Below are 72089 nucleotides of genomic sequence, written 5' to 3'. Positions count from 1 at the left end.
TTGAAAGCAGTCCAGTAGCAAAGGGAGAAAAAATCCGGAATTCTAGAGAAGGAAAAAGCAAAGTCCAGCTCTCAGTCTCTCTCTGGAGAACCAGAAACTGAAAACCACTGGCCAAAAGCTGACTGGAACACAGCAAGCCGGGTGCTTCCTCACTCCCCTGCCGCGGCTGGAAAAAAAAACCCCTTTCTTTCTGTGACCTTGAACAAGCTGCAAACTGCTTTGAGAAAGTTTTGCTCAGTTTTTTCTTCTCCCTCTCAGGCTCAGTTTAGAGGCATAGAAAGGCACAAAAATTAATTTCTGGGCATAGGCAGCAATATGGGATACACATCATAACGTCACCCCAAGACACCCACCTTGTTAAGTCCTAGAAAAACTTTAGACTGGAAAATACCTCTAATTTCATCAAGTCCGACTATTAACCCAGCACTCCCAGGTCTCTAAATGATGTCTCTAAGCACCATATCGACATATTTTTTCAGCTCTTCCAGGGGCAGTAACTCTTAATTTCTTCAGAGTTTTATTTATTTAGTGAATCCTTTGTCTTTACAGAAAATGTGTTCTGTTTTTCAAAAGAGGCTAAACTTTGCTGGGGATCCAGTATTGAAATGCTCACATTTGCCATTTCTACACGTTCCTTGAAACACATTGCATGTGGTACTCTGTCAGAGAAGTTTTCTAACCAATGCAAACACTCCTTATACATGTTGATGACTTCATTACAGAGGGATGATATAAAGAATGCTGGAATAATAAAGATATTTTGGCTACAAAACATTTACTTTTCTACACTGGTCACCAATGAGAAGGCATCATTCTGGAAGCAATAATGACAACATACTACAAAGCAGGTAAAATTATAACACAGGATGTAATGTAAGAAGGTTGTAAGAACCAGAGACAGCTTCTGCTTGCTGAAACATGACAGGTGGATTTTTGCTGAATGACTCCTTTAAATCCAGGAGAAATGGCTGTCAGCTACCAGGACATATTCTCAGCAGGAACATAATTTCATATTATAAGGTTGTAGTATCTGCTTCTTTTGGAGCCTAACATGATCAGCAAAACGCAGCCTGTGGCTTATCACACAGCCTGACAGGTACTTGAACTATTGCTATCCTTGCCTTTTCAGAAGGTAGAATGGTCTCCTGGAGGCTTTTCTACATAAATAGAAACAGCCTTTTCTTAGGAGACATAGAAATAATTCTGAAGCATCCATAAAAGTAATTGTGGCCAATTTTCTGAAATAACTTGTGACCTTTCAAGTTCTATTTGTACTCATGAAGGTGAATTTTACCCATCATTACGTAAAAGGTCCCTGAACCAGAACTAAAAGCATAACCAAAAATCTCTTTTAAAAAAAAATATTGAAGCCAGTCTTTCCATTAACTTGGTTTTGGTTTTAGTTTTGTGTTTCTTTTTATGTTTCTTTTTTTTCTTTTTCTTTTTCTTTTTCTTTTTCTTTTTCTTTTTCTTTTTCTTTTTCTTTTTCTTTTTCTTTTTCTTTTTCTTTTTCTTTTTCTTTTTCTTTTTCTTTTTTTCTTTCTCTAAATACTCCTGTGTGAACAGGTGGGAAGAAATTTTTGGTTTAAAAATATTGCAGACTGTACATCCCTTTGGTAGGAGGCTACATCCAGTTGTTTTACCATTCAGACTGAAGTCTAAAGACTAATAGATATATCAAAAGAGATGTCCATGTGAGTAATTATTTTTACACAATTAGCTATTTCGAAAGAAGTTGCCTGTGTGGGACAAATAGAATTCTATTGGCCTGTGAAGGCCCATTTATGAAAGAAGCATCTCGAATGAGATGGAATGTGAAAGGCATTGTATTTGGTATGGACACCAGTTATATTTAAATCATGTTTGGTGAGTACTCCTGAGGTCACTTGTATTTTCACCTTGTTCCCAGAGCTAGCATGAGGCATCCTATGAATCCTTGTGGACAGTTTTTTTTCAGGCTACCTACAAATCTCATTGACTCTACGGTCTTGATGTTGCTTAGGATGCCTAGGATTTCCTAGGACAAATATGCATTCTTAGTTATGATTTATGCCTGAAGTTTTTCCCTAATTTTAGTATGTAATTTGTGGTGATCCAGCTGTTGCTTCATGAATAATGGAGGGAGAAACCTCTGAATGAGGGACAACAGTGTCCAGCTGTGAACAGCAGCTTCTGTAGCCACCCCAGTGCAACCTACAGGAGACAGAGTGGTAAGAGAAACAAGACAAATGGCTATTGTACTTCAAATTCACACCTGACTTGTTTGTTTTGCAATAGCTTTTTCATGCAGATGGTCATGAATGGGACCTTAGCAAATTTTCTTTTGCTGGAAGAAACATTTGCTCCTGGGGATTGAATGGGTCTGCCGACATCAGCAATTAAGAGCACTGCATAAATGTTTCTATGATGTGAATTGCTTTTGCCGGTGAATCTCCTACACTTGATGTTCTTTAAGTTGCATTACTTAAGGCCTTCGGAGGACAGGGACTAGACTTCTTTCTGAAGAAGCTTAGCTGGAAATTACACACTAGGAATTTTTCTAACACACCCTAAAGGTAATGGGAACATGTAATCTTTGGGCTGTTGAGAAGGAATACAGAGGTTGATCCTGTTATTATTTTGAATGGTACTTCAGCATAATTTCCTCTTTTATCCTGAATAAGAGAAATACCAACACAAGGGTGAGCTTTTAAAGCTCTCTATTGCTAAGACTTCTATAGAAGTGCTAGTATTTCCTTTTTGCAATCTGACCTGCTTTGTGAGGTTTTTGAATCTGTGAAGAGAGGGACTTTCCAAAATGCCTGTGTTATTGGTATGGGGTAAGAGACTTCCAAAAGACTTAGCTAATCTTCAGTGAGTCACATTTGTAATGGAATTTTGTTTTAAACCAATTATCTTGTACATTGTCTCCACTCAGGGATATATGCTCAGTGGCTATAATACTTGCTGTTCTGATATATCAAGTTACCAGGTCATCTGTAAATGTTTCTGAGACTCCTCTTCCTGAAGAAGCTTGCACCTAAGTGAAGGTGACAAGCAAATGACTATAGTCTGAAGTCTTCTTTTGCTGCTGGAGATTGCTGAACTCACATGTGCTTGCTGGGTCTTGGAGATGACTGACATAAGCAGCTACCACTTCTGACAGCAGGTGCTTATCAGGTCTAAATTTGAATTTCTTAAACTCAGTGGCAAGATTTGGGTCAATATGCTTATTAAGTGACTTTTGATCATTATTCCTCTGCATATACTCTTTTTACAACAGTTTTACAAACAGTTGGCTCCAGACTAATGTAATCAGTCTTTTTTCAAACACAAAAGTGGTAATGGCCATTAGATCACATGTTAACATCTGGTGTGTAAACATGTAAATCTTGATTGATAAATAGGCAAAATAGCTTCACAGTTTTGTAAGAGGCTGCAATTCTGACTGCAGGAATTGTAGTCAGTGTGTTCAGAGGAAGTATGTTCTCACTTATATCCTTCACTGTTTCTTGCATGGTTTTGTAATTTCAGGTAGGTAGAAGTAAATGTAAATTTATTTATAAACGTACTTGTAGAGTTGAGTCCTTAAATAAGAAGAAATTGCAATCAGAAGAGATTTGTAAACAGAGTAAAACAAACAAAAAAATACCAAACCTGTTTTTCACTCTTACATACAAATTATTGGCATTTTACACTGTTCTTACCATTCCTGTAATTGGGTTTAATGTGGTCATGAGTGCCACAGGAGCAACTTGCCAGTCTCAAAATGGGCATGTTGGCCAATGTGCAAGACTACACCATATTCAGGATCATATGGTGTGGAGAATTCTTGTTGTGTAGGAAGTATGCTATAGTTTTGGTCACACTGAAGGAGGATCCCCCTGTCATGCCACTGTGGGCCCTCCCTGGCTCCTCTTAAGGTGTCACAGCAAACGCAGCTTGCCCAGCTCTGTCTAGCACGGAGCCTACCACCATGGAAAGGAAGCACTGTGCTGTTGATTATTGACAGTTAGGCACCAATGCAAGGAAGCACAAGGCAAAGAGCCAGAAAGTGAAGGTCATGCACAGTCTAGAAAATCTGACAGGTCTGTGAATAAACATATTTACAGCTGTAGCAGGATTATGGCAAACTGCACTCTAGATAACCTACAGCCCTAGAACAAGTGCAACTCCCCGCTTTAGTATTGAGATTATTTCCAAGCCAAAAGGATATCACTGATTGCATCTGGTTCAGACTTTGAAGAATCTCCCAACAAAGAGCAGGACTATATTTAAAATTTTGTATTCTCAAAGAAAATAAGTCGTCGACGCAAATGCATCATCTCACAAGCCCTAGGTAAATTGGCTGTTGAACCTATGCCTCAAGCTAGTGTGGATCAGAATATTACTTTTAAGAAAAGAGATTTCTTTAACAATAATAAGATGGGCATTGGGTCTAGTTCCATCATGTTCTATGACTCAAGAGCATTAAGTAATGTTTTTCTTGTCAAGTCACACGCTTTGTGTAGTCACTTGTTCACAAATTACATGCTAAGAAAAAAAGGACCCTTTGCATTGTATGGGGTGTTAGACGTACTGTCTCAGAGAATCATTTATTTAAGTTCTCAGGTTCCTTGTGCCACCTGGTTTAAATGTGGAGATGAAGCAAAAACTCTTGTTTCAGCCATTTTTGGCACACGGGCACTTGTGCCAGTGCTAAAGTGCCACAGAAATCCTGTAATTCCCAGTACACCCTCCAAAATTAACCAAGGGGCTTAACCTGCACTGCAAGTTTCGGGCCATCCATCTTTAAATAGTTGAGAATGAAGTTGCTGTCTGCCAATTGAGTCTTAAGGTAAAGGAGGGTAATGAAGAACTGAGCCACAAATCAGGTTTTTGGTCTTGATCCTCTATGATTTCTGTCTCCCAATTTGGTATTTTAATTGAAAACTAGTACTTCATTTTTGAAGAGTCATAGTTTGAAATGGTAACTTTAGCCAAGTATTATTTTTAAAAAAAAGTTGCAATATGCCTTGTTCATGATTGAAAGTGATCTAATGAACCACAGAAAAAAAGCAGAAATTAAAAAACTTATATTAAATATCTTTTTAGATTTTACCAGATTGATTTTAAGTTTATAGGCTAAGTGAATGTAATACTTATGAGACTGCAGTTTCACAAAGATTTTTTTGATTTATACTGGTGAAGCTGAATTACAGTACTTGCAGATCTCCTGTAAGTAAAATCTGTAGATTTCTTAACAGTATATGGAAAGTAACCAAATAAATACAGTACTTAGAGAAAACAGAAAACAGAGGAATAGAACATTTTTCTAAAGCTCATAATGTGTTAAAAATAAAAAGAGATACTCTGAGTGGTCCACAATCAGAAAAAAGAATTGCAAACTGATTTCTAATATACTCTAAACATTTGAGAAATAGAAATCAAGAGGAGGAAAGATCACGTGCCAGGAACACTATTAAATCAAATCATCCAGATATGTGTTCAATTAGACAACATAGCAAGGGCAAACAGATCAATGGTTCTATCTTCAAATGAAAACAATATGATTATTTACCAATATTTCCATCTTTAAGATAAACATAAACTCCTTTCATGTCAGTTAAAATTCCAAGTCTTGTTGGGGTTGCCTCTTTTTTCCCTCAAAGCATTACATTTGTATTTGCTTATTTTGCCCTTACCTGACCTTGAGCAGAGACTGGCTGCCAGAAAGGAGGCAACTGCTGATACCATGCAGCTTTCCTTAGAACTTCGGGTAGGAAGTTCACAGAACTCATTCTCCTTCATGCTAAAGTCATAGATTCTGATCTATCCTATTTGGAATTAAAAATAATTAATTTCTTATTAGTGCTTTTCAGTAGCTTCTTATCTGTCAGGGACAGTTTCAAATGGACAAATGCCTGGGTGACAGCTGGGTCACTAATGGCATCTGCAGGCTGTTTCAGGAGTGGTGAAAGGACATACTGTGTTCACTAGGACTAATCCACCACAGTCACAGGAGGTGCTATGATATGTGTGCTCTTCTCAGCATCCATAGGTCATCCTACTTCATGTGCAGCTCTAAGTTTGATGTTCTTAAGACTGAACTGAAGTAGACTTGAAGTAGAGGGTCAAGAAGCATAAGCAAGGGAGGGACTTCTTAGGAAGGACTGTTTCAGAATGGAATAAAAGCACCTCTCTTTTCAAAATATTTTATTCTTTAATATAAAGGAAGAAGTCCTCAGGAAAGAGGAAGGTGCACTGCCACTTCCTGAGCTGTTTCCAGAATGTGGGAAAGAAGGATCCATTTCAGGGTATGAACCTCAAAGCTTCCACCAGCCCTGCATTGAATATTAACAGTCACTTTGGTCCTTCTGTTGGTGAATTCATTAGGGAAACCTTCCAGTCATAAAGCCTGCACAATGCAGAGGTGGCTGTGTTTAGCCTTGAGCTGAGCTGTGCAAAGCAGGGATCAGATGCTCCTGTTCTGCCTGGTGTGCAAGCAGTAACACCCTGTGTACAGTTAAGACTAGAAAACCCAAGTTTGTCATTCTTAAGCTTGAGAAATTTTGGGAATGCTTCTTAAATTATACTTCTTGTGAAACAACTTGTTTGAAAACCACTGACTGATATTATTGGTGTTTATGAAGATACCATCTACATTAAACTCACCTCCCACCACCTCTGTCTCACCCAGAATCTAAGTATTGTGCTGTTCATTTACCCCAGGGAAGAAAATCAGCTGGAGCCACAGCTGCACTGGAGCAGATGTCACAGCCATACTGCTCATTGCTTGTACATATATATGAAAAATACTGTTTACATGGAGAAGCAAGACACTGGTATGGTGGTGTCTGAGCTATGGGGACTAAAAGCCAGCACCCACAGATGAAGGTCTAATGAAATAAAATTAAACTGTGTACGTCTAATGAATGTAATAGCAAGTTTAGCTCATGCACAAGTGCATCAGTTCTTGAAAACACAGGTGGAAATGTAAAACCAAATCTTTACAGCAAGATCTTGTCTTCCTATTGCTCTGGAAGAGTGTGAATGTGAGCAGCTTTCTCTGGGTATACAAGGACTGTGAAAATGCATGGCACTCTCAGTGAAATGTGCCATCAGTGCCTCAGTCATTGTGTGCAATTACAATATATAGTACCTGGACAAAAATTAGTTAATTACAAAATCATACTCAAATCCTGTTTCCTGCTCCCCACAAACAAACGCTGCCTTTGTTCAATCTTTAGGTTTGGCTTTTAAGTTAGAAGTCACAACGAAAGTTGTCAATGTTGCTGGGGAGCTTAGCTGCTAAAGAAGTACAAGAACACGCATCATATTTTTTTTTCTGACTTGAAGTAGGTAGGTGTAGAGGGATCCAAAGGCACTCTGAGTTCTGGGGAGAAAAGTCTTGGGAGAGACTCAGCATGATGCAATTCAGAGCAGCTGTGGGAGATGAGAATGCTGGGATGTTCTCAACCTGCTTTCCCATCACTTGGTTTTTAGCTACTTTGCAAAAGTCTGAGTTTCACTGATTGCTGTCCTCAGCTGTCCTTGGCATTATGTCTTATTGATGAAACTGCTAGGAAGAAGCCAACTTCCCTCTTTCTGTCTGCAGTTACATGGCTCAGGTCAGGGCTCAAAGGCGAATTTGCTCAATGCTGACAGGAGCAGTATGCAAACAGTTCATTACTTGCTGTGAGTCACCCACCCAAGCTGCCAGAGAGAAAAAGATCTTTTGTATTTTCTGCCTGCTCCTGGCTCTTGTTGCTGTTGCTGTTGTGAGTCAGGAAAAACAAAGCATCCTTTGACTCTGTTTTTATTTTTAGATGCATTTTCTCCTCTTGCCATATTCAGTATTTGACATCTATAAAGCACGGGGATACAATTGACTTTCCTACCACTTTCACAGGCAGACCAGATTCCCAGAAGTGTTTGGAAAGAACCTGTGGATGCCATCTACCCTGTCTCCTGCTTGAAGAAGAACTTGTCCTGGAAATAAATCAGGTCAGCCATGGCTTTGTCTAACCAAGTCTGGAAAAAACCCAGGGATGAGCATCCCTTTGCCTTTATCAGCATGTGCAGTATAACATGAGTAGAAACAAGCTGACTGTAGTGCTTCCTTTTTCACAAGTGCTTCCTTTTTGCTGCTTGGTAGGAATGCAATCAGCAGCAGAGAGACTGCCTTACAAATCAGGAAGCTAAATTTGCAGCAGTTAACCTTGTTGATAAAAAGTAAATAATGTTGTAAAGTGTTTTTTTTTTTTAAAATTTCTTGATTTTCATGAAGCATCAACTTTTAGAATCGTATCAACTAAGAATGTCATCTTGCTCTGCTTTATGTGTAAGTTTCTAATGGTATTGATTGCAGAAATACAATATAAAATACAACTTCAGGATACTCCAAATTTAATAGTGTAGTGCCCTTGACAAACAGAAGAAAGCAGTCCATTTGCCACCAAGCAGGAATTTTCCAGCTGTGTGGCACTTTGAGGAAAACCAGAGATGGTTACAAAATGCTTCAGATAGGAGTTATTAATTAAAAGGTGCTGGAGCAAAAGATAATAAAGCAGCAGTTCTTATTTCTACTCTGAGGTATAAAGAATGGCAGGATTGTGGCATTGTGCCTTGAAGGAACACTTAACCTTTCCCTGATAGGACGGGAGCCTCTGGCTCAGGTTTTTTTATGTTCTTCTCTATTTCCTCTCAACCCACAGCAAAGGCTTTCTGAGAAGTAATTATAATAGGATTACTGTGTGGTGGCAGTAAATGTGCTTATTTGCAGTGTGACTAGAGAAGATGGAGTTGGGAGAGTAGGGGAATATTCTGCTTGATTGTCTGAACTCTCAAAATTCTGGGTAAGGGCTGATTGAGTTGGTTATTTTTACTTAAGGCCAGTTCCCTAATCATAAGTTGCAGAAATGCAGAGAAAGTCCTGAGGGTGATGAAGAGCAAATGAGACAGGAGTTCACAATGTGATGAAGTTGCAAAAAAATTAGTATTTTACCAGATATATAAATAGAATATGACTTTTAAGGACAGGAAAATAATTCTGCTTCATGCAACTTTACTCACGCTTGGGAATATTGTGTCCAGGCTTAAAAATATTTTTGAAATTTGATTGAATCCTGGACAGCTAACAGTAATTCTAAGGTTTTGGGGAATCATTCCTATGGAATTAAAAAGGAATTTAAGTCTAAAAAGAAAAAGCTGAGGCTACTCTCTGGTTCCTTATCCTGGGATAACCTATGATATTTCAGTCATGAGAGACAGTTGCTGATGTAAAACAAAGAGAATGCCCTGAAATGAAAATAACTGTCCCACTATTTAATTCTAAATGAGATTTGGTGATTTGGCCTCTTTCAAGAGTGGTTTTATGTACCATTTTAGGCCTGTGAAGTATTTTCTGCATCACAGAAAATTGTCACAGATGCATCAAAACCAGGATGGTAGTAGGCACTAAACTCCCCCATATCAGCTTGTCTGCCAGCATATCTTAAAAATACAAGTTATTCTTTTCCATAATTTTACAACATGTGAGATACTACTTCTGAGCAAACATAAATGAAGAAAGCGTATTTCTTTCAATCTATAGCCATGCATAGAGATAGCAGTATATCAGTCATGAAATGTGCTTTACCTAAAAACACAGGTCTAGAACTGTTAGGAGATGGGTAGAATACTAAAGACCAATATTTTTGCTAGCTTGAAGTATTAGCCGTTTGCTTAGGGTAGTAAGATGTTAACATCTAACATCATGGATTAAAAACAGGCAAACAGCTGATGATGTAATTAGGAGCTGCCAGACTGAATGCATCTACTAACTCCAACCAGCTTCAAAGTTTTCACAGGCTTTCATGAGTTTGCACTGTTTGCAGTGGTTTTAGTATGTAGCACATAAAAATACTGGATCTGTGTATAACATGAGACAAAAAAACACCCCCAGAAACCTAAGCTCTGTATTTCTCCAATGGCTTTAGAAGACCCTTACCTAGTCTGATTTCTATCCTTGGATGCTACGTCTCTAATATATCTTCTGTAGATAAAAACATCATGGATGCCAAATACCAACATGATGCCAGGTACATTTTGATACTGCTTCAGTGTACAAGTAGATGTTATGTGGCTAATGCCAAGAATCATATACAGTCTTTAAATTGCATGCTCTTGTAACCCAGTTTTGCTCCAAACTCCAAAAGGAAGAGCTGAAAAAAAATGGTAACTGGAAATAAAAATCTTTGCTTCTAGGCCTAAGTAGGTAGTCAATAATAATCTCTTATTAAATATAAATGGGAGAATTAAAAACTCTATTTTTGTGAGAAGTCTCTGTGTAAGAGAATAAAAAAGTTGAAAAGCTGAATGAAGTTTCAATTACTAACTTTTCCTTTTAAGAAGGATATTTTTCCTTAGGAAACAAATATTTATGAACATAATCAATCATAAGCTTTCTTTTATCTTATTTATAAAGCGAAGTAACATTTATGTCAGATGCATTCAAGGTCTACTGCCATCCTTTTCCCGGCATTTCCTCTAGTACACACAAGCTACAACAAGGGCGGGGATAATATAATGAAAGATCTGTTTCTGGTGATATGAGTGGGAGCTTGCAGAAAGTAAGAATGTTGTTGCTGTGTGGTATTTTGTGCCCTTGAGGTGCCTGTGCATCCCTGCTGATGGCTGAATCCCAGACAGAGGGGTTGTTCTCCTGACTTCTTCAGTGCTGTCAAAAATATCTCTCATCAAGTACAGAAATTTCCATGAGCATGTGACCTATCTTACCTTCACAGTTTTACTTCTCTCCACTAAATAAACACATTAGGTTCAAGGTCACCTTCCTCTTGTATAAGGCCCTGAAGGACATTTTATGGTATGCATCTGGGTTAAGACAGCAGCTGTCAACTCAGGTACAAAGAATCTGACTATCACAACAGAAAAGTCAGGGGGTGAGGCGGCACTTTCCTGGAGACTGATTCAGGATAATGTCTGATCTCATTACTCTCTGGGCTAGACAGAGGAGGAACTTGAGGCCTGCCTTCATGTATAAAAGCTCATGGACTTCATGATGAATGAACACATATGCAACTTCTATTGTGAAAAATAGGATGGACTCTGTACATGACAGACGCTGTGGTTTGTGGCTCTTTGTTTTTTTTTTTCCTTGCTGTGTTATGATTTGAAAGCATAGCACAAAAAATGACATAGAAATCTGAATGGTGCTGCATAGCCAGGCCTACTGTTAATGCAAATTGTCTTTTTTCAAAGGCCTAGTCCAAGGCAGAAGTAAGGGTTCTATACAGACATAAACATATAAATATCTTCTATGTATGTAGATGCATCTTTCTCCCCCTTCCCTGTACATTTTGATGGGGGCCTTGTGACCTAGGAGGCCATTCAGATGAGGACTGCAAGGTTCTGTTTCTTTGGTTTTATGCCTTTTCATACGGATATTTTTTTCTGAACAATGGCCTCATAGTAATTCCTTGTCCTTTGGCACAAATGGTTTGCCGATATTTGAAGCTCTTCTGGCGTCCTTCAATAATTAGCAGATTTTGATGATCTTTGGTAATTATTTGCAACTCTGTTAGCTTAATTCCCCTAACACAGTATACAAATAGACTTCCACAAGCAACTTTTTAACTTATGGTAGCCAAGTATGACCTTCCAACTGGTTCTCTACAACACTAAGCCCTGCATTTGCTCCCAATGAACACAATTTGTGCTGTCTGCCAGGTGGCTTTTAGTGTTTCAGTTTCCCTCAACCTCTAATAATGCATAGCTAAAAACATCTATGCCTCTACCCATTGCCTGGCAATCAACTGAGAAATCAGAGAAGCCTTTTGAGTAAACTGGCTTAACTGCTTACAATACTGACTTTAACCTTAGGCAGGAGTTTCTGTTTCAGTTGTCATCATACATGGGAATATTTAATTACTCCTTCCTTCATCTGAATGAAAGGTACTTACCAGACTTGTGTGAGTAATGGATATTGTTGTGGGGCAAGCATAAAAATCAGATTTAAAATTGTTTGGATTTACTCCACATTAAATGTATCATTCTGACTGGGAATGAAATTGTAATTTTGGGATGACAATAGTTTTAATAAAAAAACCCCATAAAACTATTCACTTAATTCAAACTAGTTGTAATTCTTTCAAGATTTGCCTTTGCTCTTATAATTTCTAATCTCTAAAACTTCTACCTCTAGTGTTCAGTATATGCATTTACTTTAATGGTACTGGTAAATTAGTGGCAGTCTTTCTTATGAATATTAAAACTAGAATTTTGGGGATCATAGTTTGAAAGCATCTTTTTCCATCTGACATTAGTTTTGAAATCCATTTTTTTTGAGGAGGATTTATTTTCTGATTCCTCCTTTCAATGGTTGCTCTCCCCAAATACAGAAAATGCAGTCAAATGCTCTTTTCCCAGCACTTCAAGTAAATGTGAAGGTCCTCATGTTTTCCTATAATTGAATTTGTCTACTTATATTAATGTCTCATCTTCTCTTACCACATGCTTGGATTTCCCGACTCTTTTTTTGTATCAAATGGCTGTAGTTATTTCTGAATCATTGTTAATTTCTGCCCCAATCCTCAACCTATTACTCTTTCACATATGTACGTGGTAAAGCTCTTCATATCCTTTTACCCATTTGCCCAGCATTACTAACATGGATTCCTTTTTTTTGATGTTCTTGCTCTTTCTGAAGTCCTTGAAATTTGCTTCTTGGAATATAGCCGTTTACATTCTGAAAATGGATCTTTTCATGATATGCCAAGAAAACAGGGATCATTTGGATTATTTCTTCAGAAAGGTGGATTCTTCCTTGCTTGAAATCTTTGATTTTAGAATCACAAAACTGTAGCCTGTGTAAACTTGAATGTTTATGCTAACTTCGACTCATGATCAGAAAAAATATGCAGCTGGAGAATCGCATCTACTGCTAACTTTCACAGATTTCCACAGAAAGATGTGAGGTTTAGATGTTTTAGTAGACTAGACTAGATAGTCACTCATACACTTAAGGCCTATGATGATACAGTTATGTCTGCTGTTTACTGTTCATGGTCTGTCAGTAGGGCCTTGGAGCTTTTCTGATATGCAGGTTAACTCCTTGTGTTTTGCTTTTTGAAGCTTTCAATTGTTTCTATTTTTGTAAATGGTATAGCGATATTCTCTGAAGATGTGATCTGGTACCTTTATTATACACTAAGCAAGACTGGCTTTGTGTGACTTTGCATGCTAAATTCTGTATAATCTTAATGTACTCTATAAACAACTCATAATCTAAAAAGAATTGAGATGTATAACGTTGATGTATAATTCATGCACTCATTTATGGAGGGTGCAATATGCACATGCTAGCAGTTTCCTCTGGGGCCTGCAAACTGACCAGAATATGGTTTTGACTTATGTTCAATGTAGTGTATAGTTTAGTAATTTTCCAAGATAAATCTTAATTGTTGGAGGAAGAGGTGAATTACTATCTAAAGTAGAAAGTAAAACAACAAAATCTATGTTGTGTCAAAGTCATTAGTCCAATCAGCATATGAACAAAGAGGAGGGATGGTGAAAGTGCTAACCTTGTCAATCATAAAGGAGAACAACCTCAAAATTGAGATTAATCACATAGTGATTATTTATATGTTATGAGTGTCTTCTTTTATAAAGTGTTTTCAGCTCGTAAGAGTGGTGTCTGACAAAGTATATAAGGAATTCTAATGGATGATTGGTTGGGAATAAGAGAATAAAATCATTATGTATTGAAATAATATTCATTTAGTCTTCAAATTTGTAAGACTAATTGGAAAAGCAGATACCAGTCCTATTCTAGAACTTATATAGTATTTTTCCTGGGCTTTTTAGCAAGGAGGAGATCTATATTATCCATATTTGATTAACCAGATCTTGTGATTTTAAAAGTACATGTAGTACTTTTAAGTAGGAATGAACACAAAGTGTTAACAGGAAGAACCAAGAGTATTGTGGGAAAACCACTTGCAAATGTTTGGGGAGCTTTTTATTTCTGTTCTTTTTTTTTTTTTTTTTTTTTGTGCTGGTTTGGTTTTTGGTTTGGTTTGGTTTTTCTTTTTTTCTTTTTTTTTTTAATTCTAGTGTGTTGGTTTTCCTCAACATTTTGGGTTTTTTTAAATTGTAATTTTTACCTCTGAAAAGGCTTTCCTATTCTTGGCTTTTTTCCTTTCTTAGTTAAATTTTCATACTTTTTTTTTCCTTGTCCACTTCCTCTCTTTCCCATCCTCTCTAGCTACATTACCTGGAAAAGCCCTTGTCTCTGTAGCATCGTCTCTTTGAGATCAAGCATGACCTTTCTTACCTTTCTTTCTATTGCTCAGTGTTTGTAACAATTTAGAAATGCTTATTTCCACTATGATTCACATCTTATCCATCAATGTTAACGTCAGTTATTAGAGTACAACAAGGGTTTACGCTGTTGCATTGTTCTGTAAGTATTACATCATCCCACTGTGGGCAGATATCTTGCTCTGTAGCTGAGGACTAAGGAACAGGAACTTCATTCCTTCAGTCAGCAGCAGAGTCCGGTTGGAGCTGCTCTCCTTCCCTGAGCTGTTAGTGTTTATTCCTTTGGACTGAGCCATGCACTGGCCAGAACAGATGTTATGCACATTTGCAAGTGGCTCCTGCAGCTTTAGCAGGGAGCATGTGGTGACACTAACAGTCCTGGAAATTTCAAAACTGGTTTCAAGCTGCCTTCAGTAACAGAGGAGTTGTAGCTATAAACTGCCCTTCCAGCCCTGCCTGGATACATGGAAGAAAACTAAAATAAATTTTTCAGAGAACTCTGTCTGTTAAGTACAGAACATTATGGGAAGATCTGTGAACACACCTGAAGTGAATTTTGACATTTCTAGCAACTCCAAAACAGGAGAGTAACTGGACCTAATAGGTCGGCTCTTAAATGAGCACTCTGGCTTGGGAAGGCTTAGGGACACCAGACTCCTCTTGTGTGTGCTTGAGAGAGCTGGTGCTAATGTCAGGCACATCAGCCAGGTTTCCTACACTGCAACAGAATTAAAAGAATATATCTCAGTGCTTTGGAGACATACCTCTGTGGAGGTTTTGTCCCAGTTCTGCTTCTCTTGTCATTATGGGGCATGTGAGTTTAACCACTACAATAAGCAAAGTCATGATGTTTAAGAAATAAAATCCCCTCTGTACATACTTCTACAGGGCTTCTTTTGACCATGGGCTTTCTTCCTCCTGCTCATGACAGCACTGGCAGCGTAAGTCTACTGGTATTAGATAAATATGTTAGTATGGTGCATTAATTTTAATGAGCTGGTCAACTTAGGGCAGCATATGACTGCCATAATTTGGATGAATTCGGAGACCTGAACATCTTTGTTGGAGCCCTGTCTGGGGCAGTTACTGTGCCCATGGTAGACAAGCACATATAGGCTAAAACCAGGGCTGTTCTGGCTCATGTCCAGCTGTGTCAGCTCTTCCAGAGCTGTGTCCTATGTGCTTTGCCACTGGGGTAATCATGAAGGGAGTGAATGCAAATCTCCCTGCCTGTCAAAGCAGGCACGGCCTAAGTGAGTTCTCAGTTGGACTAACTGCCCATTACAACCATATTTTGACACTGGTCCACATGCCCTGTTTTCCTCTGAAGCGCAGCACCTAAACATCTGAGTACATTCCTTTTGCATAAGGAAACAGTGGATGGTAAGAAATAGATATATCATAGCTGTAGATACCTTAAAATGACACGATTCTGTGAACATAAATTCAGCCACTGTCCCATGAAGTAAACAGTTTGTGTGTAAACTAAAGCACAGCACAGGAATAAAGTAAAAAAGGAGCAGAGAGCACAAGCTGTCAGTGAGCATAATGGACAATGGTGTGTAACTGCCAGCCAAACCTGCTGTTCTGTGGACAGTGCTGTGGAAGAGAAGTTTTAGGAGGTTTTAGAAGACTTTGCAGACTTTTATACTGAAGTGCACTTCACTGAGGAGTAAAATGTTCAGCAGATTTTTGAAGACTTGGCAGACTTTTATACTGAAATGCACTTGTACATGTAGGAGGTGTGGGGGGAAAAAAAAAAGCAAGCTATGAAAACCTTAGACATAGCTGCTCAAAAACTGCTTATGAAGTTAAGAAAGGGGGGAAGTAAACCCCAGGCACAGCAGAGAGTAGAAGAGAGTACAGCAGAGAGTTCAAGAGTTTAGCATAAAAAGAATGCTGGAAAGGGGAAGAACCAGTATTTAATCATCACCTGTCATCTGTGGTCGTCACAAGTCCTACAGGTATCCTGAAGACATTTTTGTGCCCTATGGCACAGCGATGGTGGAGTGGGCAAGTGGTGAAGGGCTGCATTTCTCCCCTCTCCCCCTCCTCCTCTGTGCTCTCCATAGCAAGGGCTCTACCACCTCTAGGCTCTGCTCCCGCCCTGACTTTGCTTTTCTCACCCTACAGAGCCAGTATGACGACCCCACCACCTGGGAAGGCTTTGGCAATGTATTTTCCCACTGTCTGCAGCTCCACCTCCAATAGCAGTTGTCAGACACTCTCTTGCCCCTTTTGTGATCCCTCACACACCCCTGCAGAGTGTTATGAAATACTGTCAAGCAGAATAGCACTTTATACCCACTTTACCCAGACTTAGTGACTGTGCAGAAGTCACTAAAGTCCACAGAAGCAGAGAACAAGTACACAGTGTTCTGAAAAGTAATTAGTCACTGTATGTGAAATACCAGTGAAGCCTTAAAGGGAGAAATTGCTAAATGAATCAGTCTTGAAAAAGTACACCCTTTTAATCAAGTGAATTTAAAAATCAATCTGGTTCATGTAGGCTTCTGTCAATCCTTTTAACTCTTGTGTATATCAGTTTTGATTGTGTCAGTAAGTTACTGATGGTGAGCAGATAAAATAAAGGGCTTAATACCCATGAATCAAGTGCTCCAGTGCCTGAATTCTAGTGCTTGGAGTAAATTGCAATCATATATGAAAGCATCCAGGCTCCTCGTACAGGCAATGGGAAGAATTAAGTGCCTGAGATGGGGTTTGAACCAGCCCTTGTGCAACAGGAATCTCCTCTTGAGTTAGTGATGGGGAATGTTGAGTACAAAGTTATGTCTGAACATTTGCTCCTTTTTGGAGTTTTAATGTCTAGCCTCAAAAAAGTGGTTGTGAACCTGTATCAAGAACTCCAACCCATTTTTGGATGTCTGCAAACACACAATTTTAGAAGCCTTGCCTTCTGTCTGGTTGTGCTTCCCACTTTCTGCATAACAGCTGAGCAGATGGAGCAGTTGCCCAGAGAAGGGGAGCAAGCCCAGGCCATCAGCTTTCTTGGCCTGGAAAACTACACTGGTTATTGCCTGATTCACCTCCCACCCCTTGTGCAGCTGTGGGATACTAGGGAGCAAGGAGCACAGTCATCATGTCTTTGTAGAGCGGATAGCTGCAAGTCTAGGGTGGCAACACAGGGGTGGGGAGTTTCCCCAGAACAAGAAAATTCTAGTTCCATAGCAAAGTCACAGGGTTTTAGCTGGTGAATGCAAACCCAACATGCAACACATCGAATTTTCAGGGAACAGGACGGCTGGTTGGAGGCACCTGCCTCTCCAGTGTACTGCATTGATGATTCTGTGCCTTATCCTGGGCTCCCTTTAGAGCCAAGGGACTAAGGATTCATTTTAAAATGGCCACAAGTTTACTTAGACTGAGGTCTGAGGCCTTGCCTATGCAGATGTTTGGAGCTGCCCTTTTTTTACACCTCCTTCATGTTCATGATGTGTTTTCATATGTAAGGTAAAGCCCTGCTTCTTCTTTCAAGTGCAAAGTGCAGAAGAGGAAAGTGCAGGGCAGATTGCTGAAACATGGCTCAGGATTGCTACTACCTGGCAATGTATGGCTTCATGTATGTGTCTGAAGCAGTGTTGTCTGGGGAAGAAACAGGACTGAAGGGAAAAAAGCACAAGGTCAACCTCATATTGCACCTAGCAGATCAGCAGAATTTCTGTGTGAGAATGGATGAGAGATTCAAGTGGCAAGTGGAGAGGTTTATAGAATAAACAACAAGGCATCATTTTGCCTTTGATGGTTATTGAAAGCATATGCTATTTGACCTCAACCAAGCAATCCTAGTGCTGTTTTCATCAAGCTCATGGAGAGTTTTGCTTAGAGACCTCTTGGAGAGTGCTGGGTTAGGCTGATGTCTAATTGAGTTACCTGAGTCTAATTCGGTTGTTGTAATTGCCTGGGGGAAGTAGAAGGGGCTGGTTACCAATTAAGATTTTAATGTTATTAATTTAAGAGGTTTTGAAGGGCATATGCAGTCCAAGGAATCTATTTAATAGATAGAAAAACAAAGTAAATATCCTCCTGCCTCAAATTCTAGCTGTATTCTCTCTCCAGGGAATTCAGTTTTCTATTTTTGCTTCTGAAAGGTCATATCTTTGCAGCCTGCAGGAGGGCTGGCATAGTCATGTCATGAGAAGCTGAAATCCAATCTGCAGCTCTGACTTTCCACAATGAGGGGCTGGGTGATGAATGGGGAGACATCCTCTTCTGCAGAACAGCTGTAATTCATGTAACAGCTTGGTGTAACATCAGTGTTTAGATGTCTCAAAATCTAACTGCTGTCTTCCAGTATAGAGAGTAACAGAAGAAGAAAACCACTTAGCAGAAAGAAACAGTAAGGACTGATAGATTGCCTTCAGCTTCACAGTGCTTTGTTGAGAAGAGATGAACCCTCTTCTAGAAATCATAAGGGAAATGTTATGTAAAATTTTTGCTATATACCCCATCCCGTTCATTTTTGTGAATTTAGGCTCGCAACTGACCTGGGGTACAGAGTACTACATAGTTACAAGGAGAACTACTAAAATGTGGCAACCATCCTTTTGCAGATGAAGATTACTAAGTCTTCATGACTGAATGGCTGCTCCAGATGTTTGTAATAGTGAAAAAGATAACCAATAAAACAACAACACAATTAAATATTAAGAAAATGCCTATTACTTTTTTCCCCATTTTTTTTAAATAAGAGAGAGGATGGAAACTGTTAGTTCTGAAGTTGTATAAACTGCAGCCAAAACATAATCCGGTGATACATTTTGGGTTTGTGTTTGTCAGCCCATAAGCAACTCCTGTATAGGCAGTGCATTTACTGAGCCTAGTAAGTCTTATGCTACTGAAGTGACTTTTGGGATGCTGAGGCTTGTTTTAGTAAGGTAGCAGTGACTTTATAAGGAGCAAAATTGCAATTTATAATAGAAGCTGCAGAGTTCAGTTTCCCAGTCTGACATAGGGCAGGTCTGTCTTTGTGATCCAGAGGGACTCCACTTGTATGACCTGAAGGGCAGACCATTGTCTACTCGTCTTCAAGAACGAAGCACTGCTGTCAAAGCAGAGCTCTGTGCCCTTAATGGGCTCTTTGAAGCCACAGCAGCAGAGAAGGTGAAGTACTGCAGCTCCCTCCCTCCTTCTGAAGAAAAGCCAGCACAGCACGGCTCTCTACAAGTTACATCTATAAAAGTAAAGAAACTAAATATGATTTTGTGGAATACGCTGCTCTTGGAGAGTTCCTGTTTCCATTGAGTTACCTTATTTGTCACTGAAACTTTAACTGTAAAGCCCCGCTCTGCTTTTGATAACACTTCTCTGGTCTGCAACTGGTGAAACTTTGTGTTGCCTTCCTACCACTGCAGTCACTTGTACCAACAGTCACTTGTACAAACCTCCATGATGTTCATGTAAATGAATACACAATGTGAAAAAAAGCAATAAAAAATTAATTTGACTCTACAGTGAATAAAGATTGGCTGATGCTTTAGCTACCCCGTTTGTTAAGAAACTCATGTAGCCTATTTTCATACTGTTTTGGTGGTTTCATTCTGCAGGGATAGCAACTAAGTTAGCTAGTAGGAGTGATTGCCAAAATGGAGAATAACTGAATATTGCAAAATATTGGTGAAACACAGTACTGAATTCCTGTCCTCATAGGGGTAAATTTATTGTCTGATTTACATCAACGTAATCAAGGTTTGAAAAAAAAGCCCAACAAAGCAACATGACTAATCTATTGAAATAGTTCATTTTTAATACAGACTACTGGCAGCAAACTACTTACTAATGAGGTTCAGGATGTCAATTATTGTTGAAATGAATCATTGAATAGTTTTGTATAATGTGTTGAAGAAAATCACAATCTGTTTGCAACATATTTCAAAGCAGAAAGAGATTAAATTAATTTCACATGTTATATTTCTTTCCAAAAAGCCCCTGGCCCTAATAAGCATTTCCTACTGATCTTTTATTTTTTATTCCTGGTAAGGGAAGATGTACCTAAAATAGAAATTAAATAAGCAACTTCAGTGAGTATTCTACTAAGTACTGCAATAATAATATGGCTTCTTTCCCATGAGAAATAGGTACCAAAATGTTAACATTGAGGAATTCTGTTCTTTGGTGTAACTTTACTCTAATGTATATTCAAAGATAAATCAGCCACTGATAATCCTGTTACGAATTATAATTTTCTGTGTCTTTTCAGTTTGATCCTTCCTCACTTATAGCAATTTATTACTTAGCAGTTAAATTATTAGAACTTGTTTTCAGAACTGTGAAGGAAAAAAGACTATTCTGTTTTCTTTCTGATCATGCTTCAGCTTTGCAAGTTCAAAAGAACCCTCTGGGTTATATTTATGCCTGCAGACTTTATGCTGGATGAGAAAACATTTGGTTGTGCTATGGTGGTACAATCTTTATAAAGGTCTGAAGAATAACTCCTGGCTCGACTTGCAACCAAACTTGTGAAGTTATCCTTTCAGTTAATAAAGTGCCTTTGGGAATTCCAGTAACTGCCCACTGAGCACTTAGAGTTTACTTTGAATATTGTGAAATATATATGCCAAAAAATAAATAATATTAATATGCTTTTATAGCTTTGTACGTAGCTGATGAACTGGGATACTGTATTTCAGACTGGAGCTGGCAATGTTAATAGTGATGGAGCAAAGACATACGTTAATGAAACACGTGCTCTGATGGTGGCAGGTAAGACTTGAAATCAGTGTCTTTGTAGAAGTCACCTTCATTTTAGTGTCCCTGTTTCTTGAACACATAGGAGTTGCCTCAGAAAAGATACACAAGAGCCAGAACATACAAGTAGAGACGTGCTTAAATCTCCCAGTTAAAAAAAAAGTTAACAAATTTTTGTGTTAATCTTTGACTTGGGGGAACTCATATCAGTTATTTCTTTTATGGCAAGAGTTCCCGTGTCTCCAAGCTAGGTGGCAGAGGAAAAGGAAGCTTGAGGCATGAGCCTGCCTCCATCACGACTTTGAACTATTGTTTTCGTTTGCCCTTGCTCCAGCTGTGGGTGCCACCTGTGCCGCCTGACGGGGCCGTGCCGGGGCAGGGGCTGCAGCACGGCCGCTGCTCCCCCGGCAGCCCGGGAGCGGCCGCTTCCTCCCTCCGGCGGCCCGCGGCGATGCCCGGCGGGGAGCGGAGGTGACTGGGCTCCCACGGGACTCCCAGGGCTGCAGGAGCAGCCCCTGTGCAAACATTCCCTGCTGGAAGGCTCCAGTATGGCCACTGTCAGAGAGAAGTGAAAGGAGATGGCCAGAGCTAAGGATTAAGAGAAGATGAGGAAAACCAACGTCCTCAACTCCGGAGTGGGGTTAGCACATGGGGAGGCATGGCCAGACATGTGTGCACCTATTTGGTCAGGAGGGCTGCTGGCATAAACTTTGTAGGATCTGTTGGCTGATGTCTTGGGTTTGGGTCATTTCATGCATTTTGATTTGCCCTAGCTTTCCTCTATTTAATGAAAACCAGCTGGTTTAATACAGAAACCTATTTAAATTGCTAATATATTTTCTATCCTTCACTATTGGAGACTGAATGTGAAGTTACCCCACTCTAATTATTTGGTAATGTTTTGTTTGTTTTCTTTCAGCACTCCAGTTGTGCACTGAAAGCAAAACCTACATGTAGTTTTCTCTAGCTTTTTTGTCATTTGCTCTTGCAGATTATTCAGTAAAGTCAAATTGCTTTTTGTTTTAATTGGGTCTTATCTGCATTCTGCCCCAGCCAATTTTCAGCCTATCACCTAAATTGCTTTGTGCCCTAATAAGAATGACTGGTTGATAAGGGTAGTAAAACATTTATTTTACACCTCAGATTCCCCTCAGCTTGTGTAGAAAGTTAATTCTAGAATTAACATATTTTACATCTGATTCTAGCAGACACCAGTTTGCCAGAATGTCTGGCTAGCTAAAAGTAACTGGGAGAAGACTGTTCAGTCAGACTCTCCATTCAAACATTTAATTTTTTTTTGCCATCACCCATCTAACAGTAAAATTTTCTGAAATCAGTTTTTGGAACTTTGATACTTTTCTCAAGATTTAACTAAACTTTCCTGGTATACACTCTGGGTTGGTTTTGTTGGCATAGAAATCTGAGGTTGCTGGAGTTTAATGGTTCTGTTTTCTCAGTAATTAATAAACAACTGTTGACATACCTCTTCAGCTCAGGCCTCTCCCTCTCGGATCTGTTGTTGATTTTTAATGCACTTAAGTAACTTCATATATTTTATTGAAACTAAACGTTATATCATGGGTAATAGGCACTTTGAATAAATACTCCAATCCAGTCATAATAAATCTGCTGATCCTTATTCTAAAAAGGACATATCCTTGTTTCTAATTTCTCCCAGCTCATAAGAAAAACTACAGTGAAACTCAAAAGGGATACATCAAAGGGATACATTTTGGTATACAAATATAACTAGTTCTATTTAACTTATATAAAAATTATCCAGAGATCATTTGTGTGTGACACATAAGAGAGAAGGTATTAGAACAGTGCAATTATAGTTTATTTGTTTTCAGATAACCATCCCAGAAATCTTGTGAGTTTGGAGTTTGTCAGGTTTTTTTTGCAGATGAAGTAAATCTGTAAGTTTACCTCACAAATGGAAGTTAGAAATTACGTATTTATGGGAACAGAGGGTCTGTGAGGTGAGTTATAACTCGTTGGCTCTGGAGAGGTGGCTTAGCTGTTCTGTTTGGCTACCTCCAATGGTTATCTCCATATACACTCTGTGTGTCAGGGGCCTGGTTTAGGTGGGCATTAGGCTTCAGAGCCGCCTGGTACCAGCCAGCTGAAGCAAGGAGCAGATTAAGCTGTGCTGGTACCTCCCTGGCAAGGAGAAACACCTGCTTCCAGAGCCACTCCTGTTCTTCTGTGTGTGAAGAGTCCCCTGCAGCAGTGTCCTTCTGTCCTCCACAGCCAGCTGAAGCAAGGAGCAGATTAAGCTGTGCTGGTACCTCCCTGGCAAGGAGAAACACCTGCTTCCAGAGCCACTCCTGTTCTTCTGTGTGTGAAGAGTCCCCTGCAGCAGTGTCCTTCTGTCCTCCACATCCAGCTGTGCTGTGTGAAACACCAGCTGGCTCTGCACTCAGTGCACTCAGAATCAGAAAGGGGTTTGGGGGGGCCACACTGAAATTTTCTGCCCTTTCCTGCTTAGCAGCAATCTGCTCTAATGGGGAACGCAGGCAGTGTTGCATGTGGTTTCTTCGTCCTCACAGATCCCATTGGCTGGGACTGAAATGAGCCTTCACTGAGTCTTTCAGTCAACAGAAATCTGCATGTGAAATCTGTCTCTTTTTTGCCAGCCATGATTATATGGTAATCATCAGCTATCTTTCCTTATGTTCTCTTCCCTTGCTTACTTGTAGGTATCATGCTCTCTTTTCTCACTTGTGTTTCAGCTGTTAAATAGTCAAAAAAGGCTAATGGTTTCATAGTGTTGAAGCTGCATTCAGGGTTTTATAGATTTTGTTTTTATTGTGTTTTTTTTTCCTTACCTGTTAAAAATGGTAACTTTTTTTCTATTTCCATGCAGTATAAAAATTAATAGGTGGCAGCATGGCTGCATTCTTCCACAACCTGGTTAGGAAACATGAAAAAAAAAGAAAATTTTCCAGTAGTTGCTTTTTCATGAAAGCTAATTTCTAGTAGAAGAGCAAGAAATATACATATAACTTACTTATCAGTATTATCAGCACTGTATATTCATAACTAAGAATACATACATCTTTAAATTGGTGCATACAATGTATTTAAAAAAAGGTTTTTTTCTGTTTATATATCCCTACAATAACAAAATGAAAAGCAGAAAGTGTCATTATCAGTGACCTGTAAGCAAGTAAAAAGCTTGTGTGGTCCAGAAACAGGATTTAAAAAGAGACCAAATTTTATGGTACTGATACAGAAGAAACATGTATCCATTTTTCTTTGGCAGCACACGATTTCTGTGTAGATTCATTATAAAGTTTTACAAATAACACTGTGTTATCAAACAACCTTAAAACTCAGGATATATAGGGTTTGTTATTATTGCCAACCACTTTAATAGAATATAAATGTCATCACTGTACACAGAGCCAACCATCCTATAAAGCAGTGTAACACATCAGGGTGTTACAGCTGTATATTTTCTAGGAATTTTCATATGCAAGCTTAAATTAAAATAACTTGTCTTTCCATAATTAATATGTCAAAATGGGTGAGAAACTGAAGTGCAACTCTAAGAGTAGAATTTCAAATGTTATTTTAAATTTTTGTCACTTTTCTGAGAAAAAGTACTTCATGTAAGTGTTCCCTTCCAAATTCCCCCCACCTGTACTTCCATATTTCATTTTAGGCTTGCGAGGAAAATCTAATTTTTCATTTATTTTTTGCATTATTGTGGATTTTGTGCAAATATGGGTTCTTTTTCCATAATATAGGAAATTTTCTCTAGTGTAGTATGGAGAAGAATATAAGTTTTTTTCTGCTGATGTTTTCTTCATATTTTGATGCAAGTATGAGGCAGATAGATTATAATTTTAATGCCCTCAACTGGCAGAAGCATTGTTTAGATGATGAGAAACAATAGGCCTTATTTCTCCTCCCAGTTCAAACTAATTATAAAACTTCTTGTTATACCAAACTAAAAATGTGGTACTCCCTTTGAGGGAGGAGAGTTTAGGTGTGGTGTTGCATTGGTTGATAAGTGAACTCGATGTTGCAAGAAATTTTGGGACCCATGGGAAAAAGGTGGTTTTACCCCAGTCTGCATTGGAGCCGTGGAGAGGATTTTTCCTAGCCTGTACTTCTGAATTCTCTCTTCAGACAGTTGTACTAAGGAGATAAAGCTGGTGTCATTATGCAGAACCTTCCTGCTGAGAATAAGGTATACCATGGCAATGCATCAGAAGATGAAGCTATTTGAATAGTTTAGGTTCCAGCTATTTCTCACCATTCAGAGTTTGCAAAGAAGCCAGTTGCTTTGACCAGACCTGTATTTCTGCTCAGCATGTTGGAAAAGTCCTCCCCAGCCTGGGGCTTCTCCTGTTTCTACTTTCCAGGTTTAACTGTTATAACACCTTGTTTCATTCCTCTGACAGGAAACAGGGCACCATGTAACTATCTGGTATTTTAGTCCTGAGTTTAGAGGAGCTGTCCAGATCCAGCAAGTGACTCAAGGCAGGCACCTGGTGTGCTCTGCCCCTGCCATTCCAGCACCGTGCACCAGGCTGCTCCTGGCTTGGGTTTTGAGGACTCCTGTGGGTTTGTAGCTTTTACAGAGTGCATGTGTCTCTTTTGCTACTTTGCTTGTCCTGCTGTTGGCCCTGTGGTCTTTAAGGAAGGCTATTTCTGGACTATTTACTTAACTGTTGATCGTTAATGGTAGAATAATTTTCTTCTAACCAGAGATATAAACTGGTAAGTTTGACTAATTATTATATCTTACTCAACATTCCCTACTTTTCAATTGTGCAGCTAGGAGTTTTGTGTATTGTTCTATTGACAAAATCAGTTGGTTTATTTTTTTTAAAAAAAGCAGAAGTCATTAATGTGAGTAAAGCAACAGCTGTTAGTTGTTTATTGTGGTATTTTTCATTACAAATAAGTAGAACACATTCTTCCCTGCTGCCTTTTAGCAAATTTCAGCTCTGTCACCCATCTTTCTTGAGCATATAATGCTTTCTTTGTACAAAATCGGTGTGGCTTTTAGTATTGAAGCAATGAAAAAAAATCTGCCCTATTTAACAGCTGTCCTGTGGATATTAATTTTTCTGCGCACTGAATGAAAAGGCACTCCCTCAATGCTTTTCACATCATTCTGTTTCTGACTGAATTGCTTCTGTCCACTGAACCTCATAGGGATTGAACAAAATTTAAATATCAATTGCATCTTAAGCGTATATAAAGTATTTGAATAAAAGCAAAAAAAAAATAGTGTATGGAAATAAATACAAGATGCAAGGTTTCTGGAAGGAAATTGTTTGAAGGACCTCTCTTGCTATTGAAGATTACAGTGCAGTTTTAGCTAATTTTACTCAGACATTTTCTATATCCTTTTTGTAGTACAGCAACTCTGGTTGTGTGTAATGCTGTTTGTTCTCCCCTTAGTCCTGTGAATCTCAGGCCTACAGACTTTATGTGACTTTCATCAATTTTTTGGTATTCTGGAACTTCTTGAGTACAAGTTCTTATATGAAAGGTTCTGCTTTGGCCCCTGGGGACTGCAACACAATATTGGATGTGGGGGCAGTGGAGACCTGACATAGCCTATTCTTTGATCTGCTGGAACTTCTATTGACTCCTCCTGCCTGACAAACTACTGGGGATAGAGAGGAATCACTGAAACAGAGATATGAAAGCAGGGATTTGTAGTGCTCCAAACTCAAACATGCAGAAATACAGGGATACACCCTTTATTGAAGGTAGTGATAGTACCAAATTAAAAAACCAAACAAACCCAAACTTTCAGGAAAAGAAAAGGAAAGGCTAAATAATTGATCAAGGAGGAAACCTGTTAAACTGACTTGCTGCAAACAGCAGATATCTTTAAAAACAGCTCCAGGATTGCTTGTTTGTCTTGCTAGAAGCTTTGTGTTCATACACATTGTTGTAGCATGTGAACTCCAATAAAATTGTTGTGTTCAACTGATTTTTTTACACTGTTATATCTTGCTTTGCAAATAAATTTGAAATAGCTAGGATTTTAAGAAGAGCACATATCTCTGCAAGCAACCAGAGCAGAAAATCTTTGTAGTAATTGACCTGCTGAGACTAATTCAAATATTCAGTGGTTCTAATGTCTTCTGCCTTCACCGAAACCTGAACACAACAGTTGTCAAGAGTAACTACAGGAACTACTCATTTTCCCAGGACATTGTTTTTGGGTAAGGGAGGGAGGCAGGGAGGTGAGAGGCAGGAAAGATGCTTGTATGTGAATTGCATGGTCAGGTTTCAGTAGCAGGGGTCTACAGGGATGGTTTCTATGGGAAGCTGCCAGAAGCTTCCCATGTGTGGGATAGAGCCAATGCCAGCTGGCTCCAAGAAAGACTTGTCATTAGCCAAGGCTGGGCCCATTGGCGATGATGGTAGTGCCTCTAGGATAATGTATTTAAGGGGGCAAAAAGCCTGCCTGAACAGCAATTGCACCAGAGCAGTGATTCCCCTGCAGCCCGTGGGGAAGACCCTGGTCAGTCAGGCTGTCCCCTGGCAGTCCATGGAGATTCATGATGATGCAGAGATCCACCTGCAGCCTGTAGAGCACTCCACATTGGAGTAGAGGGATGCCCAAAGGAGGCTGTGAGTCCATGGGAAGCCCATGCTGGCGCATGTTCCTGGCAGGACTTGTGATGCTGTGGGGAACCCACGCTGAAACAGTCTGTTCCTGAAGGACTGCACCCATTGAAAGACCCGTGCTGGAGAAGTTTGTGAGGAACTGCAGCCTGTGGGAAGGACTCACAGTGGAGAAGTACATGGAGAACTGTCTCCCGTGGGAGGGATCCCACCCTGGAGCAGGAGAAGAGTGTGAGGAGTCCTCCCTCTGAGGAGGAAGAAGCAGCAGAGAAAACATGTGATGAACTGACCACAACACCCATGCCCTGTCCCTGTGCTGCTGTGGAGGAGGAGGGAGAAAAAATTGTGAGTGAAATTAAACCCAGGAAGAAAGAAGGGGTGTGGGGGAGGTGTTAAAGATTTGGTTTTATTTCTCATTATCCTACTCTGATTTGATTGTCAATAAATTAAGCTAATTTCCCCGAGTCAAGTGATTTTGCCCATGGCAGTAACGGATGAGTGATCTCTCCTTATCTCAATCCATGAGTCTTTCATACTATTTTCTCTCCCCTGTCCAGCTGAGGGGGAGAGCAATGGAGAGGCTTTGCTGGACATGTGGTGTCCAGCCAGGGTCAACCCACTACCACAGTGCTGTACTTGAGTAGAGTTCCATCTGAAAAACATTTTCAAGTTTGCTTTCTTTATGGAGTTTTGGGGAAATGTTTTGTATTTGAGAGATGTTGGTGCATTTGTTTTATCTTCCTAAGAGGAAAAGCCATTCTGGAGCACTTTAGGCTGGCATGTGTGAGAGACTGAAATGTTATGGCAGCTGCTGTGTATTGCTTACCTACCTGCTTTTATGATTTTTTTCAAACCCTGAAAAAACTGTTTTTGGAAATAATTTCTTTAGGCTTAAACCCAGCTCTATTTTCCTCCATGGCCAACTTTTCTTTCAAAGGAAATTCAACTGAAATATATTCATTGTCATCTTCACTGCCATGGTTGATGGTTAAAATGTCCACTGGGTGTTAATTTCCCAGAACCTGCCACCTCCAAAAAGCACTTGTGAAACACAGGAAAGTGTGCTGCTCTAGCTCTTGTCAGGGGCCTTGCTACCCTGGGTTTGGTGAGCACTGGACCTCTCCCTGGGCACAAACCCCTGTCCTGCAGCTGCTGCTGCTGGCCAAACCAAGGGTAACCCTGAGGTGTGTGGTGGGATTCAGTGTGTCTCACTCAGACCTTCTTGACAAGATCCATGGCTGCAAAGTCCAGGCTCTGGGCACTGGTCTGGAAGGGCCTGCAAGGTAGCACAGCTGCTGCTAGGGTTGCCATATATCAGAGAAAAGGTAAGATTTCCTCTACTACAGGTTTTAATCCTGTGCACTGCACAAAAAACATACGGGACATAGCTTTCCGTGTGCTTTTGCATATAAGGCATCTGGAAAAGGAGTTTCTATACATCTGGAGCTGGGTGGCCCTATGCTGCCCATATGAACATTATTTTTTGTGCCCGTGATTGACCTGTGTGCTGGCAGTAATGGCTCTTCCAACTTTTCATGATAAATCACACAGCAAATAGAGACTTCCCTAGACAGAATATTAATATCAATGTTTCTAGACAGCAACTATTTATTTGCCATAGATTCACTGCTCTGAGAGATTGGAGAAAGGCAGCCGTTGGTTTCCCAGCTTGAAGTCATTCACCAAAAGCTTTTTGTGGTTTTGAGAACCTCAAAACCCAGTTTTTCCAGGGCACGTCTGGATACTTTGGAGGTACCTTGTCTTGAGAAGTCCTGGGTGGGATTTTCCAAATTTGTCTTACTTGATGTCAGACATGACACAAAGTGATATTTTAATCAGATGAAGTGAATGGAAGAAGGGACAGAGGTGATGTGGAAGAGCCAGCAGATTTTGCAGTGACTCAACTGTATTTGTAATTAATTTGTCATTACTATACGTAATTTTACTCTCTTTATTTATTTCTGCATTTTTATTCCAGTTTCATATTTGTGATTACTTCAGCTCCTCACAACCAGCTTTTGACCTGTTCAACCAGCATTGGCCACACCTGGGAATGCAATCAGTTTAGTGATGTTTAAGGAGTTCCTGTAAGGGACCAGCACACAACATGTTTTGCTCACAAAGCCTTCTCCTCCCTGGGATGAGCAGAGTGGCTCTCTTTGGCTCACATGGACATGCAGAAGCAGGAGATCCTCAGTCTGTTGGTACCCATTCCCACTCCCAGCTCCCCACACCTCAGCAAAGTGTGACAAGAGATTTGAGAAGTACCAGAAAGAAGGTAAGGCTAATATAATTCAATTTGGAGACATAAAAAAATATAAAATAATAAATATATATATATCTCAAAGAGAGCCATTAATTCTGGTGCTCATAAATGGTTTCTTTTCATTTTCCCTTATAAAACATAACTTGCTTCATTTTTCATTGTCTTTCCTGGCTCCTTGTGAAATCCACAGGCAGTAATTGTTCCTCATTTCCTTCTGTCAAACAGGTGGCATACTGAACAATTAAGGTTTCTGTTCATAATAAGCTGTAATGTCTAAAAGAAGAGAAAAAGTCTTAATTTTAAAATAATCTGAAAAATTAGAGGACAGTCTGCTGTGTCATAGAAACTGGGCCTTACTTTGTAATAAAGTAGAAGCCTTTTTTAGGACTATGAAATAAATTTTACCACTCACCACTTTTGATTTTCAGCATTTGCAATTGCTGGGGGAGGTAATCTACTTTCTATTGTCCCAACCTGAGATGATCAGTGGTATATCGTTATCTAAGAGGGGTTATTTTTGTTATTAGAAATCCTGTCCTCAAAGAATACAACACTCTCTCAATGAAGCCAGTCTCAGTAGTGCCCCAGTTCAGGCTGCCTGCACTGTGTGCCACTCCAAAACCAATTACAAAGTTGTTATCAGGAGAAAGACAGTGAAAAAAACCCTGCACTGTACTGGTGATTCTGTGCAACTCAGTTCACTTCGTAGGGCTGGCTGCTTCAAAACCAGCCCACACATAAACTGAAAAAACAATTTTAATTATTGTTCACTTACTTGAAGTCTTAAACAGCTGAACACAGCAGTAACAATTTAAATGAAATTATAATGTATGATATATAGGAAATAATATTGCTGATTAGTGAACAGATTAGTCCAAAATGTGTTTTTCAACTCAGTTATGAACATTTGGAGTCATGTTTTTCCTCTCAATTTGAGCATGAAAAGGGGAAAAATTACTAAACTTGAAGTAACCTTGTATGAATGGCAGATGAGATGCAAGTGAAACATGTTGCAATAAATAAATATACAATTTGGGTTCTATAATTTTCCATTGCATTAATTTGTCTGAATATATTTAGAGCACTAATTTAGTCTGGAAATTAAGGCTGTTTATGGCAACTGCTGCATGTTGATGGAAATATTGTTTCATGTGCTATATTTTAAAACCATGTCATTGACTTTTTAAAACTGCTTCAAAGTTAACTGCACAAAATTACTTTAGCAAAATGTTTTGCCATACAATTAAAACATAAAAGATGAGAAGTTAAAGGTCTTGCATATTTTATGCATAAGTTTTAATTTTTCCAAGAGCAATTTAATTGACCTGGAATTACTTTTATAGAAAGACACTGTCAGATGTAGTAAAAAAAAATCTTAGCTAAATCTTGCTTTGTCACTATTTTCAGTTTGAAATTCTGCATTTGCTAATATTTGCTCAAATTTATTTTTGGCATTTTAAATTTTCAAAGCCTAATTAAACCATCCTATGGTTATAGAATAAGAGCAGAGTCTCAAGAAACTCTGTGAGAACTCTGATTTAATGTTTCATTCCTGGGAGAACATACTGAAATAGTGGATTTTCCTTCATAGTGCCCAGGACTGCTTCTGGGAGAGAGAATTCTTTGCCTGTGCACCTATATGTGGGTGGCTTTTGTTCTACCATTTCATTGCCCATTTCATCATGAGTGATCCCAAAACCTTCACAAAATCATTACTTCTTGGAGGGGACAGTGTTAATTTCAGTTTTATCCACATCAAGGATGGATAGCACATAAGTGAGTCAAATTTTGCCAGTGTCCTGGGTGTCCAGAGGAATCAGTGGAAACAAATGATTACTTCCTACCAGGATACCTGCCTCAAGAACAGTTGCTCAGACTCAGGAGAAGACAGACATGTTTTGTCTGCTCCTAGAGATAGGTAGTAGTGAGGAGGCAGAGGGGAGGCAGATAGAAGATACTTGTTCCTGCAGTTCTTGATGGGGGAAACCAATAGACTCCAAACATTACCCATGGTGGCAAGGGGAGGCTGGGATTGTCTTCAAAGAGAAAAGCAAGAGGTTGGGTATTTGAGGTGAGGGAAGGGAACAGCGCAAGCAGTAGGGGAAGAAAGCAAATAATGGTAATAATAAAACCCTCAAAAAGAAATGCCGATACTTGTAAAATTGGATGCTGTTCCTAAAGTAACAAGTAAGGCTTTGCCATGGTTAAAAATTTCATTTTGGTGGGAGAGAAGAGTGGAATGAAAGAATTAAATTTCATTAAATACAGAGAGAGCTTTTATTCTGTATTGTCAATTGTTGACTCTGAAGGGGTGCTCAGAAGAAAATGAAAACCTGAATAAATATATGAAAGGTTCTCGAATATAAAGGTTGTCTTTCTAATTGAAAATCATGCATGGAAAAGCCTCTGGCTGATGGGCAACTTTGGAGAGATAGCCACTGAATCTGAGTGTCTCTGTTCTTGATTGCCTTTTCTGATATGCTCTATAATATGCAATAAATACAAATACGTAACTGGGCAGGGCTGATGACTGGCAATGACTGGCATGCAGATCCACAAGCTGCAATTGCTTGACCATTACACTGTTTGTAAAGACACTTTGAAATTGTTATCCATTGTAATGAGTACTGCAGTACTTAAAAAGAGAGAAATGCAGAGATAGCTGTAAGAAATTACCACAATTAACAAATGTGCCACTATCAATATTCTATCCAATTTAAGTTTAACAGAGACATTATTCTTCACCCTAAATATCTGCTCAGTTTTTTTAGTGGTAAGTTATCTTATATTCCCCCTCTTTTTACATTGAAAGGCATTTAAAATTACTTGAATGTGTTTAAAAAGTGGTTTGATTATAACAAGAAGGACAACTTGGATAAGTGTTTTGAAAATGCTTAGAAATCAATCATCACTTTCAAACAGATTAAACTCTCATATTCTGTCACCTACACTTATTATTACACAAATTAAAAAAATGATACAATTCCTTCCATAACCTGCATTTTAAAAACATTTGGAGCTCTCATAAGCCATGATATTACAGCTGAAAAGTTGTTGCAAAAGTTCAGTTTTGTTTAGATATTCTTTCTAATCCTTCCTTCTAATTTCTAGGATGTAAGTAATTAATACTCACTTGTTTTTGTGTCAGTTTGTTTTGTGAATTGGTGGTTCTGTTCCCTTCCTGCAGTTAATCACTGAGTCACATCCTTTCTAATCCTTTGTTCTAATAACCAAACCAATTTTTTCTGGTATGATAACCTGGGCTTCCCTAGTCATTCAAGCAGTTTCCTCTGCATCTACCTGGCTTAAAAGTGGTGGTGCTGAGGAGCCAGTGCCCACATATTTTTGTTTCCATTTTGGACTTCACTTAGTCTCTTTCTATGAGCTGAATGCCCATTAGCAGTCAGGGCACTTTCAGTGTGCCTCTTGGGTCTATCTTCCAGTCTAGTTTCTCCTCCATGAATCAGGTCCATGTGCTCTTTGACCACTCTGTGGTGTGAACCAAGGTATGGTACGCAATGACCCACTTAGAAAACATCTGCCTTGTCCAGACTGAACTGCTGCTGTAGACAATCCCCAAGAGCTCCACTGGACTTTCTTGAGGAAGTGAGGTTTAGTATTGTGTCCTTTTCCAAAACTCTTCCGTCTGTGTACTGAGCCACAGGTGGTAGTTGTTTGTCGCCCTCCACAGCTATCCATTATAATGAGCAATTGGGTTTTTTAATGGAGAAGAGAATGTAGAGATTGCTGTAGGCAGTTTAAAAATATGCCACTTCTTACCAAATGTCTTGATATTATATATTTTACATAGGATAAATAAATTAATAGAAAAGCCATTTTTAATAGGAAACAATTCTAAAATACAAGTGCTAAAAGGAGTGATCATTTAGACACTTCAAATAAACATACTTCTCAGTTTTTGTTTTAAGAGTTTCTTTGTTGTTTTGTTTTGTTTTGTTTTGTTTGGCTATTCCAAAATGGCATGATTTTACTTGGATCTAAATGTGTTGAAAGGCACATTAACCAAGAGAGGGGGAAAAAAGGAGCTATATATAGTTTTACTGTCCCTTTAGGGAATCATTGCTTGAGCTCATTAATATGCATTTTAGCACAATCTAATTTACTCATATGGCTGGCCCCAGGTGTTTGGAAAGGCAACCAGAGGAAAATCAGATCATACTAAAATTAGAGACAAGAAATATTGAATGCCTTCCCTTTTAGGTCCTTGAAAGGCACATATTAATTATAACTGTATGAATTTATGAAAACTAATACTATGAACAGCACCAATAGTAATTATTTTTGAAAAATTGTCTTTACCAATAAGTGTAATGTGGCCAAAGTGCAGGGAAAATTTTCTATTTAAGAACATATGTATATACTTCCCCCTCCAAACTTTAAATTTTTAGTGCAGTGTCCCTGTGACATCTTTCTGATATATATTTAATCACTGAAAATCACAATGAAAACCCTTATTTCATGTATGCTGTTTTTTGAACGGTTTCAAATGGGGCATTAGAATTTGATGGATTTGTCCATTTTTTCTAAGAATGCATCTCTGCTGGGTTATGAAACACCAAGGCCAGCACACTGGGGAGGGAAAAGTGGTGGGGGAAAAAGGTTAAAAAAATTATCTCTGTGTGGTCTGATTAAAAGCTTCATACTTTCACGATGTCAATAGGGAGCTTTGGCAAGCAAGTGTTCACAGCTGGTCTCTGAGCTGCTAACGGGATGTAGTGGTTCAATAAAGGGGCTTTATATATTAATTTCCTAAGTGTCATCTTGATTTGCAGCAGGAAGTGTAAGCAAAACAATGTCAAACACATCAGCCCTGAAGGTGCCTTTGGAGCAACACTCGTCGGTCTGCCCTTGCCCGGGTGCTCTGAACTCTTCAACTGGGGAGGTGCTTGCCTGGGGAAGAGACTATTTCAGAATCAGTCTTTAGGGGTTGAACAGCCTGAATTACAGTGGTAGCAGGCTACTGAGGGATGCATATGTTATGAAAACACTTACTCATCACTAGTGAGATTGTGATCTGAAATATCTGACCTTCCTATGATTCAAAAATAGTGAGACTCCAGGACAAAGGGCAGTAACCATGTGTAGTAGCACAGGGGCCTGTATGACCTGTGCTTGGAGAAGCAGTGCTGACTAACAGGACTGCTTCCCCCTGCCATTCCCACCCAGAAGAGAGTCTACAAGGCTTCAGAGGAGCTCAGTTCTCTCCAGGCTTCATGTGTCTCGCCACAGGGTGCTCTGAGGAGTTTTAATCCTCTAGACAGGAATTTGGGAAGAGATCCTGTTATTTCAGCTGGGAGACAAATTTGGTTGTTTGGAAAGGAGCATAGTTAGCTCTGTTTCAAGCAGGGTGTGATTTCAGGAGATAGCACATTTCAGTGGGGTCACATGCACATCGTCGGATGTTTGTCAGGCACACTGCTCATTACAGCCCAGTGGAGCACTATGGACACACGTTACTTTGATGTGATGAGCAGGGTGACACTAACGGTGAATACTAGAGCGCACTATTAAGAAGGAGCTTAAAATGTACTTACGGAAAGGAATAGAGTCTTCACAGAGGGTGTCATTTAAGAATAGTCCATCTAAAGAACATTCCCCTAAAGCAAAACATCAAAGAGAGGATAGGAAATATGTTTTAGGCTGCAATTCTGGAAAGAAATCAAAGTCATATGAATTTCATTAAATCACCAAGGACGTTAAGAAGTAGATTCAAAATGTACATGAAAAATATTGCAGTAAGTGAAAAATAAAGTATCCAGTGACTGGAAAAAATAGAGAAAAGAAGATGATGAAAAAATGATTATTCAGAAGTAACTTAGGGAAAGATGGGAAAACATATCTGTGGGAAGCAGTTTTTGCTCCTATCTATCTGACCACAAACCAAAACAAAATCTATTCCCAGAACCAACCTATATATAAAGGTGATCCTTCAACCTTGGCACATGAGTAGGACCTTATTAAAAAAAAAATATATTGTTGAACCCTTTTGCTGTCTATATGCATTGTTTCTTCTAGACTAAGCCAATGAGCTCATTTACAGGCATGAGAACATTGCCTTTAATAGTTCAACTACCTGTTAGCAAAAGTACATGCTTTTGCAGTATGTCAATGAACCACCCTTCTCCAAGTGTCTCAGTAACATTGTTGCGTTAGTAGGAATGACCACAAATCTTAATGAGATGGAGATTTTTTCTGCCCTGGCACTCCAGCATCCATCCACATGCAGCTGTGACCCATGGCCACGTGTGCAGGACTAGCTGTGACTTGTGGAGTTAAAAACCCAGCAGTGAAAAGGACACACAGAGGGAAACTCAGCATCCTGGTGCCAGAATGTGCCATGGTCAGAGACCAGGCTCTTGGCAAAAGGAACTGCATGAAGCCAGAGCCTTGCTAAGTACCCTTGAACAATGCCAGCAAACCTACAGGGAAGCCCTTCCCCTTGGCCAGCTGCTGTCCCATCTCTGTGGCTGGGCTGCAACTTGTGGCTGGGAAAAAAGCAAGGCTGGGGAAAGAGAAGGAATGTGGGGGTAAGGAGAGACAGGATTGGGGCTAGAAGTAGTGGCTGGGGTGTAATGTGACAATTAGTGCTTTAATCCCTGGAAGAAATAAAATACTTGAGCAATGCTAATTATATCTATTCCACAAGACTTTTTGATGAATAAAGTCACAGAAGAACAAGGGTATCATTCAAATGGTATTCTGTGTGTCTTCATTATGTATGGTGCCACTGATATATGTATTTTTGCACAAAAAATTACATCCACTAATAAGATCCACTTTTTCCCAAGAATGTGTAGACAGGTAATGGCTTAGGGAGTTACATAGAAAAAAACTTGGATGTATGGGACCATGAATCTTTACTGACACTATTCTTTGATGACTGGTTAAGTCTATGTAATCCCAAACACTGTAGTTTTACCTAAGGATGCACCATCAATGTATGTACTTGAAAACAGGGATATTCAAGGAGATCCTGATATGAACAGTAGGCAATTATGGTTTCTGTTCATTCAGACAGCTGAACTCATGAAGAATCTAAAAGAGGAGCCGCCTCTGCAGCACTCAGGGTAAATGCTGGACTGGTTAATGATGAAGCAGAGCAGGAAGAAAAAGTGGAACTGTGGATATGTAGTCTTACTTAGGTATGGAAAGGAGTTTGTGCCTGAATTATACCATATTTAAACCTGAGTTGTACGCATTTACTGCTTAGGTAGGAAATTATCCATCTAGAACTAACTGTACGATTTTGTATATATAATTGCATGATTTTGTTGCAGACTTGGGAAAAGAAAATTTTCTGTGTTCTTTGCTTTACTGGCCCTGAGGAACCCACACAAATTTACATCCATAAGTAAACTATGCAATTGTTATTATTAGCTAGTCGTGCTTCACTGACGTCTAAAATTCTCTGCTTGTCACATGCCAATACACTGTGAATGGATATTACTGTGCTCAGCTGTAAATATTGTGTCCAAAACATCTTTGCAGAGAACATCTTTGCCCTTGCCTTATCCTGGAGATGTTGTCAAGGTTACTCTGAAGGCTCCTCAGGCACCTAAATACAAGCATCTACTTCACTTGGACATGTGCAAAACATATTCCCTGAAGAACATCTATTGCAATCCAGAGTTCAGGTGAATTTTCACCTCAGTTCACCCCTCATATGTGCTCTGAAAATCCTAACACCTAGAAAAATAACATTAGAAGTGGAAGCTGGAGGTCGTCAAATCCTCTGCTAGTCCCAGGCTGGATGAGTTTGTATCCATCCTGTAGCTCAAGTATTTTGATGATGGAGAATCTACTGTTTCCCCTGGTGAGCTGTTCTAGTGCATAATTACCTTGCTGCAAGAAATTGTGCCTTTTTATCTAGCCTAACTATCTGTTCTTTGATTAAAGGCTACTGTTCCTGTCTTATTGCCACAGACATGGATAACAGATCCTACCCACTTAGCAGCAGTCAGTCTTTGAGATACCCAAATTTCTGATCATGACCTCCACCAACAACCCCAACTCTCCCATAACTTTCCTTCTAAATTCTGGATTTTAGCCATTGCCTCATTCTCATTGTTACTGTGTTTTCTCTGTTCGGTTAATGTCATTCACAGCCTGTGGTGCCAACAACTCCACACTGAACAGATCAGTTCAGTTTCAGGCTCCCCAGCGCTGAATGCTTGAGACAAAATCCAGAGACTTTGCAGACAATATTGCTGTTTAATTCATTATCAACATCGTCATACTTATAGCTGACATTTGGAACCACTTACCCAGGAACGGGAAATTCTGATTTCTACCCATTCCTGAGTTTGTAGGTGTTTGGATCCACACTGTCCCTGTACCAGGAGAGTGCTCTTTTTTTCAGCTGGTTTAGCTAGCTCTGCCTTCAGCTGTAGAATTGAAACTCTGTAGCTAGAAAAAGAAGATCCACTTGGACAGAGAAAAAAGTCTCAGGATGGAAAAATGCAACCAAATGGTTATGGCATTGGTATGGTACTGGGCTCTGGGAATAGTCTCTGGTGCTGATCTTTATTTTTGTAGTTGGCAGTCCTCAATTTACTCTAAGAACTTCTAATACAGGACAAACCTAAGAGGACAAAATGTTTTGCAAGGGTTTACTCCATTTTGTCAGACAGGGACAGGACTGATGTGTTCAGGTTCATTTGCACCATTATTTTGATTTCACATTGCTGGGGCAGGCATGCCTCTGCTTCACGGGAGCTGCAATAGGTATGATTCATCTAGAAAAATAAAATTCAAGCATAAAAACCCCATGCATAGATACTCACAGGATAAAGACCAGAGTCTTAGTCATAGTGAATTCACTAAGATCACATAACAGGAACTACCTTTCTTCAGAAGAACAACAGCCTTGGAATAAGAAATCACTGAATAAAAATTTCCATTTTAGGCAATGGAAAACTATGTCACATATATTGTGTATGTATATATCATCAGGGACACATGTGTGTCTGAAAGAGAGACCTGAATTATAACCCGAATTAAAATGTTAAAAATAGTAGGAAGCTGTTTAGCAGAGGTGACATAAAGAGACCTCCTTAGTCTCCCAGTAATGCACACTATGGTTTAATGGCAGACTGCTCTGTTTTGATCACCAGTACCTCACCATCCTGCTTTACAGTGCTCCATAGCTCATTCTCCCCTCATTTCTCAGACATACCACTTACCATCCTGCCTTTTGGGCCAGTAATGCTGCTTTTGTAATCATCCTTATGCACTCAGCTAAGATGATTTGTTCATGATGAGAGGAGGAATTACATGTTTGGTGTGGGTATGGAATGTGACTTACCAACACAGTGCCCTTGCAAAAACCCTGGTTACTGATCTTTGTAATGTAACCAATAAACACGTTTAATTTGACAGCAGGGTAAACAGAAGTATTTTCATCTTCTTTTCAGCTGTGAGTTTGAGGATGATCACTTTTTCTTTAAAATCTGTCATTTCTCTTAATATTTTAGCCATTGTTTTTGCTTGATGAGGTCAGATGGGGACAAGAAAGAACAAATCACAAGTGAAAAATTTGCAATTCAGTGTTAATGAATTACTTTAGCCATCATTAAAGTGACTTAATTTGGTACCAAATCAGTTTGGATGGCCAGCCAGGCTATGGTGGATCTTCTGTCACCAAATTCCTACCATGTTTCTAGGATTTCTTGCCCACACAGACTGCCAGGATCCACTGCCACGTGCCTATGCAGCAGGTAGGGGAGGATGGTCTGCAAGGGCTGCAGCAGGTGGGCAGTGCTGTCTCCAGTGGTGGGAAAAGAAAAACCTTTAAAATGGAAGTGAGTTAATAGGCATTAGGGTTCTTTTATATAATTGAGTGCTGTGAATTTCCCCACTGAAGAAGAAAACCCAGGTTTAGTTCTCCTAGCATGACCCTAACTGGGAACTACAAGTCCCTTTGCATTTGTGATGAGGCTCTTGGCCTCAGCAGCCTGGCCTGAGAGAAACCAGGACCATTTCCGAGGTGTATATATAGTGGTGGGCTACGTGAAAGGGAATTGTGTAAAGCAGAAATATTAATTTTTTTACAAATTATTTATTCAAATTAGCATTTTTATACAGTCTTTTCAATATTATGCATATTTAATAGTTGTTTCTTTATTAAGTTGAACAGGTAGCTCTTACTGAAATTAAGAAAAAAAGATAATTCCTACTCAAACTCAAACAAAAAACTTTAATGGGACTTCCACTGCCGGAATGAGCTGCTGATGAGCAGCTGATGAGAATCCACCAGCATGCCTCTTAATCCATCTGAAACATGAGAGAAAACCAAAGGAAGATGCTGTCCTGCAGCTTGAATGAGAGGTTTGCCACCAGAGGGAGTCGTGGGAACACAGTAAGAGGGGTTGCTTTGGCACAGGAGAGGTCAGTAGACATTTCAGCCATAAGGCTAAATGATGAAAATTTTCGCTTTGGCCACAGCAAATTTTTTACGAATTCATCATGCAATGAAAATCAGCTTAAAAATTTGGCTTTTGGCTAAACATGCAAAATTTCCTTACTAAAAATATAATTTTTAGCTATCTTCATGTTTCATATTCTACCTTCATAATTTGTGCAAAGTATGCACTTGCTCAATTAAAAAAAAATTGCTAACTAAGCCACACAAATTTTGTGCTTGAAAATACAACTGCAGAACAGAAAATCAAGACATGCTTTAAATACCATGTGCAATTTTACTGAGTTAGTATAAAAACTGTGGTAATCTGAAATTTTTCTGGCAACATCTTTGCTGGTGATAAAGCAGATTACATCTGATTGCTGTAATGGTTCTACATTGCTGATAGCAGACTGAGCTACAGAGCATCATGAACAAATAGTCTGGCTCTGGAGATGAGCAGAGGGTGGAAGAAATGCAGCACTGTTATTGTAGAATTATTCTTTTGACTAGACCAAAGTTTAAAGAGGTACGGAATCTATTCAAAATAATACTGGAGTGCTTTATGCTGCCAATATGGTTTGAAAGTGTTTACAACAGGCAACAAGAGAAGCTGATATGGTCTGCTGCTTAAAGAAAAAGAAGTCTAGAGACATCTATCCATTTAGTTCCTTCTTTGGTCTTATGTGCTACGCTTCAACTCCTGGTGTTTCTGATATGTGCTTTAATGTGGAAATGTATGTACACCCCTCCCTGAAGTGACAAACCTAATAAAATTTTAGGACCCATTTGTCACTCATTCAAACTCAGGTTCCCATTGCTGCACAGGGTTAAGTGCTGTGTATCAGAAATTGAAGAAACAGCAGACTGGAAAAGAACTCAAATGAAAGAGAAATGGCAGTTTCAAGCCCTGAGGGTGCCCACAGATCCCCCACAGTGCTTTGTGGCAGGTACTGGGTGGAATTAGGTTATCTTAGATATATGTAATAAATATAATATGTATAAATGCCTCTGCTTTTCCCTGCTTGCTGCCTATTCCCCCTTCTACTAACCCACTCACTGCTGCTCCTCTAGCAATTACACAATTTTTCTGCAGCTCTGCCAACCCAAAGTTCATTTTAAGGCTAGAGCACATCACAGAAGAGGTGCTGATGAGTCTTTTAAGTATTCATCTCTTTCACTGTGGGTGAATTCTTTATAAGCTTAAGATTTCTTGTCTTTTGGGAATTGTGACATTTTCATTCAGACAGACCAAACATCCTTATGATCTTTGCAATTTCCATCATCCTTTCCCCTTAAACTTACAAGAAATTCGATGTCTAGAACTTGTAAAGACTGAAATAAACCACAGAGGTCTTGCTTTCTATCTTGCTTTTCATACCTATCTGAATGGAGCTGTTCTGGTAGGAACCAAGTAACTCTTGAAATTATGGCACATGTAGAATATCACCTGTTCATAAACACAAATATAACAATTAAGGAAAAATATTTGTAAAATTTTTATTATTATAACCTCCATACTTGCAAGAAAACTAACAAATACTTAAAGATATATTAGTTAAAATAATTAAAATATTAAAATGGAATTTATAATTTGTCTCAACTGTGGTGTTGTTAATATTTAAGACTATTGATACAATCCTCACTCATTTTCCTGGGGAGGGAACATGGAACTTTTTGTTAGTATCCATGAAGGGAATTTCATCACAATTTGCAGGAGTAGTAGTGAATCTGTTTGCTGTTTATTTTATAGCTCAAGCAAACTTTGTAGGTGTTGCTTTTCCTGCATTTAGTACTGGAGAATAGCAGAATCTGCAAAGATTCATGATCCTCCTGTACATTCTTCTCTATCCTGTTTTTTGTGCTTCGCTCCAACAAACTATCATGGGATGTATCTCTACATCACAGCTCCTGTGCTTGGTGTTTTTGAGGGCTTTTGTAGCACATATGTAATGCAGCTGGAGTGTTGTGCCTTCCAGAGCTCTAGAAGACAGATATACTTGTGGAGGGAAGGAAAATAACTCGACTTTTTGAAAAAAAATCAGTTAAGATTAGTTCAACACACTCAGCAGTGCTTATGTGGCTCCATAAGCAATGTTAAATACAGTTATTGTCCTTTCCTGCACCTTTGGAAATGAAGAGGTATGTTCGTACCATTTTAAATTGTACACATGCAAAACTGCCGTATTGCAGTTTTACAGGTTCAAAATATATGTAAAAACTTGCACCTGTGCAGGTATTTCTAGGATTATTTTACTTTAAAATTGATCATAATATTTTTCAGTAAAACATCTTCTGACAATAGTTATATTAATTTTTAAGTGTTAGTAAAACATGTTTCACCATCTTAAACAGACCATTAATATAAATGTATTAAATTTAGTTAAGTATGAGTGAAGAAAATGGCTCATATTTATGGGACAAAATGCTCAGTTCAACTATCATTTTGAATCACTGTAGATTTGAATGCTAAAATGTCCATTATAATGTGATATTTTTAACATCAGTATATTCTAATGTTCTTATATAAAACAGTAAGTGTTCCAATATTAAGAAATCACGCTACTTCTGCATAAATACAATTCTGATTTTAAATTTTTATCCCTGTTTGGAGTAAAACACTGTGAAATATTGTATTTTCCACTGAACTACACATTCTATTTTCTTACAGGTTCTATTTTGTTGTTTGAAAAATGCCACTAAAACCAGTTCAAACCTGATAGTGTTCCATATCATGAGCAAGAAGTTCATAATGACATGCCTGGTGCCTTCTAAGCTTGAACATAGTGAGTCAGATTTTGTAAAATGCTCAGGTTTGTAAGTACTTTTAAAAACGTGACTAGGCCAAATCCTTTATCTTTAGTAATATTTTAGCCAACAGAAGAATCTCAACAATTAAAATGTTGCTCCCAAAGCTTATCATTTTTCCAAATGAAGAATATACAGATTAGGGGGATTTTTGTGTGTTTCCTTCTAATTTGGTAAGAACAACAATGTGGAAGAAGGGCCATTTTCAGAGCTGATTAGAGAAACCTCAGATTTCAGGAAATACACAGCTCTTTTAAGAAAAGAAGAATATTAAGTAGCCTTCAAGCAGCGCTGCAGTGTGACATTTTTACAAGGAACTCATTTGGAAAAAAGTAAAGATACTCAGAAGAGACTCAGAAGAGTGCAGCTATTATGCATTCCTATCATCTGGAAAAGGCAATGACTTGTTATTTGTATCCATTAGAAAGTATTCCTCAGCAGAACCAAATCCCAGCAAAATAGATATTGTCTGCAGGGCCTGTCTTCTTAATTCTCCCCTTTTATTTTCAGTAGCATTTGTCATTCTTAAGGCCTTGCTTCTAATCTCCTTGGAAAATTAACCAAGCTGTTAACAGATGAAAAAAGATACAAATGCTCACAGGAGGAGATAGGCACAGAGCCACAGATCCACTCATGAACAGCTCTTAGATACTAAAGAGCAGTTCCCGCAGGCAATGAGGTGAATATGTTGAACATTTTTTGCAAAAAAAGCCTGTGCAGTATTTCAGAAGTATTTCTACCCAAAAGACTAACTGAAAAACATCTCCACAAAGATACTTTTAAGGCATTCGCTTTCGGCGTTCTCTATGGAGCTGGACTTTGTGCAGCTGTGAACATCCCAGGAGTCACTCTCAGTTCTGGCAGACATCCATGGAGAGCTGATGACTTCCTCAAGACCCTAAGCTGCTGCATTGGAGTGCTGCTGTCATCCCTGAGAGAAGCTCCTTTGGATCCCACCTCCTATGAGCAGGAGCTAAGAGAAGGACAGGATGGACCTGCACAGGCATCCTGTGTAACCCCTGGCCTGGTGGGGGAGTGGGAGAAGGGCTTGTACACCTGGTACAACTGACAGCTCTCACAAGCACTGCCTGTTGTAATACTTTCCCATATTCTGACTGAAGCCATGTGGACATATAATACTATATATATATATATATATATATATATATATATATATATATATATCAGCTGCATAGGCTGTTCCAAAATAATATGTCCATTTTCACCACTGCTGAAAGGCAAACCAGCTTATTCGGATTCCTTGCTGCTGTGTGAAACCATGCATTTGATTCTCATTCAGGATGCTCTAAAGAGAAATCATACTGGAATTCATCTGAAAACCGTGCAAATGCGAGAAGAATTAGGTTCATTTTGTGCAGTTATTTCCTGAATGTAGATAAATGCAGATCACCTCACACTGGTTTTGGATTACCTTATTCAGCTGATGTATAACTCTTTCAGGGAAAGCCTCAGTCTGCTGAAGTGAGTCTAGGTAGTTGCCTTGGGGTGACGTTATGATGTGTATCCCATATCGCTGCCTATGCCCAGAAATTAATTTTTGTGCCTTTCTATGCCTCTAAACTGAGCCTGAGAGGGAGAAGAAAAAACTGAGAAAAACTTCTCAAAGCAGTTTGCAGCTTGTTCAAGGTCACAGAAAGATAGGAGGTTTTTTTTTCCCCAGCCGCGGCAGGGGAGCGAGGAAGCACCCGGCTTGCTGTGTTCCAGTCAGCTCTTGGCCAGTTGTTTTCAGTTTCTGGTTCTCCAGAGAGAGACTGAGAGTTGGACTTTGCTTTTTCCTTCTCTAGAATTCCGGATTTTCTCCCTTTGCTACTGGACTGCTTTTCAGCCTCAGAGCACATCGGGAGGACTTTTCGTCGGGCACAGAGGGCCTGGCCCTGGGCCAAGCCCCAGCTCCGAGGAGACCAAAGGGAGGACTCTTAACACTTTCCCAGGTTTTTCCTCCACAGCGAAAGATTTTACCATTTAACCTCATTTTCCTTTCCCGTGTGTTTGTTAAATAAATAGTTTTATCTTCTTCACTTTCCTTCGAGGAAAATTTATTTTTTTTTCCCGAACCTGGTGGGGGAGGGGTGGTTGTGCCTTCTCTCAGAGTATATATTTCTAAATTTGGCCAAACCGGTATAGTAGTCTCACCTGTTTTAATTTGTCTTGCATTTGTTTACTTGCAAAGATTACAGGACAAAGGTTTACAAGCCTGTATCTATTCTTGATGGCTTAAGGAGGAATAAAAGCCCATGTATCCATTTGCCAGGTTGAAGTGGCAACATCTTCTCTGCACCACTTGAGGGCTTTATATGAGGGAAATTACCATCTCTACTTGGAATGAAAACCTTTTTCTGGTTAGTTACCACTAGTTTTACTAAGGGCTACATTTTTCCCCTTTGTTTTGTGTCCTCTCTGCTGTGCATTGTCTGAGCAATGAGCTGTGAAACTGCATTTGTTCGCAAAATGAAATTCAAGTGATTTGGTCCCAATGCAGCAGAAATCCAGAAATTTGCCTTTACCTATAAAAGAATTTTTGTCCTGAGAGTTACAAAGCTTTAATGGGTTTGGATGGCCAGGTATTATCAGTAGGGGCTACAGAGGTGGCTTCTGTGAGAAGCTTCCAGGAGCTTCCTCCATGTGTGACAGGGCCAACACCAGCTGGCTCCAAGAAAGAGCTGCCACTGGCCAAGGCCAAGACCATCAGTGACAGTGGTAGAGCTTGTGGGATATGTTATTTAAGAAGGGTGAAAAAAACCCTGCAGAATTCCAGCCAGATAGAGGAATGAGAAGATGTGAGAGGAAAAGCTCTGCAGCCACCCAGGTCAGTGAAGAAGGAGAGGGAGGAGGTGGTCCAGGTGCCAGAGCAGAGATTCCCCTGCAGCTCCTGGAGCAGACCCTGGTGAGTCAGGCTGTTTCCCTGCAGCCCTTGGAGGTCCATGGTGGAGCAGAGATCCACCTGCAGCCCATGGAGGACCCCCACTGGGGCAGGTGGATGCCTTCTGGCTGTGAGCCTGTGGGAAGCCTATGCTGGATCAGACTCCTGGCAGGACCCATGGACCTGTGGAGAGAGGAGCCCACACTAGAGCAGGTTCTCTGGACATGTGACCCTGCAGGAGACCCATCCTGGAGCAGTCTGTTCCTGAAGGACTGCACCCACACTGGATCAGTTTGTGATGAACTGCAGCCTGTGGAGAAGTTCATAGAGGACTGTCTCCTGTGGGAAGGATCCCAAACTGGAGTAGAGGAAGAGTGTAAGGAGTCTCCCCCTGAGGAGGAAGAAGCGACAGACACGTGATGAACTGACCACAGCCCCCATTCTATTTGCCCCTGTGCCACTGGGGCGGGGTGAGAATAAAGTTAAGCCCAGGAAGAAGGGAAGTATGGGGGGAAGATGTTTTTAAGATTTGGCTTTATTTCTCATTATTTTACACTGCTTTGATTGGCAATAAGTTAAACTAATATGCTCAAGTTGAGTCTGTTTTGCCCATGATGGTAACTGGTGAGTGATCTCTCCCTGTCCTTATTCCAACTCATGAGCCTTTTGTTCTATTTTCTCTCCCTTGTCTAGCTGAGGAGTGGAGTGGTAGAGCAGCTTTGGTGGGCACCTGGTGTCCAGCCACAAAAGGGATATAAAAATAAATGGAAAAATAAAAGCAAGTAGCACATATCTGAAGTTCCAGTGTGGTCTACAGTAGGGCTTTGCAAGGCTTTATTTGTTCCAAAACACAAAACAAGCAAGCAAAAAAACAAACAAAGAGATAGTCCTTGAATTTTGTGATGTACTTCTAAGTGCAAACAACAAAACTCTTTCCATAGATATTGTGATATAGCAAGAGCTGGAAATACAGAAAGAATTTTTTCATCCACATTAGGAAAAAAGAATATGTCACAACCCCATCAACAGCATCTGTGAGTAGAATTGGTCAATACCTGTCAATATATTAGAAGGCTCCCAGCCTTGGCATAACACAGGCTAATAAGCTACAGACAGTTAACTGTCTAAGAGGCCAGCTGGAGGAGGATTTGAAAACAAAATTCCCAGTGAATTTGCAGGACAAGTCTTTTCTCCCAGTCTCAATTTCCAGTCCAGCAACTTCCAAAGGTTCCCTTTGTAGGGGCTCCTCTGAGTTCCCTAAGAAGCTTCCTGCTTTTTAACACCCTTGAGGTTAACATTGTTTCTGTACCCTGCTCCTCTCAAGCATCTCCTGGATTGTGCTAACTGCCTTCTGCTCGCCCCATCCTGCAAACCCAATGCTTCCTCCAAGTAAGCAAGCACAGCTGTATTTGAGGAAAGGCCAGTTTCATTGCATCTTCCCCTCCCTTTCTCTTGTTCCACCTCACCAGCTGTGGTATTTTTCCCTCTGCCACAAAGCTGCTGGATTATTTTATATACAGCATACACTATACTGTACCATTTATTGTGAACAAACACAAATCAAACTTCACAGACGGCAGCAAACGGGACAGGGCAGCCCTATACACAGTGGTGAACAGCTGAGTATCCTGCTGCTCTGGGGAAAGAGAGTATGGAAACAGATAATATGAACTGCTATATGAAGGAAAAACTCATTCTCTTTTACTCCTGCAGAGTTCCCCATTGCCCAGCCACATTCCTCAACTAGATGCAGAGAATATTTTAGCCTGATGAAGACATTCTCCTGACAGAATATAAAGGTCAAGACTGATATAGTTTTCTGATACAAATACTTAGTCCTTTTAATTTCCTAAGAAAATGTTACTTTTTAGATTGTGTGTATTTCAGAGCAAGCCAAACAAGTTTGCTCTTTGATCTACAAAGACAGAGGCTAAGCCATGAACAAGCTTCTCATGTCCTCTCAGATATCCACCAAATGCTGTGCTCTTTGAGGATCACCAAGCAAAACTGCAGTAGTTTTGGCAATCTAATGTGGATTGCTAACTCCCACACATGATGCTCCTGCATTGTTATTGCTTAGAGAGTAGATGGGTGTTTGGGATTACATCCCTACGTCCCCCCTGCAGAAGAATTTTTCCAGGAATGGAGCAACTTGGTGCATGGCAGAATTTTGTCTTCGCATAAGGCTAGATGGAAGCCTACTCTTCCTAAACATTTTGTGAAGGAATAGGGACACAAGGTTGTATTTGCTAAGTCAGATGTCAAAAGACAGAACCCCTGTGTAGAAATTCTACAAATGACCCATTTTTCATAATCACCAGGAACCTGCACCTATGATGGCCTCTAGTTTGTCATCTTGTAAACAATCCATGGGAAAGGCCCTTGACCAGTGTCTTGATTAGACCACTTGTATTTAGGTGAGTTTTAACAGGAGTTCAGCTTGAATAATTCTTTTGCAAAGTTCTAACATTGCCAAGGTGGCATTTAGTCAGTAACATTTCATGAGCTCTAACATTGTTTAAAATCTTGGAGAAGTTTCTCTCTTCTGTTGGAAGCTGCCTTGGGTAGAGTGGATCAGAGGGTAAGTTGTTAGCATGGTTAGTTTGAGACCCAGGAGAACGAAGCTCAGTATTTAGCTCCACTATAATCCTCCCTACTGACAGCTCATTGTTTCTCTTCAGTTCATCATTTTTGTTACTTTTGAAACACAGCTGAATAAATTCCGAGTTTTCTTTTCAGACCATGAGTTGTTCTGGTCAGTCCGGGAGTCACTAAATGGAATGGAATGGCCTGAAAATATGGGAGGTTAGAGTGGGAAGGTTTTATATCCCTGGGAAATAGGGATGACACTATTTCCTTACTTAGAGCTGTGAAGTCTACTGAGATATCAGTAACTTGGCCCTTAAAGTACAACAGCTAAAAATAAAGTGTTCAGTTAAAAATCTGCTACAACAACAGCAACAAAGCTTTTAAAATTAAAATCTCTGGTATTTGCTAGGGATGGTGGCAAGTTTCAATTTTTTCAATTTTTGGAAATCCTGTGTCAATGGCAACAGAGTTCATAAGACATCTGAGTACTTGATTATGTAAACCCACAAACAAATAGTGAATAATTGAATAAGAAGGTTGGTCCAAATTTAATTGTAAGAAAACTCACATTTTAATACACATGTGGATTTAATATGAATTTCCCACCATAACCAGGTAACTAAGAAAACAGCCATTGAAGCTGCAAAAAATCCAAAGATTTTGTGATCTTATTGAATCAATCATCTACTGTCTCAGTGAGGCCTGAATTTTACTTACAACATGAATGGAAGAGTAGCAGACAAGGAAAACCTATTGGGTTTTCATTTACTTGTATCCATGACCACAAAAAATGGACTTAAGAGTCCAAGGTTACAGTTTGTGAGGGTTTTTTTTTTTTGGAAGGGTATAAAATATTTCAAAGCTTTTAACACATAAGCATTCCCAGGGTTACTAGGTCAGATGAATCTGACAATCCATTTCACACTTTATTTTCTCTTACCTGAGCTAAGTGATGCCAGAGTTTTAAAAAAATATTAAAATTTATGTCTAAAATATGGTTACTCAAAAAAGGGAACAACGAGAATTTAATTTACAAAGGCCTGAGAAAGGATAGGAAAAAAAGAGTTTATTATGATGCAATTCACAACAAATGGATTCCTTTGGAATAGATTGGAGAAAGGGTGATTGGAGATCCCGGTCTAACACTGTTGTTGGAAGAATGCTTAACATGAAGATGCTTGTCTCTTATCAGTTGGAGAGAAATGTATTCCTTAGTTTTGTGATGAGGGAAAATATATAGTGTTTCCTTATGGCAGCTGTAAGAACTGCCTCTGCTGTGTTAGTAACGGGGGAGCAGATGAAGGTGCACAAGTCAGCTTCCTTCCCCTCTCCATTTCCCTTGGCTACTACAGTTGTTCAAACTGCTGTTTGAAGTTTTCGATCACACAAAATGGGTGGCACTGCTCTCTCCATGTAACTGAAAAAGACTGACTTGGCAGAGCACCAGGAAGGATTAGACCTATTCAAGGATGAGCTCCCAGCTCTACAGCTGATGTCAGATATTCTTCATGATGAGACTTTGACATTTTTGAAAAAAGGATTTGTAGAAATAAAACTCTCTCCATCCATCCATCCATCCATCCATCCATCCATCCATCCATCCATCCATCCATCCATCCATCCATCCATCCATCCATATGTCAACTACTTTAACAGTAAGGCTGAGATTTCATGTGGAAAAATTGTGGACTGCAAATGAATCTTAAAGATGACATCTTTGCATAGCGAAATGGAGGCCTAAAGGCATTGTGAGACATAGTCTGTGGTTGTTCACATCGTTTTAATGACTTGACATGAATCTACAAATTTGCATGTGAGTTTAATACAAACAGAGATCTGTCGCAAGTTTTAACTGTTTAGTGTTTGGGAATTAATTAATTTGTGAATTAATGTGCAGTTTTTACCTTTCCAATTGCACTGTAATGGAAGAATATTCATAATAATAAATTATAATTATTTATGGGACTACTTTTGACTTTTTGATAACTTGAACATGACTGAAGTTTGCAGTCTTACCTTATATCATCAACAACATAACTGTCCCAGGAACCATCTCAGAGGAAAACTGAGTTAAAGTTCTTCATTAACACCTCTTTCACCTTATGGAGGATGGAATGAAAACCTATTGCATACTCTTTTTTGGGGCTTAGATTACTTCTGAGAAGACGTTGCAGTCCATATTCATCTCCACAATTAGCCTTCTGAACCACACCTCACAAGCTAATTTCCCACTGAGAAGCAGAAATGAGTATTTTGAACTTAGTTCCAGTATTCCTGGTTGTGGCCTAGGAACCAATGAACAGTGATCTGAAACAATTAGGAAAACCAAACCAAACAGATCATGCGACATGATTTGGTTACACAAATTTGACTCAGACATGAGATACTTACTTGAAGCTGGAGAAGATTGCTAGAAAAGGATTCATAGGTGTAACTCTGTCCAGAAAAGAGGTTAACAACAGTTATGTAGAAACTTGTGGAGAACAGTTACACAAAAAATTGACAATCTGCTGAGTCAAAATAACAGGGTTACCTTGCTTTTGTCAATATTCTGTTGAAGGTAAGAGACAACAGTTAAAACATCCACAGATACAACAAGCTCCACACATAATGATCAAGTTCTACAGAATTTAATTTGGAGCATTCTTCCAGACTTTTTTCTAACCAAGTGTATGGAATTTTGATTGGTTTATCATAGTCCATTACATTCCAAAAGTTTTTAGAATCACTTCAGTTGGTGGTATTGATTTTCAATGGTCCTCTTGGTCTCTAATTATACAGTCCTACAGGACTTGACAGCCCTTATCAGTGACAAAAAACCAGCCCCACTGTAATGATGGGAGAGTCTTTATGAAAAACCATGTTGTCATTAATGTTTGCTCCAGAACAGTTATCCACATGCTGTCCTTAGTCATGACTGAATTTCCTTTAGAGTGAAAGATGAAACATAATATGGTGCAAACAGTATAATTCATCTTCTTCAACAAGATTGTAATTTTACTTACAACTTTCACCACAATATACTTACAATTGAACTTGAGCTTACCGGTTTATCTCCAGGCTTTTGCAGAGTCCCACCAAGCACAGATATTATGACCCTACACAGTTATTTCTACAGCAGGTAGCAAGGTAGAAGACAAAATAATGCAATAGATGTAATTTTTCCTTAAAAAATTGTATAAAAACGTGCACAAATCCATCTCTTTTTAGGTAAACACTCATGCTTTAATTTGAACTCGTGTTTTCACTGTTTTGAATACAATAGAATTTGTCACATTGATGCTTTCCTGGGATGGATCTGTCAAGAAATGCGTGAAGGAAGATATTATTAAAGTATTATCAAGCAAATAAAATAAGTAGACATCTATAATATCTATTGCCTACCCTTCATAACCAATATTATGCATTATTTCTTCTTTTTCTGTTTAAATACAAATAAATTAATATTGTTAATAGCAGTAATGTGTGCTCACAGAACTTTTCAAAAGAGTTTCAGGAACATGAATTAAAGAAATAAGACCTTTGGAAATATCATGAAACATGGCCTTTACCATTTTTTTGGAAAATATAACTTCATACTTTCATGTCTGTGGAGTTGGGTAAATTGTTGGCATTAACATCCTGAAAAAATACTTTTCTGTAGAAACTTAACTTACTTTGAAAATGAAAAAACGAGAACAGCATTTTCCTGAGATTTTGCCAGCTCTATCCTACCCTATGATACAAGTTTTGCATTTGAAAATTTTACTGAATGTTAAGAAAAACAATAAAGAGAGTTCTAGCATATATTAATTTTGTCACTGTAGTTGCAGTTTCTGGAGATCATGCTAATATTTTTTCTATGGTCTGTAAAGCAGCTTGCCTTTCAACAACCCAGGCAACTTTGTAGGTCTCAAGTATCACTTCATAGGTGTTTTATTAAATAATAGTAAATAAAAGTTTCAACATTTAAGAGAAATTAATGGTTAAAATCAACATACTTAAAAATGGTTATTTTCTTTCAACACTGGGCAGATACCAAGCAGGGAGAGAAATAGGTGGGATCTGGTGTCTGGGACCTCCAAGTATATGAGGTCATGCTTTCCATTTTATACGTGTCAGAAAACACATGGACGGAGGGCTGGAAATGTGGAGGGATGTTCAAGGAACAAAGCAGCATCCAAACAAAATTATGCACTTACAGTATGCACTGAGCAACTAGAACATGACACACTCAGTGTCTTTTTCTGAAAATGTTGATTCATTTTCAAAAGTGTGTGTTTTCCTTCTCTATACAGAGCATACTGTAAGATGATTCTATTTCTAGACAAACAGATGCCAGTAACTTAATATATTCTTCTTAGGTTTCACATCTTATACTGTGTTTGTGAAAGTTGTGCCCAGTTCTCCATGGTGTTTTTGCTACTGGTGTAGATACTCTAAAAATAACATATGTGAGGGTGATATTCATTTTACATTACCTTGTCATTGGTTGAAATCACATTAATCATGTCTTTGGGTGCTCAAATAAATGTATGTACCTCCTTAGGAGCATTGTTATAATTTAATATCAACATCCTTTTAATAGAGGTCTCAGTTTTAATGACAGAAATATAAGATACCACTTGTGTGTGAGACTGAGGTGGATCTTTGGAAAAGATTAGCTTCTGTTATTTTTCTCAGATAAGGATGACAGAATAAAGAATAATATAAAACTTAATTGGTCTAGAGAAAGACAAAAGAGTCTACTGTGAACAAAAGCACTGATGAGTTACAGAGCTTGGCCCCTGAGAGCACTGCCTGTGTCGCCTATCTTTACTGGGAACTGTCCATTCCAGGAGGAACAGAGGCTGAGAGATGCTCTGTGTTATTGGTGGGGCTCCTACACAATCTGGATAAAATACAGCTTTTGCCCCACAGTGAAAGCCTACAGAAGGTAGTGACACAGCCACTGCCTGACTTTTCTGGGAGAATTAATCCTCCACCAAGAAAACTGGCTGGCATGGGGATGTGATTTTCATATAAGCACTGATCCCATGGGTAACTTGCTGTTATGTAAAACAAACCTTAACAAAGGTTTTGTGTCATTCTTCTACGTGGCACAATGCATGACTAAAATCTATTTAACAAAGGTTTCTCTCTGTAGCCCATGTCTTTGCTATGTTGCTATAAGCTTCTAATTTAATTCAGGATTCCTAAGTTAACAGCATTTTTTCTTTTAAGGGAAAGGTGATCATTTTCTGTCTTGAAAATGTCTTACACTAAATTTCTTTCCCTTCAGTTAAGAGATACTTTTTGACATTTTTATAATTCATTGATCTAATAATTTCTGACAGCATCAGTGTACTTTGGCCATGGCATCCTGGAATGCTACTACTTCTAAAAATGTAAGGGAAAATGGCCATAATTTTTTATATTGGAAAAAATAAGAATATATATTTATTTTAAAGGCATTTTAAAAGAGTTGAGAAAATTCTGGTTGTCCTTCAGCAACTTTTGCTGTGAGAAAGTCAGCTGTTATTTCACAGAATCATAGAACTGTAGAATTGTTTTTGTTGGAAAAGACCTTTAAGATCATAAACTGCTAACCCAGCACTGCTAAGTCCACCACTAAACCCTGTTCTTGAGTGCTACATCTACATGACTTTTAAATACCTGTAGGGATGATGACTCAACCACTTCCTTGGGCAGCTTATTCAAATGCTTGACCATCCTTTCAGGGAAGAAATTGTTCTTTATAGGCAATCTAAACCTCTTCTGACACAAATTGAGGCCATTTTCTCTTGTCCTGTTGCTTGGTTCTTGGAAGAAGAGGCCAAACCCCACCTTGCTACAACTTCCTTTCAGGTGGTTGTAGAGAGCAATAAGGTCCCCCTGAGCCTTCTCTCCTCCAGTCTAAACAACCCCAGCTCTCCCAGCCTCTCCTCACAGGACTTCTCCTCCACACCCTTCACCAGCTCCGTTGCTCTTTCTTGCAGTGAGGGCCCCAGAACTGGACACAGCACTCAAGATGTGGCCTCACCAGTGCCAAGCACAGGGTGACAGTCACTGCCCTGGTCCTGCTGGATGCACTGTTGCTGATACAGGCCAGGATTGGGCCCATGCTGGCTCATGCTCAACTGGCTGTCGACCAGCAGCCCCAGGTCCTTTTCCACTGAGCAAATTCCAGCCACTCTGCCCCAGCCTGTAGCATTGCCTGGGGTTTTTTGTGACCCAAGTGTAGGACCTGGCACTTGGCCTTGTTGAACCTTGTACAACTGGCCTTGGCCCATCGATCCAGCCTGTCCGGATCCGTCTGTAGAGCCTTCCTTCCAGCCAGCAGATCAACACTCCTGCCCAACTTGGAATTTCCCAGTTACTTAGGGATGCTGCTAAAGTGGTTTAGTGGGCTATTCTGCCAGTTGCCTCAGCACCCTTAGGCAGACCCCATCCAGCTTCATAGATATGTTTGTTTCTAAGTGGTGCAGCAGGTCACTGACCATTTCCCCTTGGATCATGGAGGCTTCATTATGCTCTCTGTCCCTGTCTTCCAGCTCAGAGGGGTGGATACTTTAATGGTCTGACCATTACAGACTGAAGCAAAGAGAGCATTAACTAGCTTATCCTTTTCTTCATCCTTGGTCATTATCTTTCCCCCCAAATCCAGTAAAGGCTGGAGATTCTCCTTGGCCCTCCTTTTGTTGCTGATGTATTTCTATAAATATTTCTGTCACTTGCTGAGAGCTGCTATCTTAATGATACAGACCTGTGCTTTGTGGCAGAGTCTTGAACCTCAAAACGGTTAGGCTGAAAATGCTCATGTCCTTTTCAGAATTTGGGAAACCCGTCTGTCTCAAAATTATGGTGAATTCTGCCATTAAAAAAATACCACAGCAAAGAGCTTTCAGGCTTCTCTCTGTTTTATTTAATGCAATATTAAGCTATCCTTAAAAATGCTTTTCAAAATCTTGTACAGGGACAAGGGGTTTTTTTCCACTGTCAATATTTTGTCTAATTAAGAGCCCTCCAACCAGACATTTTTTGTTGTTTTAGACAGAATATTTTTTCACTATTTGGGACTCAATTAACTCATGCTTTTAATGAGAAAAGATATCTAATAAGCAAACATGGTTAATGAAACCTAGTCTAACAACACTCCTATCAAGGAAACAAAAATCTGTGTGTCAAAGAAAGTTCAGGAATTCATTAGGAGCTGGTAATCATCATGGTTCCTTTGCTCATAGGAGCTCTATGAATTTATGATCTATCAATATGAAATCAGAAATCCAATCTTTCCTTGCTTTGTATCATGGTGCACAATCCCTCATATGAATGCTGAATAAACATCAAATTTACACTCTTGTTTACTTGCTGCACAACCCTAGGCATCAGAAAAAGTTTTAGTTAAGTACAGGGTTCCTATAAAATACATTACGGAGGATCACCTTCCTCTTTGGAAACTACTGCATTTTGGTGCAGTGATATAATTTTTTTTCCATATTATTCATCTCGTCCAACACACTCCCCCACCTCACTCTCTGTAAAATATCTTTAAAATCAAATCACAGTTCCCAGAAATATATTTGCAAAGTCTCCTAAGATATTTCTTCCAGAAATGAAAACTGTATCTTACCGAATTTCATAGGCATAGCACTGCTTGTAATTCTCCAAGTCTAAATAATTAAATTAGTTGTTGAAAGACAGTTGTAGCCTATTTATTGTGGCAATATGTAATTTTGAGTGTTGAAGTGTACCTCTTACTGCAGACTGATCACAGAAATTACTGGAAATTAAACTGCTTTACTCATGAGCTCTATGACAATGTTCAAGGAGAAGTTGTGACACTAATGCCTGTGATGACATTCTAGCACTCTCCGTGCTGGAGTTCATTAGTACGGCCTGCAGGCTGTCTAAAGCAAAGGACTGTAATTTAGCAGCATGCAAGGTGTTTTTATGTATGCAAAGGTGAAGTTTGTCCCAGACCCTTTCTCTCTGTAAGAGCCTCTGGACAGGGCTCCTGTCATCCTCTCTCTCCAAGTCATGATGTTTCTGATCCTCCTAATTTCCACTTAGTACATTGTGAAGGTTAGTCAAGATTGTGGATTAGAAGTACTATTGGTTATTTCTAAGCCTTTTAAAATGAAATCTAATTCTTTTTATTACTATTATTATTTTTTCCAGCTTTTCAAACCCCACAGTTTTAACAGAACGCCTAGGTATTTCTTTTGTACGGTTCTAGGTAATCTAGAATCCATCACTGTGCCTTTCCAGAGTGTTCAGCTGAAAGTGCCTTGAACTTTCAAAAACCAGCTCTTTCTCACAGGTTCAATAGTCCAAAAGCACAGTAAAACTAGTAAATATATAAATAGAAATGATTTCTCCTTTATTTTTTCTGTAAACAAAATAATTCCAGTAGATTTAAGACATGCAATCTTGTTTATTTGCGTTTTGCATTTTAATTTTAAATTATGAAGCCGTGGTGGTACAACCATAGTCGGATTTTTTTTGCTTTGGTTTCAATTATTTCTTACATTTAGGATCACCTTGAATTGCATTAAGTCTTATTGATTGGTAATTTTGGGTTTGAACGTTTTTTTAAAAGAGCAGTAAAAGAGCAGTAAAGCACTTGTTTTGTCTAATCCTTCAGTAAAGATTTTAGCAACAGATCATATACCTCTGCTTCCATCTCCTTTTAAGCATTCATCTCAAGTATTATTAATAAAATCATATCCCAAAATTACTTAATTTTTATGAGAGTTTTGGAGCTGTAGAAACAGAGGCATGGAATGGTGAAGTGACTGTCTCAAAATCAGCCAGGAAATCAGTGTGAGGGCTAAGAAGTCAGATTTCCATGTCCCAGTGTAGGAGTAAGACTGTCTCTCTATCTCAACTTCCTTCTGGGTTTCACTGCAAATCCATTCTGTACTATGGGATTAATTTCCCTTTATTTTATCTATTTATTTTAGTGCTGTCTTGACCATGACTTCAATACAGTCTACTCTATTAGAACAAGGAGGTGCTTCTATATTCTCTCTGATAAGCTGCAATGTAAAAAAGTATAACTTCTCAGCAACACCTGCAGGCTTCTCAATTTGTTGCTTTAGAACTCTTTGATAATTTAGCCCAAAGTACGACCCATCATATGGATACAGTCTGCCTTGCAGTTTTCATAGCCCACAACCTATTCCTTCTTTTCCAAGTACCCGCAGGCATGCGCAAGGAGTGGGATGGTGACTGAATTCACGGTTTTGCCAGCCTGTGATGTGTTCCCTGCTTGCTTCACTCCCTCCCTCCACAGTCCCTTCATCAACACATGACTGGATAGATGTGCTTCTATCATGTGGCAAAAATGATAGCATCTCCAACGAAATTGGGGGTCTGTTTCTGGTCCTAGGAATGCACCGGTCAATGTGTTTAGATGCTACTTGTGTGCTATGGTGTCTGAAAAGTATTTTTTCTACACTGATTGATTCTTTAATGTCCTTCTTTGATATTGGTGCCTGCTGTCAGCTGGTAGAGTGTCTCCTTTACCTCTTAGATATAGGACACAGTATTTCATGCTCCACTGTTGGCAAGGTGCCTCTCATGAGAAATGTGTCTTACTGGATTTGCAAGGTACATCTAATATAAAAATGTTTGTTTGGCTGGCTTAATAGAAAATAATAAAATATTAAGTCAGATATCTCATTTAGATTAATATTTCTGCGCAGTTCAGAGCACATTGCTTGTCTTTGTGTTTTTTCAACTAAGCCCTTCTTCCTGCAAAAGCAATTCCCTACCTGTATCATGCTTTGATGGTCTGTTTACTCAGTGCCTTACTTAGGCACACCCTTAAAGTTAAAAACTTACTTAAATGTTTTTCTTTCAATGTGTTTATTTCAGTCTGAAAGTAGGAAAATGGACATTTTAATTGGATGGCCTACTTTAAAAGATGTTTTATTTTAAAAGAAGCCGTGACACATTTTTCAGATAGTGCTTATACTCCCTTCCTCTGTCTTCCTGTTTCTTGGAAAGATTCTCATTCCCTTAGCTCCACTTACCTCTTTACTTGGAAGTTTCTGGAACAGAGAATTGTGTATCGAACCGAGAAACACCAAACCCTCATTTTCGCAAATCAGTTCTGTAAACAAGAATGGTTCAGACGTGCACTGAAGTGGTTTCCTGAATTTCATTTCATTGAGGATTTGGTTTCAAGAAACTGTAACGTCTTCCCTTTATATACAAAATTTTGTTGTAATACACTAGAGCTGTTCCGATTCCATCAATAAAAGTCAAATGATCATTTTAAGGTTAAAACAGAATTGAGATTCAGTATTATCTAGATCTTTTTCTTCTAACAAGTATTTTCTCTGGGACTTTGCTATAAATCACTTGTCAAATATGTTCATATCCAGCACCACAGGCAACTATTTGACAGGAACAAGAAATACTTTAGGAAATAGCAGGCTTTTTTCTTATGGCCTCATTTTACCTACATCAATATTCCAGTATTTCTGGAATACTGATGTGTTTAATTTGCAACTCTCTGGGGAGAACTTTTGGAGCCTCCAGGAAATATAATAGAAATCAGATAAAAATGTAGAATTGTTATTTTTTAGACTAATCATCCTTGTTTATAAAGTTGTGTGGAATTTAGAAGATTTGAAGTGACAAATATTCCACACCAACTGTGTGTTAGAAAACATACCTTAGAACTTAGAAGGACATAATGACATAGTATTGATAGCTACAGTGTTTTCAAAGAAAAAATACAGTTGATTTACTCATTGGAATGTCTGAGAAAGCCTAAGAAAATCATAACTTTTTCTTAAAATCCTTATCACTTTTCCTGTAAGAAAGGTAGAACTATATTGAGATTTTTGAGCCCGTAAGGCCTTTGGGGAACAATTATGATGAAGATTTCTCATAGAAAAATATACAGATGGAAAGGTTTGTTATGATCACAGTTGGATGAAAACCATCCTAGGGATTTGCAAGTGGCAGTTCACAGAAAATATGCAAATTAATATTCTGGTGTAGTATGTCCAAGACTAAATTTGTTGGGAGTTATTGATTTTTACAGAGACTTTTCCCTTACTATTTAAGTGGCTTTTTTAAAGTCATAAAATGACAAAATAACCTTGCTATGGGGACTGATATTACTGTCATCTTGAATGAAGATGGGACTTCATACTTTTTCATGTCACCATAGTGACTGAAAAAGAAAATGGAAATAGAAATATTCCTTGATAGAAACAAATACTACATTAATGCTGGGGATATGGAATAATGTCAAAGATCTTTTAATGGAGAGTTATCCCCTTAGACACTTGAAATTCATAGGAAACTGGAAGCTGCATTGAAATCTGACTTACTGACTTATTTTTACCTATTGTGAAAAAACCATATTTTTTTTTCTTTCTAAAACATAACAAAAAATACGCAATAACTGATAAGAAGAGATCCCAAGTCTGAAAACAGACTGAAAGACTGTGATGATGGAACTTACATCTATAGGAGGGAATGTTTAGGATCAGATGTTTAAGATGTGATTATCTCTTAAATAAATGCGAGGAAAACAAGAAAAACATTTGTAACAATTGACATCATTTAAGAAATACACATAATGGCATGGAAAGCTAATGAATCCATGTCTATTAACCTCAGATGTTTATCATAGTTATTTATAAATAAATAACTTTCAAGTAAAAATTTTTACTTGGCCTTTTGGCTGAGGTCTGTACAGGATAGGCTTTATTAGGAGGCTGGACACCTAAGTCTGAGCTTCCCACTGCTTCTGGGACTGCCTCAGTATAGTCAACAAGAAATGCAACTTTGTCAGCATCCCCATCACTGGGTAAAATAATTAGTCTTTGCAGAAGAGATGGCAACTCTTCCCCTGACAATCTTTCACCATAACAATAGAGTTCTGGTTCACAGAATCACAGAACCACAGATGTCCAAAGGGACGTCTGGAGTTCATCTTGTCCAACCTCCCTCCTCAAGCAGGGCCACGTAGAGCATGTTGCACCGTACTGTGTCCAGACAGTCTTTGAATATGAAAATCCTTCACAACCCTGCACAACCTCTGCCGAGCCTCAGTCACCTTCACATAAGGTGATGGTCAGCCTGAAGCTCCTGTGTTTCAGTTTGTGCCCTTGACTCTGGTTCTGCCACTGGATGCTACTAAAAAGAGCCTGGCTCTGTTTTTCCATCCTCATTACACTTATTTGTATACATCGATGAGATCCCCCGAAGTCACATCTTCTCTAGGCTTAACATACCCAACACTCTCAGCCTTTTCTCATAGGAGAGATACTGCAGTTCCTTAATCATGCTCATAGCCCTTCATTGGACCCTTTCCAGTGTGCCCATGTGTCTCTTACACTGAGGAGACCAGAACTGGGCCCAATACTTCAATTGTGGCCCTTCCAGTGCTGAGTAGAGGGGAAGGATTACGTCCATCAACCTGCTGGCAACACTCCTCCTAATGCAGCACAGGATATACAATTAGTCTTTGTCACAATGACTATTGCTGCCTCATGGTTGATGTGGTCTTCACCAGGACACCCAGACCCTTTTCTATTTTCCACCCTCTCAGTTCCCAGCAAGTACTGGTGCCGGGCTTGTTCTACTGCAGGTGCAAGACTTTTCGCTCTCCTTGTTGAACTCCAGGAGGAACCTGTTAGCCCATTTCTCCAGTCTGTCAAGATCCCTCTGATGTATAAGCCACTCCCCTCAGTTTTGTCTAATCAGCCAGCTTGCTGAGGCTGTACTGTGTCCCATCATCCGGATCATAAAGAACAGAATTGTTCATAGTATTACCCCCTTGGATACACTGCTAGCTACTGGCCTCCAAGATGACTTTGTTGCACAGATCTCCACCCCCTGGCCATACCTGTACAGGCAGTTTTAAACCCATCTGACTGACTGCTCATCCAGCCCATGGGAGACAGCCTTATTGAAGTCCAGGTAAGCAACACCCTTATCTACCAAGCCAGTCATTTCATAGAAGGACATCATGTTATTCCAGCTTTACCTCCCACTGGTGAATCCATGTTTGGCTTAGCCTATGTGCTCTCTTTCACAGTTCTTCATGCCCTGTTATGACAGGGAGTTTTAATGATCACTTTATTCTAAAAATGCCTGTGGCCAGTAGCTCAGGCATTTTCCTAAGAAGAGAGTTGTTGTAGCCTGAAGAAAATGAAATAATTAGTAAACAAGTTTGATAGTTACTGTTAACATTGCTGTAATTAGACAGATTTTAAGGTATTAATAAACGTTAGAAAGGCATTATATTCCCATCCATGTATATAAGTGCAATATATCATGTTTAATTCAATAAGTTCTTTTTACATAAAATTTTTGCTAATTCTATATAAATTGAATTTCCAGGAACTCTGAGAAGGTACTTGGTGCTCTTGGTACTCTGAATGAAGAATATGTACAAAGCTATCTTGAGCCACAAGAAGGTCATTCAAAGTATTCTTTCAACTTTTCATTTAATAATATGCATTGAGCATCAGCTGAAAACCCCTGTTTCTAAATAAAACTGATGTTTGAAGTACTTGCAGTCAATTTGCCTGCTTAATCTATTCCATCTCCTAGCCAAACCCTTCACTGGAATTTTCGAAGTGAGTTAATGTGATGGTTTACTTTCAGAAAGGACAGTATGATATTTTTAGGACTGTGAATTAAGCTTATGGGGTGCCAGTCTTACAGATTTCATTTAGACAGACTGTGCTATCTTCCATAAAACCAAAGTTCTAGAAGCTAAAATTCTTTTGTCATAGGATCTGCTGTCATTTCCTCAGTGACAAAATCTCATTATGAATGACTGTATGATATGCAGTATAATATATTACCAAAATTAACATATTAATGTTAAGTACTGTAAGATATAATGAATATGTACAAATTTATCCAGGTCAGTGTCAGACCACATGCACAGGACACTAGTGATCCCTGCTTCAGGGAACTCTCACCTATAAAGTCGGCTAGGTTAACTCCAGGGTTTGCAGTAGTTTTGCATACAGCAATAACTTGAGGGGGGGTACAAAATGAAAAGTGGATATTGTGTTATTTTTCAGCTCCAGTGGCATAGTCTATATGCTGTTTGATGAACAAACCAATAATCTCTAATGTTTTGCTGGAGAAAAATGTGAACTCTATATAGGCCAAGCAGGATTATCTTCTTAATGACAGCAATTTGCATTATTTTAATAGGATTTATTCCGAGTGTTTTGTAGCAGAGAATGAAAGAAACATCCCGTCTCGTTCAACAAGATGTTCCCTGAATGAGTTCACGGGGTTATATGTAATACTGGCATTGTATAGGCACTGCTGTGAAACAAGGCTGAATTCAATGGCAGAAGATAGAAGAATCATGGAGGAATTGTTTCAGTCCTTTTGAACATAAGCAAACATTTTGTTTATGAAAAGAAATCCTCATACAATTTTTGATTTAGACAAGGCAAGGAGAAACAAAGGCTAGAAAATGTGTTCTCTTGTGAGGAGCAGATTTTGGCATCTATAAGGTACAGAGAGGAGTGAGTGATTCTACCCCAATGAGAGAGTCAGTCTGACAGCCTCCTGTTGCTCTTGTTGCCTTCTCCACACAGATAGAAAATAGGATTGGGGAACACAAGTTAAGATACAAAAATTTTGCTCTGATTAAAGTAATGGTACCTTAGACTTGCCCTCTGAATGCCAAATAACGTTGCAATTTTTCAGAGCTTTCTGATTAGGAGGGTCTAGTGGAAATGCACATGACCAGGAGCAATCGCTCAAGAACGATGCACCACTGCCTGGCTGCTCAGAAGCTACTCTGTTAACCCACGCAGTGAAGGTGAGGTGGTGATGCAAAAAGTCTCCACTATCAATATAAAAAGCACAATACTGAAAATATGCAGCTTAATGGTAACAGTGTTTTAGATGTCATTTCATGCTTGCTGCATACCCACACATAGGCTAAGTCTTTGCATAATTTAGGCCAATGTCTTTAAGTTGTGTCAAAAAGCAGATGCTACTTAAGGAGCTTTGTGCTGGGGATGAGTAGGCTGCATAGTAAAACAGCTAACCAGATAGCCTTAACTACAAAACCTTGCTAATTTGTGAACTATCATGCCCCTTTACACTTTTCTTATGTTTTATATGTTTTATGTTTATGCATTTGTAAAGATAAAGATCGAGCCCAACATTTAACACAGTATCATATGGTGTAATGTTATTACTAGCTAAAATAAATTGAAACTATGTCATTGAAGAAAACTATACCGGAGAACTAAAGCTGAATGCATTCTGCTATAAGCACCTCCAGCTGATCACAAAATATTGCAAATATTGAACCATGTTAATTTGAACAGAAATATGATCTGCATTACACTTACTTTTCAGCAATTGAATAACTGACAAGTATTTGTTTGAATGAATGCATTTAATTGAAAGAGACACCAGTATGATATACAAGCCTTTAACTCTATGGCTTAAATTACTGTAACACACTACTGGCAGCTGGCTGACTCTGAAATCCCCAGAGGAAGTTTTCTTTCTGAAGCAATCTTAACAACTGTATCACTGAAGTGTAGAAATAATCAGGAATGATATTTTCACAGATTGTCTCCTGTTGTTTGATAAGTAGGCATAGTGTCAAATTACTTCATGGGACCTACTTAATAGGAACCTACCGAAGAAGTACAGGACTATTAAACATTCAGAGATGTTACATAAATAGTCTATAGTCCCTGACCATCATACAGTTTTATTCACTGTTAAAAAAAATGCTTAAGGGGATAGTCTTGAGTTGCTTTCACAAAAGCTAAAGGAAAATATTATGAGAAGGTAGGCTACTGACCGGAGCTAACCTGTCAGATGTTTTTGGATATGGCCCAGAATGTCATAGACTATGATGGCACCAGCTATTTTGCACAAAGAAAAAAAATTTTCAAAGTTGCAGAAAGAAATAATGTTGACACTGCTTTTTATTATTGAATGATAGGGAAAGATATAACTTGTAGACTGCAAGAGGGAAAATTATTGCTTGAACTAGTGAAAATGTCTCTTCTTGATTAAAACAGAAGTTCTGTTGATAAAAGAGCCCACTAGGACTGTGTTTTAGTTTATCAAGAGAGGATTGGGCAAAATTATGGATGAGAATAGGAACATTGTTGTAGGAATGTGGACGGCTTGTCTGATTGAATCATGACAAATTAATCAGTGCAACTCTTCAAATAAGCTGAAAAACTCTACCTTCCCATCAGTTTCAGCTTGTAAGATAAAACATTATTTTCCCCATTTACTGTTTACCTCAATAAAAACTTGTTTTAGTGTTTCCCAAAAGAGTCCATACCTGAGTTAAAAATGCACTGGATTGCTAAAAAGTTTGTTCTGTATTTCTATTTGGCTAAAAAGATAGCCCAGCAGCCATGCCAGTCAATTTATACCAACCAAATTAGGCTACTGAAGAGCGTGAAATTCATGACACCAAGAAATGATGTTCCAGTACAGTAGATATTATAGTAAAGGAGCATGAATGTACTAAACCCGTGAATCACACGTACTTTGAGGTGAAGAGCATGAACCACCTCTTAGAATGAATGAGACTCTATGAGTTGGCCTGAAAGCTAAAAATATTACCTGCATCTCAACCTTTAGCTAGAGGTCATTTTGAGTTGATCTGGTAACTTTTGGAGAAATAAATTTCTCATACCTTTCCTAATGTACTCATACTTTCCTAATGTAACTCCACTGGCATAGAAGCTTAACTAGCATGAGGTAAGGACCTGCATCAGAAAATATGATTCCATTTTAGTAGCAAAATCCTTTGTGTGGAGTCAGCAGAAACAACTATGAAAATTTGAGTTCGCAGCAGAATTGTGACAAGACTGAGCTAGTCATTACCTCTTGAAAATATTAATGTCAAACTCTCAGTCTTCAGTTTGCTTCTTTCCTGTTCCCTTCAAGAACTATTTTAGGTAATGCAGTTCTCTGCTGTTTACTTTAGGGTAAAAAACTCAGAGAAGGAAATGATCAGCCAGATTACCTAAATGGTGGGGCTTGGGTCTGCTGCTCCTCTTGGATGCCAATTATACTTGCACGATCTCCCCATTACTGCTGCTGCATATGTGCCCACAGTACATTACACTTGCATCAGGAATCTTCTCTAATCACACATTCTATGTTTGTGGACAGGTGAGGAAATTATATTCTGGTTTGACAGGACTTCTCATCCTTGAGATTCTGGTCCAAGTCATATTTGTTACTCCATGAAATCATTTTGCTTGGTTAAACTGTAGGCAGCCACATAAGACTGTACCAATGACAGAGCCACTGACAGTAACACAAAACATGCTCAGTGCATCCTCTGTGGGCTGGGCTGCACTTTTTCAAGGCCGAACAGGGTGCTTACACACTCTGTCCTTGGGCAGGATCAGGCAGCTGTGTAAATCCAGTACCATTAAGTAGCAGTAGTGATGTCTTAAAACACAGAACAGGAGAAGCAATTATGAACCCGGGGACCTAGTTCGGTTTTAGCTGCAGATGCAAGCTGGGACTGCACACAGAACAAAAAGAAGAATCTGCAAGAAAGGTATAATAAAGTCTAGTGCCATTTAGTGTGACAGTGGCATAAAAAATGTAGGACAGAAGACATCTGTGATATCTCTTTGTGCTTATATTACTAAGGATACCTTTCAGAAGCTTGCCAGTAAACAGATACTCACATTTTTCAGAGTTGTAAAGATGCCTGTAAAAAAATTATCCATTTCATCGTATCTGTGAAAATAGTTCATTTTTAATGGTAATATTTTAAATAATTAATCCCTTTCAGACCAGGGAATAAGCAAAGACATTTTCCATTTGGTTATTCATCCTCTTTATTTGGAGATGCCATATAGGAATTCAAATTAAATTAATCTAAAGTGACTGTCTTTTGATATAGAAAAATATAAACAACACATATAAAATTATTCTCCTTATGGCTTAAGAGGACATAGTCCATATCAGAATGATGTTAATTCTCTATTTCTGCAGCTATCTCACATCTTTCCCTTCAGATGTTAGCCTGAGAAAAAATTAATTTGTTTTCCCAGTATGATTTGAAATTAAATATTGAGTAGTAGATTTATCAGAGAACTTAACATGTTGTTTCCAAACAGTCTCCCTTTACTTTAAACAAATTTACTGCAGGAACAGAGAAATGTATATTAGTCATCAAAAGCTGTTTATAGATGAGTTTAAAGTGCTATCAACTAAAGGATTCTCATGATGCTGACTAAATTCCAGACCAGTAGTGCAGACGAGAATTAGAGAAGAATGTATTAAATAGCCAGAGGTAACTGAAAATGAGGAAAGGTAAAAATTTGCATTTGGTTTACGATAGAAATCCAGCATAAAGGTTTATCTTTTCTAATTTGGGGTGATCCAAAGCCAACTTTTGATACTGAGGCCAAAAATTTAAAAATGACTGCTTATTTTAGGTATGTATTTCATGGGAGCCAAGACAGATTCTGAATATGTCAGATTTTTAAACTTGGAAATAATCCTGACTTCAAATGTTACTATATCAGTGCAGTCTCCCAGTGTGAAGAGGGAAAGATAATTTTGTTGTGGTGGTTTTTTGGGTTTTTTTGGATGGACGAGACATGAAAGCTGTGTCTGGGCTGAGTGTAGATGTCCTCTGCACTGGAACTCAAGGTCCCTTTCTGTTAATCCTTCGCCTCGAGGGATCTGACAGGCTGCTTAGTAGTTTCCTTGCAGTCTCTGCATCCAGATCGGTGCCTTTGGCACAAGACAGACGAGAACTTTCCTGAGGCTTAACACCCACCAGTATCCTTCTAACAGTGGAGCAAGACTCATGGTTTCCTTTCAACCAAGCACCGTCTTCTGTAAAACCAGTCTAACAGTTACCATGCCTGCTCAGGGAGAAGGAGCCTCAAGTTTTAGGCTTTCTTCAGCCTCAGTGATACTAGTCCCCACACTGACCAAAGGCAAAGTTGGAGAAAATTCCTCATTTTTCTTGCTCCTTATCAATTTCATATTCAACCAGGACTGGATGCAAATCAATACATTCTCCCCTCCACCTGTGACAGATACTGCCAAGACCAGGAATCTGAACCAGGATTTCTTCTGCTGCAGTTGTAATACTGGGCTTAGTACTGAAATAAACTCTGCTGCCACCCTGCATTAAGCTTGGCCTAAACCTGCATAATGGAGAAGGCCTGGGAAGGACACGGACAGCTTGTCTGTGAGTCTTGACTGGGAAAGGGTGTGAGACATTCCCCTTTTTTTAGTCTGGGAAGCATGGTTGTAGTTTGGATATTATGTATGCAAAATATTAGCATTGCTGATTTTTTTTTTTTATCACCATCAGAAACATGAAAATGAAGGTGTTGATAGATCTACTATTGCCTAAGGACCGAGGCATAGCTTTGAGGGCTGCACCCTTGGGATGAAGTGCTTCAGTTCCACTGGCATCCAGTGTCAGGTATATGCTTTGTGGGTCTGCACTAGCTCCTCCATGAGTCGCATGGGACACCTGGGCAAGGTTTGTGGTCCTGGGTTCATCAGGAACTTGAACCTATGTCTACATCCTAGACTAATATTCAGCAAAATGCAGATTCCTCTGCCTAAATTCTGTGTTTAGAAGTTACTTGTTGAAACATCAAGATTCCCAGACTTTGGCTACTGTCCTTTGTACTGAGCAAAAAGCTATGCTACCTGTACACTACTGCTGTAAATTTATAGCTTGCAGAGCTTGTTGAAATCCTTTGGGATAAAAAGTCCTCTGTACATGTGGGCATTTTATCAGCATGCAAGAGAAAAGATATTTAAGTAGAAAGTAAATACCTCCAGGGTGCTAAGCAAAGGTTAACTATCACTGCCAGTCAAGCTGGGACAGTGACAAATGACCTGAAAAGGGGAGAGAGTCTAAGGGCAAGAGAAGATGCTCTAAGGTTGCATAAAGTATTGAAAACAGATACTTGAGCCCTTTCGTTTTATAGGGTCTTTCTTATGTGCAGGAGTGATGCCACCAAGAGGGTGATATGCTTGTTCCTCCCTCAGAATCCTCATGGCCAAAGAGCATCAAAAGTTCACAAATAATGGCTGAGGATGAGGAGCTGAAGGCCCATATGTAAAAGAGAACCCATTAAAGATCTCATAGGACTAGGGGAGTGTTTGCCAGTAGAGATAAAGCTGAGAACTGGAAGAGTTTTGTAGATTGTGAATTATAAATAATCCTTTGTGGTTTTTCCATCTAATGTCTCTATTCAAAAATGTATTGACTGTAAGCAAATTAGATAAGGATCCAGCATTTAGTATTGTGATGCTTTCTTGTGGAGGGCAAATCTCTCTCATCAGCTAAAGGCTTTGCCAGAATTGCTATTATATTTAATGAACCAGAAAATAATATACAGACAGGTTAATATTCTTCCAAAAAATTCCATTATAGGCCACAGCTAGGGGAAAGGACACTGTATCAGTGACATGTGGTGGGAGGTCAATTACCATGCAAAATCACCAGCTAATATTAGTGCTCAAAACTTTGTCTGGCTTGCACTAATTGGAAGGCAGCCTGGATGTGAAATGCCCTCGGAAATGCAGGGATGCTTGCAGTGGGTTACTGCATTGCAAATGCTATCCTTTTGCGTTTTTGCCATTTCCATGCTAACAAATGGTGATGGCTGTGCCCTTTTAGTTATAATAATGTGCTGCCAAACCCCAACAATGCCCTCCCTAGGGACTAAGTTATTTTAATGGAGAAATTTAATTAAGATTGCCCCCCATTCCTCGTTTTTGCAAGCTGGTGCACTTCTAGACTTAGTGCTGAGATACTATGGAAAAATACACTTTCCCCAAAGAGAAGAGCTTGACTAGACATGTGAAATATTAAATTTTTTAGGACATTTTGTCCTAATAAGATTAGAAAATAATTCTGCTGATACAAATGATTAAAGTAGGGTATGATAAACATATGGTTCAGATAAGTACCAAGATCTAAGATGATTATCTAATCTGACCTTCTCTGTTTTCTTTTGTTCACCTGGCACTGCACAGCAGTAACAGCAATGAGGGGCCAAGTCATGGGACCCTTTCTTTAATTTAGACTGTTTTTACAAGCTGTTGCTACTGCAGAACCACTGGCTCCCAACAGGGCTCCAGTATTAAAACACGACGTTTCTAACCCTCCCTGTGAACGCATGAACCCAGTAAGGGACTTTGGTAGAGCTGCTGTTTCATCAGCCCTTCTGCTGACCTATGCCAGGCTGATCTTTCAGCTAAACAAATTCTTTTTTTCCTAGATGGGATTAAGCAATAGACTCAAATAAAACAGTTCCCCTAGTCTTTCAAGCTTAATAGTCTTTGCACAAATTTCTTTTAAGTGCTTCTCTCTGCTTTTCTAAATCTTGATCAATTTTTCACACTTCCCCAGCGAGAAATCGGTCACAGCATTCTGGTAGCAGTCACATCCCTACCAAATGTGCAAGTGAGATGGTCTCTTTACTCCTCTTCCACATGGCTTTGTTTAAATATTGAAGGATTTCATTCAGTCCCTTCAGACACAACTGTGCTCTCAGAACTGGTGCCTGGCTGATTACCTGGGCAGTAACTCATCGTCAGAGTGATTGCTCATTAGTGCAGAGCTCCTGATCTTAAAGTATGAGCCAATAAACTGAACAGAAATGCATATTGTTTGCTTGTGCCTGCTCAAAAACACAATCCAAATTCTATCAGTGATCTGTCAGCCTCATTGTTTACTGCTCCCTCTATTCCTGTGCACTTTTTCCATCATGATTTGTTTTTCTTCCATGTCACGGATAAAAAGCAAAATCATCTGAGGCCAGGAATAAACCCAGGAAGGGTGCGGTAATTTTTTCTATTTGATGAAAATTCAGAGTCTACAGTGTCACACTGTCAGTTCAGTTTCAATAGCTTTAATCAGTTATTTTTGTATCCTGTTCCTTAAGCAGAAGGTTGTACAAGTCTAGGTCAAGTGATGTACCAAAGTGCAAGTATGTCACACCTGCGATATTGCTTTTAACAATTACATTTGTAATTGAGTCAGAAGTATTGAAGTGTGGGTCAATTAAGTTTTTTTTTTCATTGGAATTAATCATTCATTAATCCTACCATGAATCCCATCACTGGGACGAATTATTGTCTAGGTCTTTCTATCTGTTCCTTATCTATCCTGATATTGATACCAGACTAATCAGTTTGCAGTTTAAGAAAACACTTAGAAGTATTCACCCTGCATGAACTCTTTTTCCAGACTGTGCTCCAAGATTACTAGCAACTATTTTAGACACTATCAGGTAGGCTACAACCCAGGGCAGACATCTCTTAGCAAACAGCTATAATCACTAAGATATCATCCCAAATTCTTTCATGCTACTCTCCTTTTGGTTTTCAGCCTCCTCAGGAGAGGATTTTGTGCTCTGGATCTTGATACAGGGCAGAAGGTCAGCAGAGTGTTTCTGGGCCCACTGTCACTTTTCAGTGAGCTCTTACTTAGCTCAGTTTGTAGGCTTTCCTGGTTGCCCTTTGTGTAGGCCTGTTAATTTGATACACTCCCTAATGATACGTTGACACCCCTCTGAATCAACACGTATGAAATAGTTGCCTCATCTTCAGCCATTCCAGTGCCTAAACTACGGTCATTTCAATGGTCATTTTGGTTAAGTCAAGGGTAAAGAGTCACTGACTTTGCTGGCAATGTGTCCAGATGATACTCCACATCCTCAACTATATATTGATTTCACTACTATCATGGAATCATAGAATATGCTGAGTTGAAAGGTACCCATCAGGATCATTGAGTCTAACTCCTAATATCAGAGGACCTATGACAAATAATGACTTGCTCTTAGCCTATAATGGGTAAATATCCAAATAATTGGGGTTTTTACTTTGTTTTTGAAAAAAAATAATGCCATTCTATTTCTAAAGAAAAGTTGTAAATTGTTCTAAATTTAATTGAGTTATTAATCTTTCATCTCAAGTGTCCCTAAAGTGTTAGATGCCCATATTTTCTAGCAAAATGGAAGTATAATTTGATAACTGTACTTAAAATTGAACTTAATTTTGGTGTGTTGAGGATCTCAAGATTAAATTCAGTGAGGCCAATTCAATTAGATATACTGCAGACCTTGGAGAAGATGCCAGCTTCTGGAGAACATAGTTATTAATCACTATGAGCCACATCATGTCCTCTGAGTTAGCTAAATACACACATAGAGCTGGACTTGAACTGATATTCTTGAGGACAAGACCTTCCACTCCTTGAGTGATTAAACAATGATAACAATGCTATCAGTGAGAAATTAATTAAGACAAATTTGACTATCCAAACCTAGAAAGGAAAATTGTAAATATTTTGTGTCTGAAGGTATTCAGCTAGAAAAAATTCTAAAACTCCCAAGTCATAATGCTGGCATCCACCAAAATGTGGCTGGATGATAGAGATAATTGTATAAACACTGGGTAGAAAAAAGTAACTCCTTCAGTGATTTCTCAATGGTTTCTTCTTCAGCAATCTTATCTGGAAGGACTCTTAGAAATAAGTTTAAACACTTTTCAGTGTATTTGTACAGTGAATA

At 39.0% G+C, this 72089-nt stretch overlaps 1 long non-coding RNA gene across 1 annotated transcript; it reads left to right on the top strand.

The window, feature by feature from the left end:
• Positions 1-29645: 29645 nt before the first annotated feature.
• On the top strand, positions 29646-37992 carry LOC138104613 (uncharacterized). The gene is made up of 3 exons (XR_011148160.1): positions 29646-29869; positions 36893-37020; positions 37367-37992. It is a non-coding gene; the product is annotated as an uncharacterized lncRNA (long non-coding RNA).
• The last annotated feature ends 34097 nt before the right edge of the window (positions 37993-72089 follow it).

Source organism: Aphelocoma coerulescens, chromosome 1A, assembly GCF_041296385.1.
Source record: "Aphelocoma coerulescens isolate FSJ_1873_10779 chromosome 1A, UR_Acoe_1.0, whole genome shotgun sequence".
NCBI classification, from domain to species: domain Eukaryota; kingdom Metazoa; phylum Chordata; class Aves; order Passeriformes; family Corvidae; genus Aphelocoma; species Aphelocoma coerulescens.
This window is presented reverse-complemented; position numbering and strand designations above follow the sequence as displayed.